This window comes from Gymnoscopelus microlampas (genome assembly GCF_963454915.1).
Source record: "Gymnoscopelus microlampas genome assembly, chromosome: 3".
NCBI classification, from domain to species: Eukaryota; Metazoa; Chordata; class Actinopteri; order Myctophiformes; family Myctophidae; genus Gymnoscopelus; species Gymnoscopelus microlampas.
The window spans coordinates 24,638,495-24,710,583 of NC_139940.1; the positions used below are offsets into that span (position 1 = coordinate 24,638,495).

The 72,089-nt window shown below is 41.0% G+C and overlaps 4 protein-coding genes across 4 annotated transcripts in view; 1 reads left to right on the forward strand and 3 right to left on the reverse strand.

The window, feature by feature from the left end:
* rhbg (Rh family B glycoprotein) overlaps window positions 1-12,473 on the reverse strand; it is a 14,622-nt gene extending 2,149 nt beyond the window's left edge. Inside the window, exons 1-9 of the mRNA XM_084050682.1 lie at window positions 12,050-12,473; window positions 6,396-6,582; window positions 5,992-6,142; window positions 5,587-5,734; window positions 5,218-5,384; window positions 4,013-4,150; window positions 3,458-3,591; window positions 610-731; window positions 59-132 (exon numbers count right to left, since the gene is read on the reverse strand). Of these exons, the coding sequence (XP_083906808.1) occupies window positions 59-132; window positions 610-731; window positions 3,458-3,591; window positions 4,013-4,150; window positions 5,218-5,384; window positions 5,587-5,734; window positions 5,992-6,142; window positions 6,396-6,582; window positions 12,050-12,239 (1,311 nt within the window). The 5' untranslated portion in view covers window positions 12,240-12,473. The remainder of the gene's footprint in view (window positions 1-58; window positions 133-609; window positions 732-3,457; window positions 3,592-4,012; window positions 4,151-5,217; window positions 5,385-5,586; window positions 5,735-5,991; window positions 6,143-6,395; window positions 6,583-12,049) is intronic.
* Window positions 12,474-23,954: 11,481 nt separating this feature from the next.
* hapln2 (hyaluronan and proteoglycan link protein 2) lies at window positions 23,955-29,560 on the forward strand (the record flags this gene model as incomplete). Its single annotated transcript, XM_084052269.1, has 5 exons — window positions 23,955-23,967; window positions 25,498-25,854; window positions 26,816-26,932; window positions 27,301-27,483; window positions 29,283-29,560. 5 exons carry the CDS (start codon window positions 23,955-23,957, stop codon window positions 29,558-29,560), a joined length of 948 nt encoding a protein of 315 aa, XP_083908395.1.
* Window positions 29,561-32,041: 2,481 nt separating this feature from the next.
* bcan (brevican) lies at window positions 32,042-50,788 on the reverse strand. The gene is made up of 13 exons (XM_084052271.1): window positions 50,710-50,788; window positions 45,672-46,064; window positions 42,830-43,004; window positions 42,372-42,499; window positions 41,893-42,186; window positions 40,387-41,190; window positions 38,745-40,067; window positions 37,833-37,937; window positions 36,529-36,687; window positions 35,469-35,551; window positions 34,897-35,041; window positions 34,597-34,779; window positions 32,042-33,558 (listed from the first exon to the last, which is right to left on the reverse strand). Exons 1-13 carry the CDS (start codon window positions 50,783-50,785, stop codon window positions 33,431-33,433), a joined length of 3,996 nt encoding a protein of 1,331 aa, XP_083908397.1. The 5' UTR covers window positions 50,786-50,788; the 3' UTR covers window positions 32,042-33,430.
* Window positions 50,789-69,711: 18,923 nt separating this feature from the next.
* The window catches only part of isg20l2 (interferon stimulated exonuclease gene 20-like 2), a 5,050-nt gene continuing 2,672 nt past the window's right edge, over window positions 69,712-72,089 (reverse strand). Inside the window, exons 3-4 of the mRNA XM_084051998.1 lie at window positions 71,965-72,089; window positions 69,712-71,550 (exon numbers count right to left, since the gene is read on the reverse strand). The exon at window positions 71,965-72,089 is cut by the window's right edge and continues 76 nt beyond it. Of these exons, the coding sequence (XP_083908124.1) occupies window positions 71,446-71,550; window positions 71,965-72,089 (230 nt within the window). The 3' untranslated portion in view covers window positions 69,712-71,445. The remainder of the gene's footprint in view (window positions 71,551-71,964) is intronic.

Genomic DNA, 72,089 nt, shown 5'->3' on the forward strand with positions numbered 1-72,089 from the left:
ATAAAAGAAAACAGCAGCAAGCTCCTTTCCACAGACAGTGGCACACCCTACTACTCACCTCCCAGTAGATGCTATCCTCAAAGCAGATAGTGTCAGGAGGAGCACCATAGATGGGCAGCTTCAAAATGAAACCTAATGGAGGGAAAGAGGCATTGTAATCAGTGATGGAAAAAGTACTCAAATATTTTACTTAAGTAAAAGTATCAATACCCTATTGTAGAAATACTCGGTTTTAAAAAATGTACTTGAGTAAATAACAGAAAAGTATTGGCATCAAAATGTACTTAAAGTACCAAAAGTAAAAGTACTCATTATGCCGAAGGTCCCATTTCACAAGTTTTATCTACAAAGTAACTAGTAACTCAAGTTTTCTAAATAATTGTAGTGGAGTAAAAGCCCAATATTTGCCTTTGAAGTAAAATTGTTGAAATTGGAAGTACTCTAGTAAAGTAAAAATACCTCGAAATTGTACTTAAGTACAGTACTTAAATGTAGCTACTTAGTTACTTTCCACCACTGTAAGTAATTCATGAGCGGTAATGATCAAAATGTGACCATATTCACCCCAAATATCACCCTTTGTTCCATATCTCTAGTCTCTGTACCTACCAACAACGAGTCCACCGAAGAGGGCCATGCCCAATGTGACCGCCAGAGAGATGGCTTGGCGAACACCCTGGAATGACGCTTCAATTTCCCCAGAGTGCACATCAGGGAAGACGTCTGCCATGCTGAAAATCACAGAGGAAAAGAAACAACAAGTAAATAAACATATTGCTTCAGTTTCTACCTACAGTAAACATACAGAAATGTGTCTTGATATTATTGGTGGAAATTCTGACCACCATTGGTGACATAAACTGTTCAAAGGAGTAGGTTACACTTGATAGAAAAGACAACATGACCTCACATACAATACAAAGGTACGGGGCAAGGAATATACATTAATATATTTATACTGAACTGTTGCTCACTGTAGTTTTGGGACACATATATACAGATGCCTTTTACTGTAAACTGAGTGAGGAGCAGAGGGATGTTAAAGGGGAATGCCACTCTGGAGCTCTCTTGTATCAGTAGCCTAGAAAGGTTCCTTATATACAGAGTAAATCGAGCTCACCTCAAGCTCTCTACATATCATCAGTCCAGACATATAAGCCCTAACTTACTGTACATGTTCCAGCTTATAATAATGATGATAATGATATTACATCGAATTTATATAGCACTTTTCTCTGTACCCAAAGTAGCTTTACAGCAAAACAAGAGAAAACTAGTTTAAAGGCAAAAAACTAAGCAACGAAAAAATTAGAGGGCGGGAGCAAGTGTAATTTAGCTTCCTGTTTTACAAAGGACTTCAACCGAGTTGGAAAAAGTGTGGGCATCTGATTAAAACACAATAATCAAACACAGAAATCGGTTGGTTTCTCCAAAGTTGGGTTTATAGGCATTCAGATGGTAAAATATGTGTTCAGTGAGTGAGTTTAGAGGGCATACTGTATATCATTGTGCCATCTACACATCCATACCCTGCCCAGGCAGGGGCCATTGTCTCATAAGAATCCACATATGATTAAATTCCGTTCTGGAGTATGAAGCATAAAACACTCACAAAGAAAGTTGATATACACTGTGGTTATAATGATAACAATCTGCTGCCAAGAGGGAACGCAGTTGCACTGTTGTAGTTGACAGACAGTAGGCCTATACAATGAGAAAATGTGGAAATTCTGGCTGAACCACTGCCAAGCTACAGCATGTCAATTGTTGCTCTCACATTGCTCTTAGTAATTTTGCTTCTAATCTAATCCTACACTTATAACCTGTGCTCAGTACAGTGCACAGCCAATTCCTTAGGTTACATGTTTAGAAATAATGTCTTTGGGATTTAACCTTTTTTTTTCCAAGGACGTTTTTATAGCTTGGCAAAGCTGTCAATAAACAGAAGCTACTTTAGCTACTTTCTCACTTTCTCCCTATTGGCTAAAGGCCATCCAATGAGGGGCCGGCCATACTTCCCATACTCTGAACCAAGCCCCTAATACCGTGTTACAACAGTGAAGCTGCCGCCGCCTGGTGTTCAAATCTGGGATTGCAAGACTTCTGCATTTAAAACGCTACTGCGTGTCCCTAAGGGTAGGTACCCTCACAAAAACATGCAGTAATCCTGGTCTCTATACTGCCTCCCCCTGGTCATCCGGGGTGCCTAATGGAGGGGAAAGGAACTGGAATAACGTGTTCCTTCCATGCACTCCGTCCTACCGGGGAAACTCCCCCCTGTCAGGTGATAAGAAGAGGCCTGCTCATTCCTCATGCACTGAAGGAAGCATGAGCTCAGTTCGGGGCTCTCCCCAGGCTGGCAGAGGGAGAGTGGCGTCCAGGATTACAGCTTAGGCAATTGGCACTGGGTGAAAAAATGGGTTACAAAAACCGTGGGATAAAAATTTAAAATAAATAAGCCAAACTGTAAATGACATTTCTTGTCAGTCTTGCTTTTTTTCTTTCTCGTGGGATAAAAATCAAAAAATAAATAAATAACATAAAAATGCTAATGCGCGTGCTTCGTCTGAAACCAGTGACACACACGCACGCACGCACACACACACAAAGGACACAGACAGACACAGATGCACCTGTTTTCTTTATATTGGTAGCCAAACTGTAAATCACATTTCTTGTCAGTCTTGTTTTTTTTCTCGTGGGATGAAAATGTAAAAATAAATAAATAACATAAAAATGCTACTGCTCGTGCTTCTATCGTTTGAAAACCTAGTGTCACACACGCACACGCGCACACGCACGCACACACACACACACACACACACACACACACACACACACACACACACACACACACACACACACACACACACACACACACACACACACACACACACACACACACACACACACACACACACACACACACACACACACACACACAGATGCACTTGTTTTCTTTATATTGGTAGCCAAATTGTAAATGACATTTCTTGTCAGTCTTGTTTTTTTTTTTCTCTCTCTCTTTTTCTTTTTCTGAGAAGGCTTGCTGTTTTACAAATGAGTCCGTTGTGTTACTCACTTTCATACTCAAGAGGCTCGCATTGTAGAGAGTACTGTAGGCTATTGGCTTCTTCGGCTAATGCAGAAGTTGTGATAGTGAAAAGTGAGAGTATAGCTCATTCACATTCCCTTTCCTTAATGTTCTGTGTGGTTCCAGTGATCCTAACTAGAAACATTCCACTTAAAAGCCCTCTTTTTTCAACCCATAAACATGACTTAGAGTAGATTTCTACAGTGTGAAAAATTGCCATGTGACATGTTGCTTGACAAAAATGATATACTGTATTTTCAAGTGTTGACGCATAGCAACAACACTATTTTCAGTTGAAAATACATTGCCATCTTCCATTAGATTTGGTGACCATGAGAACATGGCTGACATGCTAATACTCACCCATCTCCATAGATATCTTTGGTAGCCAGAGCAGCAGTGACAGCTCCCACAATGGCACCCAGAATGCCAGGCATACCGTGCAAGTTGTGAACTCCACAGGTGTCCTGGATCTTCAGTTTTTCCTCCATGAGTGGCTGAGTGGGGTTAGGGAAAGGAAGGGTAAGTTCATGATGACATTGCTGTGCCTGTGGTGTGAGGACTAATGTTATGTTGAAATAGTGTAAAATTGAGAGGAGACTTGTGGTTTTCTCTTTTATTCTTTCTATTCAAATGACCATTTTGCATAGACTAATGGCAAAAGGTAGGCTGGTTTTACGTTCGTTTTGCATAATGAAATACATGACAATATTTCGAATAGTCAAACACTGCAGATAAGGGTTGGAGTCAATTCCCGAAGTTCAAACAAGTCTAAACTTCAGCTCAGTTACACAGCACAATCCTCATTGTCCATTTAACAAAAGAAAAAGAAAGTAAGAATGTAAGTACTTCTTCGACGATGACCTGTCAGGAACGTACGTACTGAATGACCAGTGAAACAGATGGACACATCCTTACCGAGAGGTACTTATAGCCTAGCACAGAGATGACTCCAGCCAAGAAGCCTACGATCATGGAGCCGTAAGGTGTTAACATCATCTCACCAGCCGTTCCTGCTGCAACTCCACCCGCCAGGGCAGCATTTTGGATATGGACCTAGAAGATTATTATATCGAAGCTCAATTTGTACTTCATTGTGCAACCATGTAAACTTGCAATCAAACAACAGATTTTAGGGCAATTTATTTATTTTGCTGGAAAGCATTTGAATAGACCTTTTTTTTTTTTTAAATACACCACTTTCTTGACGTTCATTGGTAGTGTTGGCCAATATTGCCCCGTATAGATAGACTGGTGAATACACAAACCTTTGAGTATAAATAACAAATGTGTTCTTAGTATCGTGTTGGTGAGAAACGTTTCCAAGGAACTCTTAAGGAGTTCAAACTCTCTTGACTGCAAAAAATGTATGCACAAAGCAGGTGAAGAAGAACATTTGGAACATTCCTGTGAGATCAGCAGGTATTTTCCAAACACACATGTTACTACCTCATTCATAATTCAGTGTGCCAGTGGGCTATGCCTGATTGACATCCTGATACTATATAGCTCATCTTTAGTATCATTGAAATGCACAGACATCACTTTAGACCTGATTGTCATCAGTGTGGAATGTCACATCTTGATTTCAGTATGACTTGCCCTATGGGCCTTACTGAGTTTGGCTTTGTTAGTTATTTTGGTTGAGCAACATAGTCAGGCGATAAAATATGAATCAGCCCCATGGCATCAACAATGGAGACAACAGTTTGACTCATCTGATTAAATACCATCAGCCACCACAATGCCAGTTCGGGTGCATTATTGCTACAGCATGACTTTTAAGGAACCACTTCAACCACTTCAGTTAGGTTAACACGGGACACACCAAGACTATCTAGTAATGTATGATTGCGTCATCTTTTCGTGTTTAAACAGGCATGAAATCCTGGGCTGATTTTGAAGTTTGTTTTACGGTTCAGGTTAAAAACAAAAAATGCTGACATTAATAATAATGATGTAAGCAACGTGGCTGCAGCTGATAAAATTGATAGTGGGTTAGATTTAGGTGTGCCAATATGCAAGCATTGACAATACTGTTGACTACTGTCAATGTTGCACATTGGCACACCCATGGCACTGGCATTGGGCTACCATCCCCTGTTAATTCTTGACTTCCTCACCATGTCCAGTTTGCCGTCGTGAGCGGTGAGGGCAGACAAGCCGTATGTGGCCAGAGTACAGGCAGCTAGGGAGTAATAGGTGTTCATGGCTGTACGGTGCTGGTCATCTCCATGGGCAGCTACAGCTGAGTTAAAGCTAGGCCAGAACATCCACAGGTAGATAGTACCTGAGAACAAGATACAACAAATCGAGTAGGTGCTTTGGCAATATGAGAAACAGATGAATCATGCTTTTGTAAGCAGCACAGTCAGCACTACAGAACAAACACCCCTCAGACCATATCAGGTTGATGTGTAATGCAGCCGTCACTGATAAACTGAGCTACCTACTGGCCTGAAGGCCTTCTGCCCTACAGACTTGATCCTTACCGATCATGGCAAACAAATCTGAGTGGTAGACAGAGCAGTTCTTGTGCTTGCTCTTGTCCAGGTTTTGGCGGTAGAGCACGCGAGCCACCATAAGGCCAAAGTACGCTCCAAATGTGTGGATTGTCATAGAGCCACCAGCATCTTTTGCCTGAAGAGCAATTCACAAACATGTTTTAATGTTTGAGGAGTAATGAAGTAAGAATTAAGTTGAAGCTGAGAAAATGATTGTGCATGTGATCATTTCAATAAAAAAAATGACAGACCTCCAGTACAATTACAAATGTAGCCTATTTGTTTGTTGTTTTTTAATTCATTTTGCATTGATATGAAAAGGACAGTTGTAATTGTTTTGTCATCAAGGACATAAGTCATAGAGAACATTTCACACAGATTATCAGAACTCACCCCTAACGCAGTCAGCAGGATAAACTCATTCACAGCAAACAGGACGACCTCAAACACAGCCATTACCAGGAGCTGGACTGGGCTGGTCTTACCCAGGACTGCACCAAATGAGATCAGCACAGACCCGGTGCAGAAATCAGCATTGATCATACTAGATGAGAGAAAATCAGAGAAAATCGACATACATACGTAGGCAGTTAGACGAATAGCAAAAAAATAGCCGATCTACAAGCTGAAAATGTGACGCATTGCAACATAATATTGGAACATTTTTGAAGTTTTCTGGAATCTTTATTTTTGAAGTTTTCTGGAATCTTTTGTGGAAATCTGTGACAATTTCTGACGACTTTTGCCTATAATGAGAGGCCCAAAATAGGCCAGGTTGAAAGTGGTTAAGCACACACCTCTCCACTCCAATGTGGATCTTTCCATGGTGCATGCCATGGAAGAAGCCCTGCATCAGTGTGGCCCATTGCAAGGCGAGGGCTGCAATCAGGAAGTTGAAGCCCACGCTGCTGAAACCATAGCGCTGTAGGAAGGTCATGAGGAAGCCGAAGCCAATGAAGATCATCACATGAACATCCTGGAAGCCTGCAGATTACAGACAAACACATGAAGATCATCACATGAACATGATGGAAGCTTGCACAATACAGACAAACAGGGGTTTTAGCTGTGTGGTGGCCCTTTTCTAGCTCCCATGTGTAGACCACAGTCTACCAAAAAGCATGTAAGTTTGGCTATAAACTCAGGGGAATTAAACCATAAGCTGATGTTTTAGTTTGTTTTCCTGTACGGTTAAAACTACTGCAGGGTAAAAACATGGCATGCTGATCTTATTACAGTGTGATGATGTAAGCAACGCAGCGGCAGCTATAATACAACTAATAATGGTTGTGTTAGATTTAGGTGTACCAATGCCCTAGCATTGACAGTAGTCAAAAGCATTGTCAATGATTTCACACTGGCATGCCTAAATCTATCCCACCCATTATTATTTTTTAGATGCAGCTGTGTTGCTGCCATGTTTTTATTCTTATAGTTTTTAACCTGTACAGGTAAACAAAGTACAAAATTGGCCTAGGCTTTCATTCCCCTATAATGCAAACACAAAATGTGTACAAAAGGGTGATACAAGATTCTCGAATCTCACCCCTAAATACATTCTCAAGATTGATTTTCTTCAGTATTCACAGACCATGTGATGACCACCAGGTACTTTATCATGACATGGCTTTATCATCCAAATGTCTATTTCCTGGTGAATCAGCACAGTTACATAAGCAGTGGTCTATGGGGACTTTGGTGCCGCTGCTGTCCTACATAATACTGTACAATGGGATAAAACAGGAGCCTAAGAATTCACTTTTAAAATCTATGTAAGCGACTTGAGTGCATTAATTAAATGCAATATCATCTTATTAAACCAATACACAAGATACTCCTCTCTTCATTTTAATTTGCTTGGGCATCACATTAGGGAAGGAAATCCCTGCAACCAGTGCTCTATTCAGACTTTCTGTCTCTCCCTGTGGTCAAAGCAACTAGGAGTGTATTCTTTCTGTCCTCGTTCGGTCCAAACTGTTAGACAATATCGCTCTTCACCGCGACTGCTGTTGCCATGGTGACTGATTTTTGGCATGGCTGTCAATGCCATTGCCTCTGTCCCCAATGACACTTTAGCCCAGATATACAATGCCACCTACACGGACACCAGCACACTTCACTAACTGCAACAGATAGGGGGCAACAAGTTTCACTATATGTATTCCCAGTAAGAGATTGTCTAAAATAGATTACATGGAGGCCTATAGGTGATCTTTTGCGCAAGGCAGCTACTGTATATCATATCAAGTTGACGTAACATTCTTATCTCAAGGGAGTGAGGTCAACATATAATGTTGACGTTAGCCTCATAGCATAATTGCCTACATAAGTTTTTGGACAAATTGACATTTCTGCCTAAATCTACTTTCCACTGCGGCTTCATTGTACCTTATTGCCTATGTCCTCAGCCTATCAGAATGCTTTCTGATAGGCTGAGGACATAGGCAATAAGGCAGGGTGAATCAGCAGGCAGGTATAAATAAAGGCAGATAAATATGACTTAGTCAAAATTATTTTTTTCTCAAAATGAGTTTTTCTCATCAACTAGATGACTTAGGCAGATAATGATTTTTCATTTAAAAATTTCTGAAAACCTTAAAAATATAGCAATTATGCTATGAGGCTAACGTAATGTGACAATGCATGCAGTGTCTTTATGGCATGGCCCTGCAGGAGGTTAGCCTCCTATAGGGTCTGTCCATCTGTGGTTGTATCTGTATTTTTGTTTGGCGCTAATCTTGTAAACAGCTGGACAGATCAGCACCACATTTCTTTGCACACAGCCAGAAGGCCACACAAGTACTTCAACGCAAGTTTTCATGTTTCTTTCTTCGTCCTAATATTTCACTTTTTAGAATGGAAGTTCTAAGTATGAGTTCTCTTTCCTGATTGGATAAAATTGGTATCCGACCCCCCCCCCCCCCCCCCCACACACACACACACACACACACACACACACACACACACACACACACACACACACACACACACACACACACACACACACACACACACACACACACACACACACACACACACACACACACACACACACACAGAAGACGGAGTTCAAAGGTAACCCTTTTCCTAGGGTGACCATGTTTTCAAACCCCCAGACTGGAACCCTTACATTTTATTCAGCTCATGTGACAGAGAACATGCCAGGTTAAAAATTGCCTGACTCTAACCCTAAGCTATTAAGTGTAATTGACCTTTACTCTCGAGTGCTTTGTTTTACTTGTTTAACCTTGGAGAGATTGTTCTCAATGGCTTGGCTTTGGAGCCACGAGTAACGGTTCATGACTTCATTTGTCTGCTTATAACTATGTAGATTAATTGTTTGAAATTAGTGTTAATGTTCACCAGTAAACTGAACACATACATCTACTGACAGTCTGACACCAAATCGAAAGAAATCACTTTTAAACGATTGTAGGTAATAGTTTGGTGTAGCCTACATAGTAATACACAATAATAATGAATGCAATGTTTTAGGTAACTACACAGTAAAATCCTCAGTGTTTATTTCTCATTTGTATACTCTCTTGAGTTAAATTAACACTGAGGATTGTACTAACTACTTTGACATTGATGGAGTGCATGTGAGAGAAAAAGCATTCCTCTCTCCATATTCCCATGGCGCCCCCACCTGCCTTTCTGTGCCCCAGGCTGCTTCACACACCTGCAGGGTAATGAAGGAAGTGAGAACGAAAAACAGAGAGGGGGGTGTGTTGGGGGCGGGAAGGGAGAGGGGGGGGGGGGGTGACAGGAACCCACAGGTCTTGTGGTGTGTAGTAGTAAGCTAAACACACACTCAGGTGAACTTTCAACAGTGGGTACAAACACACTTGTCCGTTTTTGTCCGTTCGCGACGGAACGAACGGCCGGAAGTCCCATCCACTCCCATGTTAAAAAAAAAACGGGGGCGTGTACCCGTTTTTTTTTTTAACATGGGAGTGGATGGGACTTCCGGCCGTTCGTTCCGTCGCGAACGGACATGTCTGTTTGTACCCAGTGGGTACAAACAGACATGTCCGTTCGCGACGGAACGAACGGCCGGAAGTCCCATCCACTCCCATGTTAAAAAAAAAAACGGGTGACGGACGCGTTTCGTTTCCGTTTTTTTTATAACATGGGAGTGGATGGGACTTCCGGCCGTTCGTTCCGTCGCGAACGGACATGTCTGTTTGTACCCAGTGCGCTTCATGTTGGGCAACGCCCCAAACCTTCCCTCCCACCTTGCGTGTCCCTTCAGATTGGTTAAGGTGGATCTGTGGAGAGTTGAAGCAGCTCGGTGAGTGATAGAGATCAATCTCTTGGACCCAACGAGGAAGACCACAATTTATAACTGAATGCAAGCACAGGATGAGTTAATGCAATATCTGAAGGCTCTGGAATTCATGCACATTGAATTCCTGGAATTTGTTATCTATCCAATAGTCCAGGCAAACTAGCTCATTTTGGAGCTCAAAATCTAAGTGTAACAGATTCTTTCTCTTCACAGACCATTTCAATGAAGTCACCAGAACAACATACTAAAAGTCCTAAGAAATCATAGTTGCAGAATTATGTTTAATTGCCACCAATCCAAGATGTCCACCCATTATTGTCAAAAAGCCATATAAAGTTATGGTGAGTCAAATTTTCATTCATGAGATTTCAATTGACTGAGGAATTGAGGAATTTAGATAAAACACCCTGAAGTGCAAGAGAGTCCATGTTCTATCTATGAATCTCTAAATATGGCTTTTTGACAGTAATTGGTGGACATCTTGGATTGATGCCAATTAAACATATTTCCGCAACTAGGATTTCTTAGGACTTTTAGTATTTTCTTCTGGACACCTCATAGACATGATGTATGGTGAAAAAAAATCTGTTACAATTACTTTGATGTGAAATGCTACTATCTGCTAATAACATCCTGTAGTTCTGTTATATTGGTTAAAACATTGAACAATTGAATCCTCACTTTGGCTTGACAGAGCTTCAGTGTTACTCGTACAATATCAACAGGCTCCATAGTGTTGAAATACTGCTGTTTGAAACATCAAATTCCTCTTGATTGAATTGACCTTTGTATGAATAGGTTCATAATATGCTATGTGCATATAATATGCAGTATGCTAAAACACTCTGCTAGTAGCATATAAGATTTATTGGCTGTGTATTTCAAATGTATATTGACCTTTTGAGTTGTTGACAGCTATGGTGAACTGCAAAATATACCTGTAAGCAGTGACCTGTATTCAGGGTGAGAAAGAGTACTAGAGTAGAACTACTGCTACTTGACTTAAATAAGAAATACATTTATTTGTATTGGAAACTACTCAAGTGAAAGTACAAAATAAGTTATTTTGAAGACTACACTGACGTCATACTGAGTACAAATTAGTTACTTATGGTCACTGTGAAAGGGCCAATGTGACATCCTGACATTAACACGCTGTATGAATACACCCTACCAACCTATCCCTTTCCAATTCAGTGATGCTCTCTTAATTGATGAAAACCTTTCTTTATAAGAACGCTTTCTAAAAGATTGCCATACAATCAAAAAAGAAAACTACTCTAGTGAAATGAAGTAGATTAGAGAGTAGAGTAATTAGTTACTTTCAGTTAGCCATCCCCTGGCTATAAAGCATGTCACCTCTACGCTGAGGCGCTGTACACTGTCAAACACTAAACCATTTTTGACACCAATTCATTTAAAATGAGAATTATCATTTGATCAGACTGTCAGTGGCTTGGAAGACATCACTATAAACTGTTTACCCTCAAAGAATGGGACCATCACAAACAATTCCTCCAATTAGGAATTTGCACACTCTTTGCCGCATTGCTGCTCAGCAACTTGTTGATGACAAGTTGTGACAACCGTGAAGCATTTCACAAGCTTAGTGTAGAACTGTAGCAACACAACAGAGACCAAAGGATCACAAAACCTGCAGGATTGAGAGAGTGTGCAAGAGTGGCATGTATTATAAGCTGACAAGAATATAACAACCTAGTGAGGGAGCACACATGCAATGATGAGATTTTAGTTTTAGTATTGCTTTTGAGATAATGAAATTGTAGCATGCTAAAGCAGGGTAGCTCAATCATGAAAGCCAATCCATCTCACCTCACTTGTGCACTAACTAATACTCTAGGCCCCCACAAGTCAACCTTACGTATCTGCAGCACTGTACTTAGGCATACCCTACCCCTGCAACCTGGAAATGTTCAGAATGTAGTTTCTATTATGAGGTGTTGAGACAATATTCCATAGAAAGCATCACACATATAAATACTAAAATGACAGCTATCTGTGTATGTGTGCTCCTGTGACCCCAGCCACCCCGACACACCCACTCCAGACCACTCTAAACCTCATTGCTGGCAGAAATCCTCGGGCACCACAGTACCACCCTCACATTCAAACAACCTCATCTCTCTCCAGGTCACCTACTTGGGTAGCGGTAGTAGAATTCATTGTCAGCATCAGTCTTGGACTCGTTCTTCATATGGTCGTGCCATTTCTTTGCGTCTGTATGGTCGTCGTACTCCACCAGTGCACCGAAGAGGATGATGAGGATGATCTGCAGGATGAGGCATGCAGCCGGCAGCTTCAGCCGCATATTGGTTGCCGCGTCTCCCATGGTGCGTGTGTGTGGAGAGGGGGGGGTGGGGGTGATATTCACCTGAGTCCTGGTCTTAGAGGGGGATTGAAAGGGTTAAAGATCCAACAGATCTCAAGAATTGATCTCTCTCTCTCTCTCCCTCTCCCTCTCTCTCTCTCTCTCTCTTTCTCTCAGAAACACACATACACCCCCACACATACACACACAGAGGTGTCTTCAGTTCAGAGAGGGGACACTCTGAGCATAGGGAGAAGCCAGCAGACAGAGACATGAGTTGGTCTAACTTTTTGTGTGTTTTTGTTCACGCCCCCTCTCATCTCTGCCGCCAATGAGGCACAGGCCCCTCCTCTACCTCTACTACTGTGAGCTTTAAGGTGGTCTGAAATATTTGATCTAATTTTAACTGAACCACTTAATGGTTTATAACACCTGAATAGAAAATAAAGGTCTAATCCATCATGTCTAAAATCAAAGTGGTTACTTTCATGTAAATCAATTGAACTTAACCTCTGACAGAGACATGTTCATTGCCTCTAAAATGTTTGATCATATGTCTGTTTTACATTGTAGGATAAATGCAGAAAGTGACAGACAGTATAAAAGTAAAAGGAGAAGGCTTGTGAATGAAAGGCTGACAGTCTGAATCACAAGTGGCAAAGTGGAGGAGTATTGCTTTTCAATTCTTGCTCTAGTTACAGTAAGTGGCTTGGTGGCAAATGATAGAGGAGGGTCATTGTAGTAGGCAGGTCACAGGTGGGAACACATGCTATGAATGCAAAGCATGAAAAAGAGCATTTGCTCAGCGAAACCCTCACCTGGATAAACATGGATTAAAACACTAATAATGTACCTTGGCACAATGTCCTACTACAAGTATGCAGCAGCATGCAAAACACATTTTAATTATTGACTGAATGAACACTGATTTCATTTCATACATTACATTGTGCACGCATTGAAATAGTTTGTTTTACATCATATGATTATTTACACAGTTTGGTGAAGAGATTTTGAATGAACAATACATAACATTTCATTTAGCCTTCTAGACTCACAATAGGAAAAGAGCTGAGACAGTGGGGTCTTTGAGGATGGCACACAGTAGATTGGGGGAAGCCCAAGGGACTGAGGAACATCTTTTAGAGAGAAATACTTTTTGGTAAAAAAAAACTATAGCAGAGAGATGTTGACTTAGGGATGGGTTTGTGCATATCCTGCTCCTGGCTGTATTATAACGTTCGATAAGAGATGTCACTCCTGCTGCTATCATCATCTTCCATCAGTGGAGTCTGCCTTTTCTTCAGGAAGGAGCATCTGACAGGAATGCTGTTGGTTTTGGGGAATCTTCAGACTTCAGACCACAGGCGTCAAAAGTAAACTACAGAAATGAGGGCCCTCTTGTCTGTTAAGCATCCTGCTGTTCAGATGTCTGTCACAAAATCATTCAATCTGTCTGCATCTTGTGTTTGGGTATTTGCCAAGTACATTTCATCATACCTGGAATTAGTCCTCTGCATTTACCTATCCTGACGATTAGGAGCCATTAATACGTGCCGTATTAATGGCTCCTCCTCGCAATCTGGGGAGCAGTTAAGTACTGTAGTCTCTCATGGCAGACAACTCTTCCGCAATCTTTGAACGCTAAAGATTGTCTGTAAGACTATAAGTCTATGTCACAAAAGTTGTGACATGAAGCTGTCAACTTTTTTAAATTATGTCCATACGTGCATGCTCTCTAGTTCATCAAAAGTTCATAACTAGCCCCCGAGGAGCCCCTGGGCAACAAACGTTTGTTACACAAACTTAATATACCTTACCCAAATGGCATTTGCATTTACATGTTAACTTCCAATCGAGAACTTATACAATAATCTGTGTACCTGTTTCAATTGAAATATAACACACACAAAAACGTTATTTTAATTTTAATTTGCTTAACTTTATCAGCATCATTAACCTCATTATTTTTCATATCATTATTTTAAAAATGTATATCATTATCTAACTCATATTACCTAATTGACTTGACGACTTGTTGACCTATAGATTTCTTGTAACCGTTTTTCTTTTCCCCGTTCCCCATAGACGTGTCTCGTCCTGTAATTCCGTGTGAACTATAGCCTCACCTCCTCAACATACATCACCAACATGGCCTGCAAGGCATGTCTAAATCAACAACCATTCCAACGCAACCGTTTCACTTACCAAACCACTTACTCTATGTTAAACTCAGGTAGAAAAAGGGACACAGCTGCAGATTCCAGCAATGACAGTTACTGTACAACTTGGATGTAATATTTGCATGTCTGGTAGCATAGTATTCTTACTTCATTTGTGGAATTCATATTACTGATGTTGTCTACGTATATGAATAATGACTTCCAAAGTCTTCACTAGAATCCATGGTTAGTGCAGTTTATGGATATGCATAAGCATATGTACAGTTTAAATATTTACAAAAGGAATTTAAACAAAGTATTCCCTCAGAGCCATTTTCATGGCAAACACAATATATACTGTAAGAGTAGACTCTAATCCCACAGACTAACAGCAAGATGCACAGGTATCCAAAATACTATCTGATAGCCTTTTATGCATTTCCTAATGGAAACCTGAAGGCAAGTGTCTTTCTCATATGAACTGTGCACCATGAAAAATAAAGCAGAAATATCTAGCCCAGCATATTTACAGTTTTACAGTTTATCCACATGTGATAAAACAGCTATTCAGTTGTTAAATATCACATCACAATTATTATGACATTTACAACATTATCTATAATAGGTTCTGGATATATCCCTCAATTATTTTGATACATGATTTGATACATGAAGTTACATTCATGAAGATACATGAAGTCAGTTTCATCCTCACGTACAGTTGCTGTTGCTGATATGGGACTAGTACTATCATCATTTCATTTCAAACCCTGTGATAATGATCACCTTTTTCAGAATCCCAACTTCCCAACAAGAGATGGGAAGTTGCACATTGGAATCACTCGACGAAAACAGCAGATTTGAAAATTTTCACACATCTCTCGTCCCCTGTCAGGTAAATGTGTGATGGACTAATACGAAGAGCCTAAATATCTCGCAAGTCAAGCGTAAACTAGTCATGTGTTAGTTCAAATACCAAACATCGCTTTTGTCATGTACCAATATGAAGAGTAGCAGCTCACGTGACGTGGCCTAAATATTTTTGCAAGTCAAGCGTGAACTAGTCATGTGCTAGTTCAAATACCAAACATCGCTTTTGTCATCCTGACCTCCATCTCTGATGGTAGATAAGGCACTGTAACCTTTCCTCAAATATTACACACCACACTGTTTCGTACACTCTACACAATGCACCTACTGTACTGTAGCTGAAATACTGAATGCTGACAGATATTCTGTACAGTACACTGTAGTGTACACCTGTGTTGTATGTCTTGCAATATCCCCGTTGTCCTTGTGCCATCGTCTGTGCCTGTATGTACTGTATGGTACTGTGTAAATTATCAACATGTCTCAGCACCGGTGTTGCCTAGACAAATCCCTGGATGCTATACTTGTTCATTAAAGTGTTTCTGATTCGGAAGTACAGTAGCTGTAAATAGGGGACCCTATTTATGGGCTTGGTTAAAATGTAGCCCTCATTTGCACAATGTTTAGCAAAATAAAGTCCCCTGACTCCTATTTCATGTAAACTTTAGCCAAAGTGAGTATACAGACCAGATGACTTTGATGTGATGAATATGATGTTTGGTCTACATCTACATGATCAAAATCCAAGATGTACAGTATAGCAGTGATCCAAGCATCATCCTTACCACACTGTAAAATCCTGTGTGTTCATTTATCTCTGGGAGTGTAAAAACACTCCCAGAGACCACAAGGGTCAGAATTTTGCGGTGCATTACTATTCCTCCTCTCCTCTCCTCTCTTCTCCTCTCCTCTCCTCTCCTCCCCTCCCCTCCTCTCCTCATTGCACCCCTCCGTCACGTTCATTCAAGTCAGGAATCCCAGCAGCCCAGGAACTGCACAAGTGTGCGTGCCACAGTGTTTTCTGTTAAGTGCGCAGTCCTTGTCACTCCATCAGCACAGCAGGCTGGCTCCTGGGCCCCATAGATAAAACAATCTTGAAATCAGCGTGGGTTGACAGAACATGGGAGGGAAGGGGGGTTCAGAAAAGGGACAGACATGGTAACAGAGCAGGCTACTAGGGGCCTGGCACCAGATGTGATGGCGATAAGCGCAAGAACAGGCATGCCCGTTATGCAATGTTGAGATAACATACAATACTGTACTGACATACAGGTACTTCTTACCTGCAGATGTACAGTAGTAGTATGATAATTATGGAGTTCCCAAACTTTTTAGCTCGAGACCCAAAAGAGAAATTCTCCCGGTATCCAAACTAGTGAAAATAGCCGATCTACCAGCTCACAACGCGTTGCATTGTTATGCATTGTTATTTAGATCAGCTATTTTTACTACTTATTAAAACGTTTTAACTTTTTTTTCGGGGAAATTCATGAAACGCACTTGAAAAATGTTTTACATATTTTAATTTCAGATTTTTTGAAAATCTTTGAAATAATTGTAAAAAATAAATAAAAGAAAAAGGATTATTTACTCACGAGTCGCGACCCATAAAAAACTGGATCCGCGACCCAAACATGGGTCCCGACCCACTGTTTGGGATACAGTGGGATAATGTTTATAGTATGCAGTGTATATAGTGGACCTCAGAATGAGTATACAGTACATGCATAGCACCATATGATCTGCATACAGTACATATCTACAATCATGTAGAATAGAAGCTATATATCTGTGTCTTATTTTTGTGAAAGTAAAATACCTTGCTGTCAGATATCATACTGTCAGAAGAAGACTGTATACTTTACATTTGCACTATGCTGCTACATTCATGCACACACAGACATGTTCATGTTTTTTTGCACTTTTTGTGTAATGCATCAGTGTCAGCATAAAGTGGAAAAACACAGAGACGCTGCAGGGTAAATAGAGGAAGAGAGAGAGGAGGAGACATAAGTCAACAGTTCCATACCTGAGATCTGTATCTGTATCTGTATAGTATATAGACCAGTGTGACTACTGTATCACATTGTTCACACGTACAAAATCCAACCTTTAGCTGATAGCTGACTGGTTAATAATCCTCAGACGTGTCAATAATTCTAACCATGTTAGAGACCACATGGAAAAACAGTTGTCATTTTATCTTACTTGAATGCTGACTGCTTAAACATTATGTGGGGGAAAAAAATATTCAGTGTATGCATTGTGGTGCAAAAACATCATAAGGTAATTGTACCCGATTCTAAATCCAATGCTATTTTACAAGGATTGATTGAATACTTTATTAGACAGAAATGGCAACAGCTCGAGTACAGTCAAACACTTGGTCTAAAAGGAAACTTTGGAATAGTTCACTAAAACTGGCTCTGCCAGATAAAAGAGTGGGCCAATCAGTTAAGATTGTTGGGTTAATGGGTGGAGCTTGCTTGCCCGCTGACTGATCTGTAAATCACATGACATGTCAGACAACAATCAACCATCAGACCATGAAAATATGCACCCTCCAAAAAATCTACACATTCACTCAGGAATGTGTGTAGAATCATTTGTCAGCCATTTCATTGAAAGATGGATAAGGTTTTTGAAGGTAGTTAAAAATCACAAATTGTTAAAACATGAATGTAGTTCATTATTATTTACTGCACGAGTAGCATACCTTCTAGCCTAGAAGGTATGCTACTCGTGCTTTCTAGGTTCACTTGTACTGTATGCACATTGTGAAACACTCCCATAATGCACACGATGAAAGGCTCAGAAAGGAAAGAAAAAGAAGACGATTAACAGATTCTCCCAATGCTTCTGTGTAATAATTTTAAGATACATAGGAGCCAAATTCACTATTTTACATTTGATTTTGTCAATGTCCTCATATTTAGGCAGATATCTTTTAGGCGACATGCATTTACTGTAGGCCTACTCATTTCATTTAGCCTTTGTGACAAGTAAAGGAATTCAAAATAGCCAATGTTTTCAGTTCCACTATGGTTGTTTACTAGTGATCATTGTTCCATGCATTACTAGGGAGTCAAGGGTCAAATGCAAGCCCATTTAGAATCCGTAAGCTAACACACCTAAGGTATGCAAAAACAACTATACCGCCCCCATGCACCTGCATGACCAGGTAGGGGTCTGCGGGCAATCTGCGGTCAGGAAAGGCGTACCCCTTAAACCTGTCATAAACCTTTACCGTTTAAAATGTCTTAGCTGGGACATCTTTCACAGCACCTGTCAGACATACAACTTTAGGAGAACGGCCATTTCTAAGAATGTCAGAAAGATTTAAAAAAAGACATCGTGTCCCAGGAGGTATTGGGGTATCTTTCAAGATGATAACAAGCTGTCAGAAACACATACTTGAGTGTGATTCCATGACCCCAAAGGATGTCAGCCTTCGTCAACAGAGTCATGCACTGATGAACCTCAGTAAACTGATACTAGATCAGAGCTGCAGGCAGGCCAAACCTGCTTGCTTGTCTTGTATCATCCTAACTTATCTATTGTAAAAAGACGTCAACTGTCCGTTCAGTGTACTCAGCTGCCTGCAACACTACCTTGAGGATCTTAAGGTGGATTGCAGTTTTGAGAATGTTCATCAAAGATGCACTGTTAATACTTTTGACTAATGAGGTGCACCACCTTAATATAAAAGATGTATGGCATTCAACTGAAATACAGTGTAACTATGCATGAATATCCAAACTCTTAATTAGCTCATGTCATTATTTAGATTAAATTATGATGTGAAGAAGATGTGTATTTTATGACATCAACATTTAGACTTTAGATCAAATATAGCTTCTTCTTTTATTAAAGACTAGAGTTTCGGGGGGCTACGCCCCCCTCAACCCCAGCCGCGCACGGGGCCCAGCGTGGCCGTGTGTATATTGGGGGACCCAAATCGCCGGAGTAAAACTGTGGAAAAATTTTTTTGAAAAAGGAAAAAATTTGAACAAATAATATTTGTTATGTTTCAGGGGGTCCACAGGGGGTCCGCGGACCTTCTGATGGTCCACTGACCCCCTGTGGAGTGTTGGGACGCGCGGGGACACCCCTGGAACATTGCGGACCATTTCGGTGTTTTTTTTTTTTTCATGAAGGTGGTTGCTTGTTTCTGGCGCTGGCTGTGCAAACCTGGCAACCCAGCGCATGCTGCCGCACGTTTAAGTGGCGTAGCGTCATGAGGGTCAGTGGGGCCGTGGCTCGGTCAGTGAAGACCCTGTAGTGCGGATGATATGTGGCATAGAGGGGCAGATTGTAAATCCCCAGAGGAAACATCCGTGGGCTACCATTGGTTCAGCGATGTGTGCAGTCGCCCTGCGGCCCCTCCTCCTCCACCAATGTGCAGTATTGAGAGCCCTGACGTCACAACAATTGGAGCGATGGGCACTGCACTGTGGTTGGTTAGGGTACACCTAGGGCCCAGGTAGAACCCAGTTAAAGCCTGCATGGGCAAACCCAGTTAGGACCCGCCTTGGTCCCACATAAACATGGCTAGTTGGGGCCCACCTAAGGGCCAGGTAGAAGCTACTTATAGCCTGCATGGGCATCGCAGTTGGGACTGAAGTGGATGCCGCTGACATTGCTGACATGGGGTCCATATGGTTTAGCCCACCTTGAAACCATATGGGAACTACGCTGGCATGCTGGCTGTAATGCAAACGCTGCATCATACCTGCAGTGTGTAGTTTGATGTTGTGTGTGTAGCAGATATACCTGCAGTGTGGCGATCAATGTCCATCTGAAAGTCAATGGGCAGCAGTGTTTTTTTTCCCCAGCAGAGTTTCTAGTGTCTCTGTGTCTCTCTGGAAGAGGTTGCACATGAACTCTGCAGCCGCACTGAGGCGCTCCAACACAAACACTCTGACATTAAGCTGCTTCACACAACAAACATCAGCACCACGCTGCTGTTTGTCCAAAAGACACAATATCTCCTCTCCCACCGACGTCATGTGTTCATGTATCGACAGCCGTACAGACTCCTTTTGACACATTTTACGTCGTTTATCCAGCTCTCACTGACTCTCCACATCGGGCTGTTATTTTGCTGCGATCAAGTCAACGATGTGAGAGATTAGCTATCACAGACGGACGGACAGGGGGTGAAACATAGTCTTGCGCCATGCCTTTCGGCCTGGCGGAGACAATAAAAAAACGAAAGTAAAGGAAATGGCCATTTCTGCAACAGAAGTAGTCAATAAACTATACTATGAAAACATGGGCCAGATTGGCAAAGAATGTAAGAAAGAGGCAATCATGTAGAAAATAGCCGATCTCCAAGCGTACAAAGCCTCTCAACGTGAGGCGTTGCGAGCTTGTTGATCGGCTATTTTCACAATATTTACTTGTGGAACGGAGTCAAACAGAATGGGGGGGTCCCAGATCAAGTACGTGTATTTGGGGGGGGGGGGGGGGGGCGGCGTGAAAGGGTTGATAAACACTGCTGTAATCGGAGCGAAATTATCTGAAATTACTACATGACCATAATGCAGCCTAACATGCGTAATTGCACGGGGCGGTCCTGCCATTACGTTAGTTACTGTAGTTGCTGTGGAGCTACATAGTTCTCCAGAAGACACACACAAACATACACCATGTACAATGGACGAACTGAGCAGCAATATAGACATGCACCACACGAACGTGCATTGTTGACAAAGTGATTGCACAGCCGCTGCAGGCATGACAACCAGGTTAGCGTTAGCGACATGGCAGCTATCACAGCGCCCTGTCCGTCGTGCTGCAACTGCCTGTGATGGCTACAGCAGTAACAGCAAGCTGTCTGCGATGCCATTGTCTGGAGACTGCTCTTAGCGTGACACGACCAATGAGAGTGAGCGCTGTAGTTGTTGCTAAGATACGGTGGCGTCTCTGCCCCATAGCTTGTAGATCTCTCACACATGATTGGCGTAGGCTGCGTTGCCAGGTCTGACTTTGTGTCTAAGCAATGGTCGGCTTATTTTTGCGCGCCTTTGGGCTCGTTTGCATTGTGCGCACGGCAGCGCTTGTTTAGCGTACGTCAGCGCGACGTGGCAACGGACGTGGCAACGTGAAAGGTGATTGGCTGGTGAAAAGAAACACCCGACGTTACACCAGAAATGGTGCCTGGAGAAAATGGTGACCAAAAAAAAAGGTTGGGAAAAAAGGAAAAAAAACCCGCAGCGGCTGCGTGCTGTTGTGGTGATGAGGTCGTGCGCACGGTAAACGGTACGAAGCTGTCTCCCCTTCCGTTTTGTCCGACATTTGGTGAGTAGAATTAATTATGTTGCGCGGTGGAAAAGGTGTAGTTAGCAGTGAGATGTCCCCTACGCGAGGCGTAAATTCTGCGCGGGCGCCGTGGCGAGTCAGTTGCCGACATGTGGTCTGGCGGTGCGTTGTTTAGTCGATAACAGAGCTGTGGGGTGTGGACACCGAGGGTGCGGAAGTTGGTCGGCATTTATATAGTTAGATAAAAGGATATGAAAAATAAATAATCTGAAACAAATCCAGTCATCGTGCCATTTTTGGATTGGAAACATTTGAGAGTGTGTAGGCCAAGGATTATCCCACAAGGATAATCAACTAGTGGCCCGCAGGTCAGGTCTGGCCCACAAGCAAGTTTTCTCTGGTCCCACCTGTTACGAAACCCTTTAGGGTCTAGGGTTGGGTTTGTAACACAATGATGTAAACAGGTTGTTGAGCATAGGAAGTACAAATAACAGAGACCACACAAGGGCTTGAGCAAAAGGTGCTATGTGCTTTTACTCTTCAAGCAGGACATTTCCTCAAAGTCTTGTATGCACAGGGCATAAGATAAACCAAAACAGTAAGCCACTACCAGGGGACACAGGTGTTGCCAAAACAACAAAAGCAGCAGCTAGGGAGACAAAAGACAGACTAACTAACTAATTACGTTGGACAGTGAAAACAAAAGCCTGCTTACCAAACTACTCTAACCAAACAATGTTCAAAAATACATAAGTGGCAACCACCCCTTACCTAGTGTGCTTAACAAAGGTTCTGTCTACGTGGTGTCTATGTATAGAGGCCTCTGTCTTTCTTGTCCCAAGGCAGCAGCATATACTAAGCGGATTTCAGGTAGGAGAGACCAGACACTAAGTTACAAAAGTTTGCTCTGGGAACATAAATGGAGGGCTACAAACAAGGCAGACAGGGCTACAGGAAATGGTTGAGAGAAAATGAGCTGAGGTGGGAGTTGTGGGACCCAGCCTTTTATAGACAGCAGATGGTGGTGATTGGATGAGGGTGGGGCCAGGTAACAGGTTGATTGACAGCTGATGAGACCTGTAGTGAGTGACAGAGGGAAGGAGAGATAGACAAGGGAAGGAATACAGAATCCCAGACAAAACTATGTGGAACGTAACACCACCCCTTCGCTACAATACATTTGAAACATACACATTTTTTTCCTATATCATTCTGCAAGTTGTGTTTCGCAGAAACCCCCCCGCCCGGCCCACCCCACCCCACCCCTCAAACAAACAAAAAACCTGGACATAATAAAAATGAAATAAAAAATGGTGTTTTTGTACTGGTGGTCTGGCATATTTAGCCCACTGACTACAACTAAATGTTTTTTTTACTTTACTGCTGACCATTCTTTGTTTGTTTGTTTGTTTTTTATGATTTAAAAAATGCAGTTACACACATAGACACTAGAGAGCAATGTTTCTGTTACTGTACCCATTCACTGAACGAGGAGAATGACCAGGATCGCCAACCATGAGGGAAAGCTACCTTGAGGGAGAAAATCTGGTTCAAAAACAGGACCTACCGTAATAGTTCATTGTTATTAATTAAATTCTATAGACAATAAATATTGTTGCCTAATTCCTTACCATATGTGTCTATGCCCCATTCATATTAATAAGATGCTCTTGCACTTCCTCACATTGCAACATTCTTACCAAATAATGCACTGTTCTAAACAAAGCTGTCTGGTTAAGCTTGCTTTCAGTTCTGAAGGAGTACAGTCTTTAACATGTTACTCTGAGGAACATTCTAAAAGTTACAATCTGAGAATTTCTGAGCCAAAATGGAACAGTCCACTCATAGGCTTTGAGCAAGTCATTAGTAAATAAGTACATTATTTTGTTAATTTCATACAGAACAAAATCTTAAACAATATTAAAAATACTACCCCGATGCACTCTGCGCCAAAATGTGTAAAAAGGTTAAGCAACTTTTTTTACTGTGTTTTTATGCAGATAGATTATTGCAAGGGAAATTTGAGGAACTATTGGGGGAATAAATAGAAAGGTAGATGAGAAAAGGGGACTACCAAAAAGTGATAAACAGCTACCAAAAGAGAGAAAGAAGGGGCAGTTGTCATCTAAGTGTGCCGTGATGAATACTAATTGCTGTGAACTTGGAGGGTCCAAGAAAGAGCTCCATTGATAACACAGCACAATGGATTGGAGACACAGGGGAAACAGAAGAACCCCATTATTTCATTTTTTCCACATTGAATCGTGTTTGTGTGACCGCCGCCTGTTGTCACTGCGGAGAGCAGGGACACCATGAGGCTGACAATGCAGCCCTTGTCCTCCAGGGCCACAGGAGCACAGGAAAGCAGAGGCGACACTGCATCCTCTCCTGCTGCCCTCAATGCTGTGTGGGCAATAACAGACATGGCTGAATGCACACGATGGTTTTCCTCGGTAATACCCATCTGAGAAAGGTTACAATTACACAGGCAGGCTTCTCATCAACATGATTCAGTGACACAACAACATTAATGTACACGGTAGAAATCCTCAGTGTCAATTTAAATGTCAAATAGGCCCTTATGGGTCCATTGGTTACGTTTGTACACTCTCAGAGTTGCACGTGGATAAATTAACAATTTTAGTGTCTAAAATTCAAGCACACATTAATATGGCTTGTTTAATGGCCATACCTTGCAGCAGAGTTACAAGAAAATATGTGACAATCACACAGCCAATTGATATTTATTCTGTTTTTGTTTTAATTATATTTCCTCTGTTACTCGCTAAATGTCTTTTAAATTTGACTTAATTGCTGTACTGGCTAAGTTACGCATGCTGAAAAAACACCAATAATATTGTACTGTAGCCTACATGTGCTAATTTTTTCCATCTTAGCAAGAGGAAATACAAAGGAGACAAGAGAGAAATAATGGCAGACACTCATATAGTCATTGACATCTGGAGAAGAGATGACAACAATCCTGTTTACAGACTGTACACCATTGTGCTGGACATATGACCAGATAGAGGGAGAGACTGTAATGTGGGAGAGAGAGGGGGTGAGAGAGAGAGAGAGAGAGAGAGAGAGAGAGAGAGAGAGAGAGAGAGAGAGAGAGAGAGATGAACTGGACAAGACAACTACGAGAAAACAGAGGGTGGACTCGTGGTTAGAGAAGTTTAAGAGGAAAAAGCTGATTCAGGAATAACATTGATCAGGGGTAATTATTTAAGAGGGGTAAACTTTTGGCTACCAACCTCAAAGCATCATTCTCATGAGGGATAACCGTGGTGACTGATCAACCATCACTGAAAGGACATTTGCATCTTCTGCACTAAACAGGTTCTGTTGTCTCAGTGTTTCCTTTTTTTTTTTAGGTCATATCGTACAGTATGTGGGTCGGATAGAGATAGTGAACACTTCCCTGCATGTTTCACTGTTAATTGGTGTACTTGGTGATTACCAGGATGTTTAGACAATTTGAAACCAAAATGTTGTTATTTCTGTATGCAGTTAATCCTACTCACCTATTGTTAACATGCTGTAGGAAACACAGAATACCATTGTATTGAATTGTGTAGCCAACTATAATACCTGTATACTTTTCACATTGCCCTCATAGTGGCTGTGGAATTGTCTATGTCATTTTCTTAACAATACGGTCTTGTTACATTTTCATGAACTGCAGGGGAAAAGGGTGGACAAATGATTCATTTCATCATGAACTTTGCTGCTGTTTTTCTACTAATAACAAGTTGTTTCACCTGGGCAACTGCTATATACATCACAGAAAAAACAGGTAGATGTTTATATTGTTGATCATCTTGATGTTGCACGATCATGACTACAGAGTAAACATCCTTTAAGAGACTTTACACTTGAAATAGTGCACAGAAGAAATTCCATGTCAATAATTGTGACAACTGTATTATATAACTGACATTTGATGCCACTCATTTTGTGGACACTTTTTTTGCTCGCAGCGCCTAAGAAGCTTAAGTATCTAATCGAACCACCTGTTTATGCTGAGATCATCGGTCGAAGAGGGGAAAACACCACCCTGCCATGTATGCTAAGAGCCAAGCCTTCCCACTACAAAGTGAAATGGACAAAAGTGGAACCAAGGAAGGAAGCAACAGAGAACATTGTAATGATCTCAAACGGTCATGCCTTCAAACCCTACGGTCGTCTTGGACCGCGGGCCTCCTTGCGGAAGGCCCACACCATGGACGCTTCGCTACAGCTCAGACATCTTGAACTGGACGATGACGGAAGATACCGCTGCGAGCTCATCAATGGTGTCGAGGATGAGAGTGTTGACATTACTTTGAGGATTGAAGGTAGTCCAACATTTACACTTACTGTACATCAATTAAGCTGAAGATCCTCAGGGTCTGCGTGCTCGGAAGTTCAAAAAAGTGTAGCGAAGGTGCTCTTTGGTAGGGGACTGGAAACTTGCAACAAAGGGAAAAAAAACAAGGCACTCTTCTGGTGAAAAAAGTTAAAAAGCCTTTATTGATGTGTCTAGTTCAGAAAATAATTTGTTAAAAACTGGGATAACCCACACGTAGCGGCCAGCGCGGCCTTCTTCAGGGTATGCTGAAGATCTCTTGGAAGTCTTCAAAGACAGTAGCGTAGCAGAGCAGGGCCTTGGGTGGCGCGTGGGTAAAGTTCCTGGCCACCATGGTGGAGATGGGTTTGCATTGTCCGTGGTTCACCCGGCTTGGCCTGGCATCCCAACTAACACAATTGGGCGTGTCCACAGAAGAGAAGCCGGGCGGGGAGGGTCATCTGTGTCGTTGCACTAGTGACGGCTGCAGATTGGTCAGCGCCTGTTCAGTGGGGGGAGAATAGCATGTCCCTCCACATGCGTGTGTATGTGTAATAGGGGACACATGCCCGTCTACATCCTTCCCCAATGAGCCAACCAGTAGGGGTCAGCAGCGACAAGGGACTTCACAGTACAAGGGACATTGGAAATTGGCAGAATAACTAAATTGGGAGGAAAAAAAGGAGGGAGTTCAAAAAGCGTAACAGAGTGGGATGTGAACTCTAAGGGAATTTAAGGTCAAGAGATCAAGTCATTATTTTTGTCATTAAGTTCTGTATTTGCTGAATTCACTGATCTTGGAGAATTTCACTGACCTACATCAAATATATTTGAGAAAGATGTACACTGTTATCTCACCTACAATAGCAAGATTTATTTGTGTTTTATGGTAATTACATTTGCTATAATAGAATGTGTTCAAAAATCAACATAGACAACTCTGACTTCAACAATGAACTCTATTCACTTAGGAGTGGTATTTCCATATCAGAGTAGAATTGGTCGCTACAAGTTCACATACAATGAGGCGAAGGAGACGTGTGCAGAGCAAGATGGCATGCTAGCCACATTCAAGCAGCTGTACAGAGGTAGGCCTTCACTGTGTGTGTGTGTGTGTGTGTGTGTGTGTGTGTGTGTGTGTGTGTGTGTGTGTGTGTGTGTGCGTGTGCGTGTGCGTGTGCGTGTGCGTGTGTGTGCGTGTGCGTGTGTGTACTTTTGAGCAAAGCCTTGCCTACACTTAAAAACTCTCCCTGGAAGAGTTTGTGAGGACATTTGAGTTATTTATGGACAAGTTAATAAAAAGCAATAATACGTGTTCTTATTAACATGTGTTGAAAAAGTGTATATTGTACCAAACTAGACGCAGTCATACATTGAAAATAACTTATCGTTGAGTGTACTCTATTATGACCAATAACTTGATGCATATTTTTTTATATTATATTTACCTTTGCAGCCTGGACAGAGGGTCTGGACTGGTGCAACGCTGGATGGCTAATTGATGGAACAGTCCATTACCCTATTTTATACCCACGAGATAGCTGTGGAGGAGAGCTTCTGCCTGGCATTCGCAGCTATGGACCAAAAGACAAGATTAATGATCGCTTTGATGTGTTTTGCTTTACATCTTTAACATCGGGTAAGCTGAGTTATTCTACAATTGACCACTCTAAATGCTGCCTGATCACATGCCTTTGACCAGCATTTACTCAATCATCTGCGAAGAGAAAAACCTGGTCACGACTTATTGCAGAGAGTGTCTATAGGGGCGGGACTTCCATCGTACGTGTTTCCCCCGGAAACTATCTTTTTCGTTTGGGTTTCATTCACAGAGAATGTAAACAGATTTGTAAAAGCATCAACGTAATTTCCTTGGGCGGCACTTCCACCAAATTCTGGCACTTCCGTTTAGACACTCAACCGGCTAGGTCTTGCCCACCGTGACCTCTGTTTGCACCCAGGTGAGAATAGTCACATGGCAAATATGCAACATATTTACACCCGGCCCCCCTCACCCGCTGGCACCACAGAAAACGTCAACAATGTGGACCATGCCGACTCAGTAAAAGTAACAGCATTCAAAATAAGGCTCCGCGAGGGCGCCCAAGCGAGTGCCTGCACTTGCTTCGGCTGTGTGATGGCTGTGCGCACAGTTGTACACCGTGAAAATCTATTTTGAAATGACATATAGTACTTGACAATGAAAGTAAGTGAGACTATAGGGTTAGTTTCATGGACTGTGTTGAGTCGACATCTAGAAATGTTGATTTGAAACTTATTTTTGGTTCAGAAACAAATGTCATTCAACGTATCGGTGGTTTTCAGAAATGCACAATGCCAACACAATCTTTTGGGGGGTTGGCCGAGCCAAAGGTTTACCCAGTGCAGCAGTTCAGGACTCTGATGCTTCTCTATACATACAGTACAAATACAGTATCTAATGTACTGTATGCCCAGGTGCAAATAGCATTATTGGCTAAGGACACCAGAGTGCTTGTCTCTGCCATGCTATATACACCCGAGTGTAAATAGCCACATTGGCTATTCCACCACCGATGCAAATGGCATTTTTGGCTACTGATAGCCTCTACATAATAGCCTCTACAATGTACTGTATATTTTTTGGTTTCAATCTTCAAAACGGAATGAAATCTTGGCTACTTGTGTAATTTATCACCCTGCAAATAAACACTGCAGGCTGACCTTGGCGTGACAAGACAAAAATCAATAAGGAAAGGACAAAAGGGGGGGAAAGGATTTCATTCACCTTTAAGGGACATACCTTGCCATGTTATACATAATCACTTTGTTTTCTCTTGTATAAGTGTCCAAAATATATATATTTTTGGCCATATGAAATATTAATTTGGTCTGTGGATTGATAAAGAATGATAATATGTCTTAATAACACAATTACCTTTGCCATCAGGATGTGGGATAGGGACCAGGATGTGGGATGGGGACAATAACATCTGCTGTTGAGACTGCTTTGCAGTCAGACATTTTTTAAAGGGAGTTAAAACCTGATCAGAGTGGGTGTACCATCTCTACCACCACACATGTAGAACAGTCACAAAACAAAATGAAATTATACACCATCATACATAATGAATTACAAAGTATCACATGAACGCCTAGCACTTACAATAGTAAATGACACTGATCATCCCGTCAATCGTCACTTCACAATAATGCCATCTGGACAGAGATACCGTATAGAACTTTGAGATGGGAAAACATTCTCTTTAGTAGGAGTTTTGTCCAGTAGTTGCCTCTTTGTTGCGTTCAGTAAATAGCTGCTACTTTATATTAGAATAAAACATAATTTTACATTTTACACTGCTTCAACCAGTGACTGCAAACAACAAAAGACTTCAGTTGTCTATCTGTAGACAGTTCTTTGGTCAAGTCTGTTAATGCATTTCCCTCCTTCCACAGGGTCTGTGTTCTACATTGGAGGGCCATTTTCATTTAGGGAAGCAGTGCAAGCATGTAAACATAAAGGTGCTGACTTGGCTTTGGTTGGCCAGCTTTACTCTGCCTGGTATTTTCACAAATACGACCAATGTGATGGCGGATGGCTGAAAGACGGCAGCGCTCGATATCCCATCGCCAGCCCTAGGGAACGTTGTGGGGGCCTGCCTGAGTCGGGGGTACGCTCATTTGGATTCCCCGACAAGACACGGCGGCTGTATGGGGCCTATTGTTATAGGTAGCCTAGCACATGCACACTCTTACAAAGGCAGTCACATCCATTGGTCTAGTTTTGAACAATACAAATTGGCCTATCCATGACCATATTGATAACACATTTTGTTCCAATATGTGTTGTTATTAACGTTATGCTGTGCTGAAAACCTGCACCAGTTGTCAATAACAAAACAAATGGATGTGTTGTCAGTGAAATCATTTTAAAGAGTGTATAGCATATAGACAAATTAACTTCAACATTCCAAAGGTGGAGAATGTTTCGGTATATTTTCAATTGCGGGGTAACTCAAGGTTTCATTCTTGGGCCTATTGTGTTTTCACATAAGTTACCCTTGCGTCACATTATTCAACTGCAGATTTCCTTGCCTTTTTATGTTGACAATACACAACTGGTATCTTTCTTTTTAACCCAAATGATTTTTGGGTTAAAGCATACTTACATAATTCTATTCTTGACATCATGGAGTGGATGGCCCATATATTTTTTTTATCATTGGTCGTGACCCCATTGCACAAGCAGTTCAACAATCCCATGGCTCCTTGTCCTGCAATGTAATTTAATTTGTATTCCTGTTTGCATTTTAATCAGCATATCACAAACCTGGTACAGACATAATTCTTTCATCTCAGGAAAGATCTGCCCCATCATGTCATTCCAAGTTATAAAGTTGTCACATCCTGTCTGAATTATTGTAATGCACTTTTTACTTGTGTTACTCAGTCATCATTAAATCGACTACACAACTTGACAAAAAACCAAGACACCTAAATCTAGATCTGCTCACATTACTACTGTTCTAGCCTCTTACATGGCTCCCGGCACGTTTTAGAACTTAAAGGCCTTGCATGGCAGAGCTCCAATATGGTTGAACTCTTAAAACCTTGCCATACTTCAAGGTGTCTTTGAGACCAATGTCTTTTAGCTGCTGTCCCTCCGACTAAGCTCAAATCAAAAACGGACTAAGCATTTGCAGTTATGGCTCCCAAGCTATGGAACCGATTACAATGTCATGTTTTAAAATTGAACACGGTTAAAATGGTATAGCATTGCTTTTTCATCTTTTTAACTGTCATTGTATTGTTTTATTGTATCATATTGTCCTGTTCAGCACTTTATAAATTCTTGTTTTTGAATAGTGCTATATAAATAAAGTTCAATATTATTTATTATTATTTTAATAAATGGCATTTTTACAATTACTGTCATTTTTTTTAGCTCAAACGGAGCTTTTTGCAAGTTTCTATAGTACGTAGCTCTATTGCCTTCAAACTTGCAAGTGTGTGAAAGGTAGACCATGCTACCATCCCAATCAACCCTGATTTAAAACAGCTTGACAATAATAAAACATTTGATGACTTTAGAATAATTGTGATAGTGTTCAAAGCATCAATCTCCACAGATTGCAAAATATATATATGATCTTTTCCAATTAAAGGGATATTTCATTAAAAAAAAAAAAAAAAGCTTTTAAGTTGCTTGATTCAGTATTTAGATATTTGATATTCATTTTATCAGACACGCCCCCTTCCTATACAAACCCATTGTAACTAAATTTTTTCATTCATTTGTTAGATTCATCAAAACCCCCGTCCTTGGTTCTGGTGACTCATCCTGCCCTCCTAATGCGTGAGGGGGCCATGTTTTTTCGATGACTTTTGCATTTATTTTATGATTATTGTTTTTTTGTATTTTTGAAAATAAATGAAAAAAGTAATTGTAAAAACACGGTCTCCTCACGTATTAGAAGGACAATGTCAGTCACCAGGACCAAGGACGTGTGTTTCCGATGAATCTAACATGGTTAAAATAGAGTTTGAAGTTACAATGGGTTTGTATAGGAAGGGGGTGTGTCTAATAAAATGAATATCAAATATCTAAATAGTAAATACTGAATCAAGCAACTTAAAAACGGTCCGGGGTGATCCTAAAAGCCTGAGTAGACGATAAAATGACCAAAACATTTCTTTAATGTGAAATAATATCCCTTTAATCTACCTTTGGCTCAACCTAACATCAGCCATTTTTTACTTTTCTCTCATTAATTCAGTCAAGAGAGAGAGAGAGAGAGAGAGAGAGAGAGAGAGAGAGAGAGAGAGAGAGAGAGAGAGAGAGAGAGAGAGAGAGAGAGAGAGAGAGTATTGGTAGCTGACTACATTTTCCTAACTCTATGACATTTTCAGAGTAGCTTCCCAAACACTGAGAATTTCACATCCTCCCTTAAAGCAACATGACAGTGATTCATTCAGAGTAATAGCTTAATCTGAAGCATTACAACTATAGTAGCTATAGAGTACAGTATACAGTATATATGCAAATACATTATAGAAATATATATTAAGATAACATGTGTTACTCTTAGCTTCAGAAAAAACAATAAACAACAAATGATGGCAGTAAAAATGCAGACTACATTACAAAATTACATTTTATTTGTCATCTCTTCATTGGATACATTTCATTTTATTTGTACCATATTACTGCTGCTTTTACAGTTATTTTTTATTTGTTACATTAGGATTTGCAGTCATCCATTGAGAATTAGCACTAACTTCATGGTTACGGTCATGTTCCACCAAAGGACATAATTCAGAACTACAAAATGATGTATTTGATCAGCTATTATTATATCTATTCACATTATCAAAACTTTTCTTCTCAGTACTATGTTACAGTGTAAGAAAACAACTTGAGATTCTGGCGGAATACAAACACAGTACCGTACATACAGTAGCAACTAACCATGGTATAAAGTCTGCAAGACACCAGAATAAAAGCACCAGAGTATTGTAAAGTCTGATTATACTTTGTTGAAGGCTAGTGTCGCATGCTGAAATTGGCCAATCTACAAGCTCATCGCATTGTGAGCTTGTAGATCAGTTATTTTTGGCATGTGACATCGTCATATGGTGACATTTCCGTATGTTAATCTGGTTTAAGGGATTTTTACGTTTTGAATTGAAATGTACTGGACAATACATGAAATATAAGTCAGATTCAGACAAATCCTTATTAAAGGTAAACTCATGGAAAACTAATGAGAGAAGGAAAGTGACTTCAGTGAATTTCAGACCAGCTGAGGCTGAGCATTAAGTTGCACTTTACTCAAACATCTATCAAGAACTCCCTTCTAGGTATCATAAATATAATCCATCATAATCTATACTGAATTAGCAGTCAAATGCATAAGCCCGACATTGTCACTTAAGAAAATACTGTTTCATAACTATGCTTGTCAACAATATGTGACCCATTTAGCTCACTCCACATGTATTATTGTGCAAGATTCATCTATTCTAGGCCGTAATGTATCATGATAAACTGTGATCATGCAATGAAAGTAACATCAAATCAATGCGATGTTACAGTATAATCGTGGCTACTGAAAATGATGGTGATTTACTACAGTGTTCAAATACCACTCATGGCTTGTTCAATGAATATTCCATGATAATTCACTTGGTATAGTTGATTCCCAACTGTGTCAAGTTTTGCTCCAGCTTGCTACGACTCACAGTCACTTGGGACTGTTTTCTGATTTGTTTTCAGAATTATTATTCCCATGATTCCATCTGTGGTACCTAGATCTATCAGCACCAATATTTGATTTATACTGTACTCTTTTGTTATCAACACATCATTCAAAACATTTGTAAATGTATGAAATCCACATCATGCATTTCCCCCAACCTTTCCAAGACCTGGAAAAGAAAATGTCCAATTCTATATTTTCCAGGTTATCCGTGACTGCAGGATCCCTGCACTCTTCTGTAGGACAATATTGCTTTAATGGGTCCATCTTAATGCAGGGACGAGGCTGGACAGTCAGTGGGCAGTAGGGTGTAGTGTTTGGAGGGGGGGGGGACATAGTGTGATTTTAGAAATTCCAATTAATGTCCCAGAATTCTGGAGTGGCTTTCTCTGTGGCTGTTTCCTCAATCTCCACCTGTTTGTTCTGGTATGGAGGTGCTGTCGCCTGCTCTCCATCCACTGACTGGGCTAAAGCTGAGGGAAGGTATAGAAGGACAACATATCTGAAAGTGTAACACTTACCTGGGTCTAATACATTAAGATTTATATCTATTGCTTGTACATTATCTCAACTATGCCGGAACGGCCTTGGGCAGGGATTTCATTTTTGCCTCTGTCCGTACTTATGTCTGTCTGTCCATAATCTTGGGCACTGATAGACCAATCAGAGTGAAACTGTGCACACATACTCCCAGTAGGCCAAGGAAGAAGCTCTACACAATTGTTTTCAAATCAGCCTCATGGTGACGCTATAACAGGCCACTTCACATTTTCTTTTCTTTCTTTCTTTTTCAAAACTTTTGCTACTACTTCTCCTACAGATGTTGTAGTCACCTTAATCTGTATACATTCTTTCTGTCATGTAATTAAGCTGTATCAGTCCGATTTTTCATATTCCATTCTGATTGGCTACGATTGGTTTCCGAAGTTTGCGGAAAGCCCATTCATTCAGCCCATAAAGCATTCCAAAAATATTCATATCAATTATTCTAAGCCTGGAATCAAGCCATCCAGGCTCCTGGTGAATATTTTAATACATTTTGGTCAAATATGTTTTGACACAGAATCAAATGTGATGATTCACCAGGAGCCTGGATGGCTTGGTTCCACGTGATCTGTGCTCCGAGGAGCACACTTTTCTAGTTGTCTCCGCCAGGCCGAAGGCGTGGCCAAGACTATGTTTTGCAACCTGTCCGTGTGTCCGTCCGTCTGTCTGTGGACAACTAATCTTCGGAACCGTTGGCCCGATCAACGTGAAACTGTGCACACACTCCCTGCATGCCAGTGCAGAGCCTCTGCCCCAAATCTTTCAGATCGGCCTGTTATAGCGCCACCAGGAGGCGGATTTTTGGAGGGGAAAAAAAAGATTCCTACAGATTTTTTCCAAACATCACACAAATCGGTACAAAGTATCTCTATGGTCATGTGACCAAGACGGATCTGTCCGATTTTTCATATTGCATCCTGATTGGCTAAGATTGGCATCTAAAGTTTGAATTGAATTGTCCTTACTTGGTGTACAGGTAATAAGAGGCTCCTCCCACTGTCCATTTGGCAGGCACTTGATAACAGGGTTCTGTCTCTGCAGGAAGCCCTCCACACAATAGTAACGCACCTGTGCATTGGTCTCATAACGTGGCCTCTTCCTACCAAATACCTTAGAATTTAGAACCTCTGGGGGTTCACCACAGGAAGCTAGTAGAAAACAAAGTGAGAATGTAAAACACTGAGGTGAGCATTTACCAAGGCACAGGATTTGATATGGCTATTAGATTTTAAATATTTACCAACATCAGTGAAATTCTCACTCACATGTGCCCTTCTTGCAGGTGTAGGACAGATGATAGTTACATGGCACATCACTCCAGCGTCCTCCATCATGCCACACCATCACAGCACAGTCTTCACCAGACAGGAAGTAGCTGTCAGGTTGGCCCCTGTACCAGTTTTCATACAGCTATGAAGAGAAGAGAAGAGAAGAGAAGAGAAGAGAAGAGAAGAGAAGAGAAGAGAAGAGAAGAGAAGAGAAGAGAAGAGAAGAGAAGGGAGAAGAGAAGAGAAGAGAAGAGAAGAGAAGAGAAGAGAAGAGAAGAGAAGAGAAGAGAAGAGAAGAGAAGAGAAGAGAAGAGAAGAGAAGAGAAGATCATGCACTGAGTTTGCAGTATAAAGAACATTAACCAAATAAACCATATACTTAGTTGACCGGGGTCCCCCAGGGCTCTATACTAGTTATGCTCCTTTTTTCCCTCTACACCAAATCTATTTGCTGAAAATAGTCAATCTACAAGCGCACACCACTTTGCGTTGTGACACATTGTGAGCTTGTAAATTGTTTTTTTTTTCTACCCCAGAATAGGCTTCACTTGTGAGTCAGTTACACTCACCAGAGGGTTCCCGTCGGACCAACGGAAATCTCCCTCTATGGTTCTGTCATTTAACCCAATCCACTGGTATTCCTTGTACTTGTCTAGAAATAGAAAGATGAAGAGAGAGAAGGAAGAAATACGTTTGAGGCAATTATAATAAATAGCATTCATTTTTTAGCACATCATTTGGTGCCATCAATTAATCAATACTGATCAATAATCAAGTACTTTAGCTAGCTACAGTGTATGCATGTGAAGTTCTCTAAAGCACTCTAAATACAGATAGTGTGGTATACTGTGAAAAAAACTTTACACTTTTGCACATACTATGCATGGAAGCTTTACAATACAAACCATAACAGCCACCCGCACCAATGCCAAAGCACCACCAAAGGAATGCAAGATAATTATCTCTTTACCTTGTTCGCAGTGAGAAACGAGACATAAAAGACAGTTGTTGTGTCTACTATAGACCACACACCTTTTAGCGTTGTGCTACAAAGAAAACTAACACAATCCCTGACAAAATGTCTCACCGATGACTTGGGTTATTACAGGGTCATGTAGGAAATGTGTTTGTGAGGGTGGCATGGACCTACAGTATACCTACAGGTAGCTACTACAGGACTTTTATCAAGTAACATTCCACTAAGCAGCATGAGATCCTCAGATAGGTTTACAGTTGAGTATATACACACACGTACATATACACGTACATATATATATATATATATATATATATATATATATATATATATATATATGTACTATACATACTATACATACTGTACATACGCACCCACACACACATAAATATGCCTGCCCGCCCGCCCGCCCGCCCACCCACCCACCCACACACACACACACACACACACACACACACACACACACACACACACACACACACACACACACAAACACACACACACACACACACACACACACACACACACACACACACACACACACACACACACACACACACACACACACACACACATATTTTAATAATGGTGGTGGTCATCAGGTAATGACTTTTTGAATAATAAATGTGAAACACTTATGCCAATCATTGTACCATTGATGAAGTCCTGCTCCTCAGGGCCCACGACAGACACCAGGTGACCTCCACACATACGACAGTGCTGCTCAGCAACCTCCCAGCCCTGTCGCTTGGTAAAGTGACGGTAACAGAAGCTCTGGAACTTCTCCCAGCCTGGCTCACATGCCTCTAGCTCTGAGGTAGGTAGGAAGAAAGAGAGGAATACAGAAGACAGTACCGGCGCAAGCGCATTTTTATTGGGAGTGCTAAGGGTGAACTGCTGTCACGAGTGAAGACCGTGAAAATATTCGTACACCTACAATATATTCTACTAGACCAAAATGACAATTGCGCAGTCGAGAATCTCGCGACTGTTCATGAATATGGGCGTGTACATTGCTGGGCGTACCATACACATGTTAATAAATAGATATAGTATGTAAACAAAGTTAAAGTTTGTGACATCTGCATGCTGCAATGTCTGCGGTAGGTCTGTCACTTTTTCCCAGAATCATGTTTGAAAGAATTCAAACTTTTATGTATGTGTAATAGGAATCTATTAAAAACAGCCCCCATAGCCCCATGCCTCATTATCACAAGCAATCCCAAAACAATTCTAGTTTTTCCGTTGGATAATTGTAAATGCATATTGCCTCTGGAGCACCTGAGGGGGAACTTCTTTTTTGTATGGAACGTGCTCATTTCTAGCGAAAGAGTGATTGATAATATGACAGACATATGAGATGACACCCGAGCAACTGATATAGCTGAAAAGCTGATACAACGATTTTTCCGGCCTTGTATTGCGTGTTCAGTAGCCTATAGTCCGTGCATTTCACATGCCTGGTCTAGCCAGGCTGTACACATTAAAGTGCCACAGAATCATAAAACAGCATGCAACACTAGATCCACATAAAGGTATCAGACAAACGATCCTGATCCAAAACTGTACAAACAACGTTCTATTATTAATAATAGAACCAGCTAATGTCACACAGTGGAACAATACATTTTATTCAATGAAAATGTCTGAAGATTTTAAAAGATTTCTTGGGGTTGTTAAAGGGGAGCTATGCAGGTGCTATGCGTTCTTAGGGGTCTAAGCCTACAGTATGTATGAATACAGAAGACAGAGAAAAGGTGAGTGTGAGAGAGAACATTACAGGGGATGTTGTTATCTGTTATTAAGACTTGTTAAATCCACTTCAGTTACAAAGGAATTTTTTTTATTAAGATTTAGGCTAAAGAAAGATGTTAAAATGTTAATGAATTGCAACAAGCCACTATGGGAAAAGTATTTGTAATTATTTGTGCAAGATAAAATCATGACAATACTGCACCTATTTGGCAAAAGTCTCCTCCATAGCTGGCCAGGCAAAGGCATCTTATTGAGCCCTCATCCACACAAGTGCCTCCATTCAAGCAAGGGCTTTCTGAACAGGAATCTAAAGCATTGTGAAGATGTATGTTATATATATTATCTCAGGGCAGTCTGGGCAGTTAGGGCATGTGTTCCAAAGGATAGATATGATCCACAATGTCTGTTGTTACTTGAACTTAACTCAACTTGGCAAACATAACAAACAATATGAAAAGTGTGTTGTATCTTAGAAAAACTGATGAATGATAACACAATGGTATAACAGCCTTAAATGCTGTTCCCTTTGCTTGTTACTACAGCTAGTTGCCACTGGAGGGAGCCATGACATCATGTTTAGTATCCTACAAACTACTGCAGCATTGACAACTATATAAATTCAATGTCTAGAAATGTTTCAGATGCAATACTAAACGATAAAGCAATACCTGACTTGACTAGCTATACTTATTGATTATTTAATAATTATGTTTAAAGTGAATAGACATGGTGAATATTAATAGTACTGAGTATAATGTCACCTGTGTCCTCACTAAATTGTAGAGTTAAAAAGAGAAGCTGTTACAGTACAATATGACATTTTCTTGTTCTATATTATGTTCTGACTGAGTCATAAATATCCAGCTGATCAAGCATATGATGTGTATCACAAGAGATCCTGTTGAGATCATGCTGTGTGTTTGTCTCCCAGGATAAATCCATACTGAGAAGCTAATCCCTCACCTTTGCTGAGTCAACAAATGTTAATTAGGCAGTATGGAAGGAAAAGCAAAAGCCTCGCCAAAATAGTCAACTCATCACAATTATTATCTTATTATTAAGATTTACTGACACATATGCACGTATGTAAAAAATATTTGTGGTGAATTATTACCTGGAACACCCCCCTGTCTCACAACAGATGATCTGCTAGCAGGCAGTGCAGCAGCAGTGGCTGTTAACCTCTGCTCTTCAAAATCCTCAGTGTAATCCACTGGTTCTTCTGTTGGTGAGGGTGTGGTGGTGGGCTCCTCTGCAGTGGCCTCTTCTTCATCAGAGACGTCATCAGGTTCTTCAGTAAGAGGAGGCTCTTCAGTAACGGGTGGTGGGGATTTTTCAATAATGGGTGCTTCTTCCGTAATGTGTGGTTCTTCAGTAATGTGTGGTTCTTCAGTAATTTGTTCTTCTTCAGTACTGTGTGGTTCTTCAGTAATGTGTGGTTCTTCAGTAATTTGTTCTTCTTCAGTACTGTGTGGTTCTTCAGTAATGTGTGGTTCTTCAGTAACAGCTGGTTCTTCAATAATGGGTTGTTGTTCTTCAGTAACAGGTGATTCTTCAGTAATGGGTGGTTCTTCAGTAATTTGTTCTTCTTCAGTACTGTGTGGTTCTTCAGTACTGTGTGGTTCTTCAGTAATGTGTGGTTCTTCAGTAACAGCTGGTTCTTCAACAATGGGTTGTTGTTCTTCAGTAACAGGTGCTTCTTCAGTAACAGGTGATTCTTCAGTAAATTGTGGTTCTTCAGTAATGGGTGATCCTTTGGTAACAGCTGGTTCTTCAGTAAAGTGTGGTTCTTCAGTAATGGCCGGTTCTTCGGTAACAGGTGGTTCTCCACTGTAAACCAGATCTGAGCGAGATTCCTGTGGTACAGTGGGGGAAGGCTCTATCCCCCAGCTAGGGGTTAAGGTCATGACAGGGAGCAGTGTGATCTCTATTGCAGTAGAGGGTGCATCGGTGCCAGACTCAGTCGCACTTCCATCTGTGTCGTTGACCCCTGAGCTCTCACTTGATTCACCTGATCCTTCACCTGATTCAGCATGCTCATCTCCAGAGTCTGGCTCTTCATGTTCCTTTCCACTCCCCTCACTTTCTCTGTCTCCACTCTCCTCAACAGTTAGTAGCAGCTCAGGGCTTGCACCTAACCCCTCCTGCTCTACTTTCACCAGGACATCTTCCACAGGGTAAGTGTCAGTGGAAGTGCTGCTTTCTGGGATAATAGTGACAAGCTCACCTTGGGAGCTCACTTCTACATCAACCTCAGGAGGAGACAAGGTCACAAGTTCACTGGAGCCTGACTCAAAGCTGATGGCCATGGTTTCTTCTGTTGCTGTGTCTGTTGGGTTAGTGGAGGAACTGGCAACATCTGGTTCCATTTCACTGTGGTCAACCAGGGTGGAGGAGTCTATTGTTTCACCTGACTGCTGTTGAGTGGGGTAGTAACCTGTCATGAAAAAAGTCGTATTGCAAATGTAAACATATCCAGAGTAAGTAAAATATATATTTTTTTTTAATTTCTCAAAGTTCTGCACAGTAAAATCCTGAGTGTTCATTTAACTAACTAAAATGGGCCATTATTGGTCTACCCGTATTTTTATACTTAACACATTTCGCTGTGTAAAGCAATTAAAGCACCAATAGAGGCATCAAATATGACAAACTGTAAACTACTCAACATAGCACTAGTGAGCAGACTAGTATTTCTATTCTCAATTTGATGTACTCACTGTGAGTACATAGCTAATTGCAATTTATTTACTCACTGTATTCAGAGGTAGGGATCAGTCCAGAGCTGGCAGAGGGGTCAAAGTATACTGGGCTTGGGGAGATATGATCCCCTGTGTCTTCAGTAGCAGAGCCAATGTTCTCCAATGACTGGGTGACAGATGAATGCAGCAAGTCTGTGTCTTCATCTGGGCTAGGATACGCACTCGGCTCCCCAGAATGCTCCTCTGTTAGAGAGGGATCTGATGGTGTAGTGATATCAAAGTATGGGATCAAAGTGGCTGTCTGGATGTCTAGTTCTTCTTCATGGGATGAAGAAGCTGCTACTGGTGTCTCCTCCACACCAACAGTAACAGCCTCCTCTGGCCTTCCTGAAGCATCATAACTTTCAGTGGTATACTCCAGGTGGTCATCTGCAGTGTGATCCTCTTCTCCACTTCCTTGTGGAGAGTTGTCATACATTTCAGCTCCGGATGTTGCAGTAATATCTGCTGTTTCCAAGGTTGCAGTGTCTTGGTGGCCAGAGGGCGGAGGGCTTTTCTCTGAGATGTGAGACTCTGGTTGGTCACCACTCTCACCACTCTCTTCTCCGTCCTTCTCCTCCCAGGTGTCCTTGGTTGACATCGGGTCTTGAGGTTTGGATGGGGCAGGATATTGACCCTCCTGTTCCACCCCAGGGCTTGCTGTCTGTGCACCATGGGCCTTGGTTCCCAACTGTACAATCACCTTGCTGGGAATGACCTCCTGCAAAGGATTAGTCTGGGAAACAATGTCCTGGCCAATGTCCTCTGGTTCCGTGGCCAAGAAATCCTTGGTGGATTCTGTGTAAGGTGCACTATTGCCTGGAATAATCCATAAAGAAGGAGAAAGTTATTTGTCAGTATTCAAGGTCTGATGTAACTATCCCTTGTACTGCTAATCTGGGATGCACGCCATTTTTAATATATTACTCGACTAGAATAGTGTGCTCCTCAGAGCACATATCTCCACCAGGCAGGGATGCCTAGCCAGGGCTTTAAGTAGGTCAATGCTATTATCATTAATATTTGTATTATTATAAAGCCAATCGAAAGGGAAGAGGCTGGTATCTGTGGATAATATGGATATATCACGGAACTAGAAAAGTATGCTCCTCGTAGTGCATATCTCTGCCAGGGGTTGCCTATAGCCAGGGCTGTGTAAGTCATGGGTTCTGGGTTGCAGCCGTCAGGGAAGCTGGGGGGAATAACATTTCTACAACATACGGTGCAACTTTCTGCAGCTGTATGTGTGTGTATGTGTTTTATTTCTTGTTAAAAAATCTATTAAAAAAATATATATAAAAAAAAGAACACACTCACACACACACACACACACACACACACACACACACACACACACACACACACACACACACACACACACACACACACACACACACACACACACACAGACGAAGGCACCATACAACACGTGTTGTATGGTACCTCGATTGTCAGAACTTTGTAAGCATAAGAAATTCAATTCAACTATTGCAGCTATAAATAGCAGTAGCTTCCTCTTACTTCGGAAACAGTAGACATCAAGTAGAGAATGGGCTTCGGGGAAACCTGTCTGGTTGCTGTAGCGATAGACAGTTTTGACCCCAGGCTCACCCCCACCACAGCGCTCTCTTGGGATGAAGATAGGGTACCGCACACTTCCATCTGCCAACCACCCCGGACTGCAGTGGTTCAGGCCATCATTCCAGGCAGCATACAGTTGACCTGTAGTAGCCAGCTGCGCCCCCTGGGACTGACAATAATCCTTAGCTTCCCATAGGGTGAAACGCTGGGGGACGGAGCCATGGAACACTTCCCCTATGAAAAGGGAGATACCTTGCATTGTAATAATCTGAGATTTGAGTAATGCATGTGATGATGATGCTACTTTGTTTGTTATTACAATTATCCATCAACTTCAGTTTTTTCATGTATTCTTCCTAATCTGACATAATAGTCAAAATCAGGGTGTGATCAAACATTACATTTGTGATGTCCATTACCATCAATATTCTCAACATAACAGTACACATCATACAGCTCATCGGGCTCCAGCAACCCATAGTTCCTCACACCGGGCAGTCCATCCATGTCTCCAAAACAGCCTTCTCTTGGCATTTGTATTGGATATCTATAGAGGAAATGATTGCACACCATTAAAACACCAAGCACCAGAGAGTTCTATTGCATGATACTCCATGTTACTCTTATCACAAAATCCACTTACTGTAAGAGAACAAATTGACATTCACTCAGCATGAGTGAATGACAATCCACCCACTTAACCATGCAATGGAATTACTTTATCTGTGTATTCTCATTAAACATTGAACTAAAGACATTTCAAACTCAGTTATCAAGTGGCTGAGTGGTCCAATGCCCCCTCTCTCAGTCCTCCTTATCAAGCAGCATGAGGATGGTTCTTTAGCCACTCACTAAGCAACCTTTCTATGGTCTTTACCTCACTGAATGGTCTGAGAGCCACCCTGCATCACACTGCTCATATCCACTCTGGTAGGCTGCCAGAAGCTGCTCTGGAGTCGCAATTTGAGCCCCAATATCCTCGCAGGCCTTTTTGGCATGATCAAAGGTGAAGGCATACCGACTTGAAGCATCGCGATAGTGGAACACCACCCCTGTTAACACAAATCCAGAATAGTATGCATTCTGGGTGTATATTTCATGTGATACTAATACAAGCTTGTAATACAAGTAATAGACTAAGCACATCCAAAAATGTTGATCAGCTGCAGGACTAAGACATATAATTGAAACTTTTGAAGAAAGCATGAACGCCTAAACGTACCAAAGTCAACTACTTCGGGAGCTACCTTGCATTGTGCAGACTTTATTTCCCTTTTCAATTATAACAAAAGCTACAATAAAAAAGAGTGTGTTGTCGCACAATATATAGGTCAGACATGTATTAAACAAGACAAATGTTTCAGCATTCTATGCTGCCTTCATCAGGGTTAAAAAATAATATAGGCAGCATGAACTGCCAATAAAGGGTTCATAATTAAAAAAAACGAATTAATCAATAATAAATCATAATAAAATGTATATACCGACAGCCTCCTGAATAATGCAGTATTCCTCTCCTTCAAATCAAGTTGCACATTAAAGCTTCATTCTGTAACTTGTAACATGTCTCCTGACCCAGAGAGGTAAGTGCAACAACATCTGAACTACTGTACATTAAAGATGGCGGCATATGTTTTGTTTTGTTTCTGTTATGGTATGGTTAAGGTATTGTCCTGTATTGTACTGTATTGTCTGTTGTCTTGTCACAAAATACAAAAAAAACAAGTATGTTTAAAAAAAGATGGCGGCAAATCTAGTGTCCAGTATGATGCACTACCTGCTTCAAATAACTTATTTGAGATTGTCAACCAGTCTATGATACAGTTTTATTAATTAAAAAACGTTGTTGTACCGGATAGTAGCTTTAAGGAAATTGCTTTCTTACTTTCAAACCCAGGATATGCTACTGTAACTGTATCCAAAAAGTGTGTTTTCAAAGCACAGAAAACCTTTTCTACACCTATTTGAATTTGTCTCACAATTACAGTATACATCAATAGAATGACAATAATGTTTAGCGTAGATCATGTAGCCCTTGTTTCAAGCCTTGATTCATTGAGTTTCAAACAACTTCAAGCACCCAAGCAGTGTAACACTCCCCCTGTTAATACAGATCAGCTATATTATACATTCCGGACCCTACAGTACAGTATACTGTACTGATGTGGTTATACTGCATGCAACATTTGTTTCTGATTTATTGGGTCACAAATTACTCTGGCCAGTGGATCTATAATCTATTACTTGGTAAAGGTATGGAACAAGACAACCCATTCATCATAGTGGAGTGTGTATTGCATGATAAAGACAGAAATGTGAGAGGTACAGCATTGACTGTCTTTTGCAGGACACTTGACCTTGAGTCATTTCATGTCCTTTCATGACCAACACTAAATCACTTTTCACTCGTTCAGTGTTTGTCTGCTGAGACATACTGTATGGGTTGACCTGCACAGCAGATCTTAATTTAGTTAGTAGTTCAGTAGTTTTATTTATGTATACAATATAAATTGCACTCTTACTGTTATTGTTTTGTATTCTTTTTGTTTTTGAACACCCTACATACAATGTAACCAAATCAATGTACAAATGTAAACATTTGTTCACTCTCTGCGTTCAATCAACACTCTGGATTTTCGCAGTGTACAGTATGCGAGCCTGGATTGTCACTGGTAAGGCAATCTGGGAACCCATCGTCAAATAAAAAGGAAAAATAGCGCCTCCAGCGTTTTTCACTTTTGCATTTGACTCTGGGGGAGGGATTAAATAGACCTACGCTGACTGGGGTTTGGTCCGGGGTTTGGTCCATGCCCTCAGCCCTCCACTTCCGGTGGTGCACCTATGTTTTCATTCCGACTAGATAACATTTCTTCCACCACGGAACACTATGGGTTCCGTGACACTATCCCGCGACCCAAAGTGGGGTCGTGGGAAGGTGCCGTTGGGGCCGTGCAGTGGCAACCAAAAAATATGACTATTTTATGCTGAGGCTGAGGCACACAAACTGATTTAGCTCTGTTCATAAACTATTTACTTACTCAATATGAGTGGGTGGCTTAAAAGAGCCATTTTGGCTGTTTTTGTTAGTCCGAGAGAGAGAGAGGGTCCACGGATCCATTTGGTTCCACCTGTACCCTCGCGGAGTTCAATTTAGATCGCGATGTAACGTTACTGTGCGGAGACGCCGGGGAGATCATTCTCACAGACAGACAACCACACCAGTTACCAACGGTTGCCGCGATGGAGAAAAACACCATATGTTCACTGTTAACTGTTCCAGAGAGAGGGGCTCGAGTCGCAAAGCGAGTGTGGTTCATTCAACCAAAATCTGTCACTTGCGTTTCAAATCGTATTCTTTGATCGGCTGGTAATATAACTTAACTGACAACTGAAAAATGGCCTGGGCAATACAGTACCACAATATCATGATATGCAATGTTATCTTTGTCATCACAATTGTGTGATAAAATGATTGCATTACAACTGGACATTGTAAATGATTATCAATTGGTTACCTATAAAAGCATATTTTTCTCTAACTTGAGTATTCACAACAGCTCTGGAATAAGACAGGTTAATTATAAACTTTGAATGTAACGCAAAGTAGATAACTAGCAAATACCACCAGACAGTGCTTAAGGAATCAACTAACATGTGAATGGTAAAATGCTAACTACTGTAAATAAAAGTTTGCTTCTAACTTTGCCCCATCATCTCACCTTTGACCTTGACCTGTACCACATCATCAGCATCTTCTAGGCCCTGCTGCACCTCGCAGCGATAGAAGCCTGTGTCGTTGTGCATTAAACCCTCCAGTTGCAGAGTGAGATCGGCTGGGGAGTAGGCATAATTGAGCAGGGAGGCACGGTCTTTGTAGACCTCGTTGACTTTCACCCTGTCACCGCGGGCAACCAGGATCTCCATCTCACGGCCCTGGGTCAGGACACTCCATTTGACCCGTGGGAGTGTGAGGACGGCATGTCGACCGCTTGTGGAGGGAGATGGCGGTGGGTGGGACAGAGACACCAGGCAGGGTAATGTGAGAGAGTGCCCCAACACAGCTAACACGGGCCGGGGGGTGGGGATCGTCACGTGGAGAAGTTTTGAATCATCTGGGGAGTTGACAGTGACAGGGTTAATAGCTAGGCAGATAACAGGCGAAAAACAGGCGAATCGTTCACTTCCGGATAAAAGCGCCAAAATTGGTACACATACTCCTTGGGTAGTACTGTTTTGATAAAACCCGTTAGCCACCTGAAAATTCAAGATGGCGGCCATTTTTCAAGATGGCCGCCATTGAATATACAGTAATATTACATTTCCCAACAAAATCCCCTAGATACAAGCGCCAAAATTGGCAAACATACTCCTTGGGTATTGCTCTTTTGATAAAAACCAAAGATTTTAAGATGGTGGCCATTTTTCAAGATGGCCACCATTGAATATACAGTAATTCGCAGTAATTTCACAATAAAATGTCATAGATATGCACCAAAATTGGCACACACACTCTTTGGGTATTGCTCTCTTGATGAAACCTGTTACCCATGTAAAAATTCAAGATGGCAGCCATATTTCAAGATGGCCACCATTGTACAGTAGGCTATATACAGTCAAATCACATTTAGAAGTAAAATAGCTTAGAAGCAAGCACCAAAATTGGCTCATATACCATTCTTTTAATAACATTTTAGCAGCCACCTAAAAATTCAAGATGGCGGCCATTTTGCAAGGTGGCCGCCATTGAATATACACTAATAATGCATTTCTGAATAAAATCACCAAAATATGTCCTATTTGAGTATCTTGGTGTCAAATCATACATTTTTCACTATGTAGAATCTGAATCTGGACCCATGGACTGACTCACTGGCTTCCTTGTACCATATATCAGCCCCGGAATCCTAATCTTCTGCTAAATTAGGGGATCATGCTATGTTATAAGTCTATTATGTGTAGCATTTTCTTGTACAAGACAAAGAGGAAGGGTAGTGTTTTCAGCCTGCGGCGAAAGATGGGCAGTGACTCTGCTGTCCTGACATCAGTGGGACGTTCATTCCACCACTGTGGGGCCAGAACAGAAAAAAGTTGTGACCGTGTCGATCGACCAGAAGGAACCTTGAGTGACGAGGCAATCAGTCGCCCCGAGGTGGCAGACCGAAGTGGTCGGGCAGGGGTGTAGGCATCGACCATAGCCCGGAGGTAAGAAGGAGCTGTTCCTTTCACTGCCCTATAGGCTAGCACCAGGGTTTTAAACTGGATCCGAGCTGCTACGGGGAGCCAGTGTAGAGAACGGAGAAGGATAGTTGTGTGGGAGAACTTGGGGCGGTTGAACACCAGACGAGCTGCAGCTTTCTGAACAAGCTCCAGAGGTCTGATGGCAGATGCCGGAGCACCAGCCAGGAGGGAGTTGCAGTAGTCCAGGCGGGAGATGACAAAAGCCTGGATGAGTACCTGGGCTGCCTTCTCCGTGAGGAAGGGGCGAATCCTCCTGATGTTGTAGAGGAGGAATCTGCAGGACCGTGTCACTGATGCGATGTTTGCCGAGAAAGACAGTTGATCGTCCAGGGTCACACCCAGATTATTCGCAGTCCGAGTTGACGTCACCACAGCATTATCAATGGTGATGGCCATGTCCCGGTGCAGACAGCCCTTCCCCGGGAGGAACATCAGCTCGGTCTTGTCCAGGTTGAGCTTCAGGTGGTGCGTCGACATCCACTCCGAGATGTCAGCCAGACAAGCAGCAATGCGTGCCTCCACTTGTGTGTCAGAGGGGGGGGATGAGAGGATCAGCTGGGTGTCATCGGCATAGCAGTGGTAGGAAAAGCCATGGGAGTGGATGACAGCACCAAGAGATGTAGTGTAGAGAGAGAAAAGAAGAGGACCCAGAACCGAGCCTTGGGGAACCCCAGTAGTGAGTCTGTGTGGTTCTGATACAGACCCTCTCAGCATCACCTGGTAGGAGCGACCCGTCAGGTAGGATACAAACAGGGAGAGTGCAGAGCCTGAGACACCCATCCCCTTAAGGGTGGAGAGGAGGATCTGATGGTTCACTGTGTCGAACACTGCAGACAGGTCCAGGAGTATCAGGACGGAGGAGAGAGAGTTCGCTCATGATGTATGACAGATCAAGCGCAGCTGAAGGTGTTGATGATGCAAGGTTGGACATGTTTGCTCGGAAGCAGAGACCATAAGCCATTCCTCCAACCCGATCAGCGCTGAAGGAGCATGTAAAGCGTGCTGCCTACCAGGCGGGCTGTATCTGGAGTCAGTCAACAATAAGTCAACCAGAAACAGGCTGGAAGAAGAATGGAGATCTGTGGCAGATATTTTGGTCGGAGTGCTGCGGTCGATGCAAATGCTACAGATTTGGTCTGACCTGCACTGCACTGCATGGCTGCAGATGCGAGGTTTAGAAGTGTCTTCCTCATCCAGGCAGCAAGACAATAAGCGAACAAACAGACAATTTGGTCAAGCGAATAAGTATAGGCCTACTGTCTATAAAAAAATAATAATAATAATAATAAAGAAAGAAAAGACAAAAAAAAAAACTGCCTCAACGGGATCATCACCTTATCGTGGTGGGGCAGTTTGCATGTCTCCATGACCCCTAGAACTATGTCGGCAGGAGTCTTGTACTCCTGGCAGGGTTACCCAAGCCAAACAGGTCGAAGGGTAGAGACTAGACGAAGGGTGATCCCAGGGCGCTATTACTACTTGTAATCTACACTTGCAAGATCCGCTAGTCTCTCAGCGCTAATCTATGTGATTTTATTGCAAAATGTAGCAATACTGTATATTAAATGGCAGCCATCTTGAAAAAGGGCCACCATCTTGAATTTTTAGGTGGCTGCTAATATGTTATTAAAATAATGGTATATGAGCCAATTTTGGTGCTTGCTTCTAAGGTATTTTACTTCTAAATGTGATTTGACTGTATATAGCCTACTGTACAATGGTGGCCATCTTGAAAAATGGCTGCCATCTTGAATTTTTACATGGGTAACAGGTTTCATCAAAAGAGCAATACCCAAAGAGTGTGTGTGCCAATTTTGGTGCATATCTATGACATTTTATTGTGAAATTACTGCGAATTACTGTATATTCAATGGTGGCCATCTTGAAAAATGGCCACCATCTTAAAATCTTTGGTTTTTATCAAAAGAGCAATACCCAAGGAGTATGTTTGCCAATTTTGGCGCTTGTATCTAGGGGATTTTGTTGGGAAATGTAATATTACTGTATATTCAATGGCGGCCATCTTGAAAAATGGCCGCCATCTTGAATTTTCAGGTGGCTAACGGGTTTTATCAAAACAGTACTACCCAAGGAGTATGTGTACCAATTTTGGCGCTTTTATCCGGAAGTGAACGATTATTCCCGGTATCTGCCTAGCTAAAATATCGAACATTTTCCAAATCATTTTCTTATTCTTTTTTTTTACGGTTAGTTTGGGGAGTTTTGCTACTTTTGCGTGACACTGTAGGGCATTCATTTATAAAAAAAAAGATGAAACATGGAGATACAAGGTCTCTGCCCAACAGCGACGATATGAATCATCCTGGGTCGATGACAATGACAGGGGTCAAGTAGACATAGGAATATCCATTACACAAAGGGCCAAAAGGCAACATGGGTCTTTAGTCACAGCCCAAAAAAGTGCAGCTAGACAAACTAGGTTTTAATGGCGTTGGTGAATGTGTTGAGATAAACATGTTTTATGTACGGCAATTAAATTACATCCAGAGCAATGTGATATTCTTGCACTTTCTGAAATCTTTGCAAGGAGAAAAGATACTTTGAATAGGGGAAAACGTCCAAAGCTTTATTTTAATGCATAGTGATGTTAATATTATATTATCTGGGGTGTTATATCCTCAACTGTGTAATAATTAACCCCACGCTTTCCACACGGAGGAAACTTACGCCTGGTTTTCATTCCGAACTAACCAGTCACTAGTGTGATCCAGTCTAGGCCACGCCTATTCTAGAATTCTAGAAATTGGTTTCCGGTTGCGGATTTCCGGTTGGCCTCTGTAATGAGTTGGAGTCTGACCACATTGACTGCTCAGCCATGAATTTGTTTTTGTTCCCCCATGAATAGTCTAGTCTCACCAGTCACGCTACGAGTTTGAATAAAGCATGGATATACCAAATGATTATTACACCAACTGAAACAAAACGATTATACCAAACTAAACTAATTATGACGCCTCTGGCCGAGGGGAATCATTTTGGAGAAGCATAGGCTCTCTTGGTTTCCGCCATGCTTTCCGCCCGATGACACAGAGTTATATCCACTCCAGATCGGATCAGGAAACTGCAAAAGGAGTTGATCCCAGTCTAGTACTAATACATCTCATCAGGTGACTTTGAAGAGGCAGACATTTCAGATAAAGAACGGTGTGGGGATCCTACAACATAATCATGTCCTCTGTTAGCTAATCTGGAAAGCTGGGAAGCCACTTCTAAAGCTTCACTATTTGCCATCATTGTGTTGTTGACACAAACACCAGATGAGACACTTTGTTGGTCCCCTCGGGTGTATCAGTTAACCTTGATTTCCTCCTGTAAAAGTCACACCCTAGAAAACAGCTTCCAGAGTGTGTGTGTGTCAGCAAAAACAACAAAGGATAGGAAATTATTAAATTGCACCCCGCTACCCTTATAAGTCAGAGGTCAGGTATGATTGATTTAATAGATTATTTGATGCAGGCGTCGGTGGCAGGGAGGAGGGAAGGAGAACGAGGTGTGTACCTGACTCCTGGTTGGCGGTAGAGGAGGACGGTAGGACGAGGAGACAGATGGCACACAGCAGCAGAGAGAGGAGCATGTCCAATCTGTGTTGAAAAGAGAGGGAGGGTGGGGGTGGAGGTTGGGGGGGGGGGGAGAAAAAGGGAGGGAGGGAGAAGGTAATAAAGAGACAAAGCTCTAGGTTAAATAAATGCCTGAAAATGCAAACAAACTCGCATCGTCGCATTGCAACGCGCTGTTGAGAACTTATACATGAGCTATTTTCAACATTTCACCTATAATGACATGCCCAAAATAGGGATTGATTATTTTATTACATTATCAATTATCTTTATTAAATCGATTCGTTTTATTAACTGTTGCACCCCTAAAACAAACAGACAAAAAAAGACCTCCAGAAGAGAGTCATTGCCTGGTGCCCTAATAGTTGCATGAATGCTTGGAGCTAAGATAAAAAATAAAAAAACGTATTGATTGATGCTTAAAGCCATTCATCAAACTGGGAGTAGATTGCTGGATAGTGGCATGGACTGACTTTCATCACACACTTTAGCCTCCGCCAAAGTCAAAAGCCATTGGCTACTGTATTGGCTGGATCCATAAAAAAATAGGGTGGTGAATCTATCCATCGCATGCCACACAGCATATACAGTATATCCTTCATTCACATTGATTTATATATTTTCAGGATTATTGAAGTGCTGTTGCAGAATTTAGCTTTTCTTATAGTGATTTAATCACTTTGCAGGACAGGGTTGAGGTCAATTGAGTCTTCAGTTTAATCAATTCATAATTCAAAATGAAAATTATTTTTATTGATTTATGGTAGTCTTCCCACACACTAACCCAATAAACAGCAATCATGTCACTGTGTATTAATCCAACATACAGTACAGCATGCTTCTAGGGCTCTCAAACTGTCATGTGCAGAATTACTGTATTATCAATGAAGTTACATCTCAGAGAAAATATCTTAAACATTTTTGAAACGTTTTATTTTTCAACATTTTATTTTGGAAATGTCTTTAGCCTATAATGACATGCCCAAACTATGGACGGCTTGGACGCCAGGTTGAAAGTGGCTAGCACTGATACAAAGACAATATATATGAGTGTGTCTGTGTCTGTGTCTGTGTCTGTGTGTGTGTGTGTGTGTGTGTGTGTGTGTGTGTGTGTGTGTGTGTGTGTGTGTGTGTGTGTGTGTGTGTGTGTGTGTGTGTGTGTGTGTGTGTGTGTCTGTGTGTCTGTCTGTCTGTCTGTCTGTGTGTGTGTGTGTGTGTGTGTGTGTGTGTGTGTGTGTGTGTGTGTGTGTGTGTGTGTGTGTGTGTGTGTGTGTGTGTGTGTGTGTGTGTGTGTGTCTGTCTGTCTGTCTGTCAGAGAGAGAGTTTTCCAGCTGGCATTAGCCAGGCATTGAGAGCAGGCAGAGAGTGATTAGAATGTTGATTTCACCAAAACACTCCCCCATGAGGGTAATGCAAAATCCCTTTGAATTTGTTAAAATTTATACAACTGTTCAAATTAATTTGTCAATTCCAAACATCCTCCACTACTCCACCATCTGTATCGGCACCACCATCAGTATCAGAAATAACTTGAAGTGCTCATCAAAGCACAGGTCTCCGCCAGGTCAGGTAGGTTATTGTGGGCCAGCAATGTTGATGGAATATTAGGAATCGGACAGATCCGATCACATCAAAAAATGTGTTTTACATAAGTTGGCCTCCTGGTGGTGCTATAAAAGTCAGATGTGAAAAATGCAAATATTTTTCCGTGGCCTCTAGGGAGTGCACATACAAAGTTTTACGCAGATCGGTGCAGTTATAGGTAAAAACTAGTGGGAATGTGCACGCAAAGTTTCATTGAAATTGCACATTATATTTTTTTTGTTCAAGGTTTTTATTTTATTTTATATTTTCACATACAGGTCAATAACAAAATGCATACAAAAACAGTGAATGTATGTTACCCCTCCCACCCCATCAAAGTTCCCACTCCGAAAGAGCCACAACCCTGGTAGAAAAAATTGCACATTATTTGAGGCATTTTGTTCAAAACGGAGCATTCCTGCAAACTTTGGAAGCCAATCTTAGCCAATCAGGATTGCCTAAGATTCAAAGACACGTTTCGTTTAATGACTATAGAGATACTGTGTACCGATTTGCATGATTGGACAAAATCTGTAGGAGTGATAAAAAAATGTGTTTTGCAAATATCGACCTCCTGGTGGCGCTATAACAGGCTGATCTGAAAAATTGGGGCAGAGGTTCTGCTCTGGCATCCAGGGAGTATGCGTGCAGTTTTTCTGCGATCGGCCCAATGGTGCAGGAGATTAGCTGCTCACAGACAGACACACGGACAAACACACGCACGCACGGACGGATGGACGGACGGACGGACGGACAGGCTGCAAAACATAGTCTCTACCACACCTTCGGCCTGGTGGAGACAATGAAATTCCTCAAATACATCCATCTATGGACTGGACATAACCGACGAAAGCAACAGTTTCTGTTGTGTGTGACATCAGACCAGAGCTCAATCAGCAAGAGAGAGAGAGAGAGAGGGAGAGGAGAGGAGGACGGAGGGGAATATGCTGATGAATTCATCACTTCACAATGCGTTGTCAGCACAATAATGATGCTCAAACCACTGTTGTTAGGCAACGGTTTCAGTTTTGTGTCATACCAGAGCTCGATCAGCATGAGATCGAGAGTGCGTGCGCTAGAGAATCATGTGTGCGTGCGTGCGTGTGTGAATGATTTTTTTTAATGGCACACTGCATAGGAGCACTTGTCCAACAACAATGTTCTAATTAAAATCCTGGTTTTGGAATATTAGCAATTCTCAAGAAATTGGCATTCATTACTTTTCTTTATTATATTTTTTAATGACAAAGACTTTGTCATTTTAGTTGTCATTGTCATTTAAGTTGTCATTCCAAAATGACACACTTATCTCACATCTCACTGCTTGACGCAGGAGGGTACCATCATTTACTTTATAATGTCCCAGCGTCACTATATAACCTGTGTCTCTGAGCAAGAAACTGGAAAACAAACAGGTACAGTCAATAAAAGCTTCCAGTGGGGAGGCTAAATTGCACAGTAATACATAAATAGGGAGGCAGATTTTTAAACTTCATTAGCTGTTATTTTCTATATTATAGAGGTCCTTAGTTTCAGTATTAGTGAGAGAAATCATGCTAAAGCATTGGGGTCTTGGTTAGAATCCATTGTACTAATAAAATGAAAGGTCATTGTTTATTGGAGGATACTGTCACTTTGCCCAATTTCCATCTTGTCTCTAGTATACTTCTTTCCTTACCAGGTGTGTAATTTTCTAAACAATTTACAGGTTATGAGCAGAAAATTCATTCACCTGGATCTGGGGGTAGGCTCAATCAAGCTGAACAGTCAAAGTCTGAACCAGACTCTTTAATCTTTTCATACAAGCTGTTTTACAAGTAACTGTGGGAGGGATATTGCCATTCTCTGTGTCTTCTTGCTTCCCCTTGTTAGAGCAGAAACCTGACATTAAGGTTGGAAAATCACAAAGTTAGGTCAATGAGAATTTTCCTTTGATTTAAATAAGTAGGCTATTAAGTGAGGATGGAAATTAATTTAGGGGTTGTTGGTCTCAGCAAAACAACTTTTCTAATCAAAGAGGGATTAATAAATAATTACTGGTTTCTCGTGTAATCTGTAAACAGAGCCAAATTTGGCTCTATTCTGAAATGAAGTTGTCCAAAAAGGCAATGAAGATAAAAATGTCACCATGTTCCACTGTGTGTAAGCACTGCAGTGGTCATTAGATAGATCTAATGTATATCAGTCAACCCTTGACTGAGGCATCTTGCATAGTGATCTTGAACTCTGGATCAGACATTGCTATTATACAGTATACATTTACAGGGGTCTTCAAGGTTTTTCAGTCCAAGGACCCCTATTAGCTGAGAGAGAGATGAAGCAGGGACCCACTACATATTGTATAAAATTGTGTTGCTGATTAAACTTTCATAGACTTGTTTGACAGCACTATCATCAGTGTATGTTGGATTCATGTTAATGTATTTTCAGACATTTAACCACTTAAACCGTCAATAGTAAACTTGACCTTTGGCTCTGTACTCTTTTTTTCCCTCTACACCTCTTTGCTGAAAATAGCCGATCTGCTACTGTAGATCTGCTATTTTCGGCTGATGTTCCCCTGATATTGAACCCTAGAATAGGGATTCTAGGGTTCAAGTGGTTAAAAAAAACAGCTCAACATAGCAAACAACAGAGAGTGAATTATCCTGAACCTATCGCTATAATTCCAAATCAAAGGCTGTTTTATAGTGTTATTATTCATATACTAGTGTCAAGTATGTCAAGTGTCCAGTAATGTTTGCATAAACCAAAAACCTAAATTGATCAATTATGCTTAATTCCTGAACAACTTTCCAATCTAGTTCAGTCATTTCTGAATGGCAGTACGATCCATGTCCTAAATTCTCTCTTTCTTGTTCTTACACTCTCTAACCCTCTCACACACAGACGACCCCTGTTGCCAGCCGGGCTAGGCGTATGGCCTCCTGCCATGACCACATTTCCATATGCCAAGGAGAGAGAGAGAGAGACAGTGGATTTCCTCTGGGGAGAAAGAGCAGGCAGAGGATAGATCCCAGGCAACCTCAGAAGTGCTTAGACAGGCATCACAAGTGGACAGAATACCCAATGAGCAATGACTTCACCTTGGGAGAAAGGAAACATGGATCCAAAGGAGATTTTGACCGCTTGCTCGCCAGGAAAGGTCACTCGAGGCTTGAGAGAACTACAGTGATGATGGTGATGGAGTGAAAAGAAGGGTAAGATGGACAAAGTCTAGATCAGTGATTCCCAAACAATGGGTCATGGCTCATGGGACCCATTTTTGGGGTTGCATGTATTTTTATTGGTCGCGAGTAATTGTCCTTTTTTTCTTTTTCCCTATAAAAAAAGGAAATTATTTAAATTTCAACATTTTCTGAAATAAAGGTTTTTCAAAAGAATTTCCTAAATGGTTCAAAAGAATCGAAGAAATTCAATAAAAAAAGTTTTTTTTAAAGCAGTGAAAAGAGCAGATCTACAAGCTCACAACATTGAGCATGGCGAGCTTGGTGTACATGCTTATGTAGTGTATTTAGCTTTTTTTGATTTTCTGTGCAGCACTTTGGTAACCTTGCGTTGTAAAATGTGCTATATAAATAAAGTGGATTGGATTGGATGGACTATTTTCACTAGTTTGGGTTCTCAACCTGTGGGTCGGAACCCCTTGGGGGTTGTCTGCGTCACAAGTAATCAACAAACTATACTATAAAAAGAATTCTAACACTGGCCAAATTGTGAAATATGCAAATGCAGAGAAAGATTAAAAAAATAAAAATAGCCGGCAAGGCGTTGTGAGCTTGTAGATCGCCTATTTTCACAATATGTATCTGTGGAACCGAGTCAAACTAAATGTAATGCCTCAACTCCTACAATTCCAAGTGCTTGTCAGGGTGGGGGGGTCCCAAGTTCAAATATGATTATTTTGGAGGGGCCCCAGTTCAAATATGATTATTTTAGGCGGTCCCCAGTTCAATTATGATTATTTTGGGGGGTCGCAGCCTGAAAAGGTTGAGGACCACTGATCTAGATAAGTGATTCTCAACCTTTTTAATTTCAAGGACCCTAAGTTTCATATGCATTTGGCCAAGTTTCACCCCCATTTGAATATATATATTATTTTATCTCTGGGATAGGCCTACTAATCTGCACAGTAAAACAAATGTGTCAATTGCCCCACTCAAATGCACCTGTGAGAGTCCATTTGTACATTCTTGGAGTTACAGACCTTTAAGGGTCCATTTGGTCAATCCTTTAGCTGGGGAATCCCTGGATCCTCCTCAAGGACCCCTGTGGGTCCCTGGACCACACTTTGAGAACCAGTGATCTCTAAATGATGAAAAGCTTGTTGAGCTTATTACACAGACATATCATCTGTGCAATAATGAACACCCAGTCTATCAGATACAGCTTTGTCTGATATTTAAATAATTGATCAAACTTTCTCTTTCCTACCATCAGATTTGAGCATGGGTTGCAAAAGTTGCACTGGATGAACCTGACTACACTGTGAAGTCCCAGGTATTCATTTAATTGAAACAATTTTTGACCCATGTGGGGCAATTTTAATGGGCAAAGTTAAATTAAAGGAGTAGTTCACCCAAAGAATTACTTAATTATTTTCTATCAATTACACACCCCATGAAGCCTTGAATTCATGGATATATATTTTATATTTTTTGTCGTATTCCTAAGCCAATAATTTGATGACCGGGTCATCGGTCAATAGGAGACTCACTGGAGACTCCGTCGTCATCAAATTATTAGGAATGCGACCAAAAAAAAATCTCCATGAATTCAAGGCTTCATAGGGCGTGTAATTGATAGAAAATAAGCGTTTTTGGGGTGAACTACACCTTTAAAATGCTGGATTTTGGAGTGAGTATACAGTCCCTGTGCTGTATCCCCTTCCTTTCTCATACCGAGGAAGGACAACCACAGTTCCCAGTTTCTCTGAAGTTGCTCCATCACGCTGACCAATACTGCATCGCCTCACCTCGAATGACTTGGTCTGCCCATCTCCAGGGGCAACCAGAGCCCCCCTGACGGACGCAAGCTGACAGGAAGCGAGGGACTGCGTGGGGAGGGCTGGAAGTGAGTGAGAATTCTGAAAGAATAGTGCGGCGGAAAAAAGGAATGAAATAAAGAGAGAGAGGCAAAGAGAGAGAGGGAGAGGGAGAGAAAAAGATGGAGAGCATACACAGTAAAAATCCTCAGCGTTCATTTATCCATCTGTTCACTGTCAGAGTTAGATTAACACTGTCTGAGGGTTTTACTGTGTACACTGTACAGAGTGGACAGAGTGAACAGTGTGAACAGTGAGAAATGGTCCGTCACTGGGAATGATTTAAGATTAGAAGGATCATCATCAGTCACAGTCAGGCAGTAGTCGTGACCTATTAGGTGTCAGCCACCCAAGCAGAGCCACTGTGGAAGGAAGGAACTTTAAAAGAAGTGACAAAAAATCCTCCCTGAGCCAAGAGATTCTAGCTGCTAGCCATGGTTACACACTTGTGTGTACGTGTCGTGTGCACGTCTGGGTGTGGGTGTCTGGCAGAGTGTGTGTTAGGTGAGTTGTTGTGTGTTGAACTGAAGCAGCTCTAGTCTGTATGCTACAAGCTGATTAGGCAGAAATGCTGTGGGCTTAAAGGGATTATACTTGGCAAGAAACAATAGCAAATCCTACACTGGTACACACACAATACTGGTCTAACCTCAGTATTTAGTGAGAGTCACATTTTGGAGGAGCTACTGGAAACTTTAAACAAACTACTTCAAAGCTGGTGGTACGTAGAGGGACAAGGTTTGAGTTTTTGCAGATAAGTCTTACCTAAATCAATATCAGGGAACAATTTCAATATTTAAAGAAGAAACAAAGCTTAAGCTATACAGCCTATAAAAAGTAACCCGTTAACTAGAATGTTTTATTTGAATCATCTGGGAATCATTTGGGTTAGTCCTTTTCAAATGGCAGATATTTAATTTTATGTGCTGCCACTGACTACATTAGGGTAAATTCTGATCAGTGACAGTGATCATCATGTCATTTTATTTACTAAGGTCAGACACACATGGGAATTACTATATCTATAACCTACACTGGTCGGCAGTTGGCCAGAGCTAGTGTCGAAGTGTCCTTGAGCAAGACACTGAACCCCTAATTGCTCCCGATGAGCAGGTTGGTGCCTTGCATGGTTTCCTCCGCCGACAGTGTGAGAATGTGTGTGTGAATGGGTGAATGTACAGTAATGCACATTGTAAAGCACCTTGGATAAAGGCGCTATGCAAACATTTACCATTTACCATCTATAAAAATGAACCATTTACTACACTATTATGATCTGAAAGTCTGGACAAAGTGAAGTACACATTTCTTTCCTTTCCTATAGTGGATTCCTGCTCTCTAACTGCCAGGTTCACACTGAGGCCATTTTGCTCTTACATCATACCATGACACGGTGGCATCATGGCTGCCGTGCCGTGTGAATATGGTCAACAGAGATGACAACAGCTAAACTGAGAGCTTATGAGTGACACGACAAACCAATTGGATGATGCTTTTTTTCAAAGCACCCGACAGTGTCGTGAGGACAACAGCCCTTTGCAGTCATTACTGCAAATGGTAATTTCAAATCAATATATAAACTTCTCAAAACATCTTTGTAATTGTTACCCTATGTCCATTGTTTTATTATTATTTTTGTTGTGTTTACTTTAAATTCACACAGTTTCCCACATCAACACCAACCACCACAACCACTCTTTTACTGGACAACTAGCCCTGACCTATAGTCGGGGTTAGGCGTCTCGATTAGGGGAGAGCTAAGATTGTCCTAAAAGATGCATCCAGTCGCTGGGTATTGAAAGCAGTCAGTCAGTTCTGGTCTGGAGCTTAATTCATTTCTGAGACAAAAGGTGGAGTGTGCTCTCGCACACTCACACACCAAAGTCTGACCCACTGCTCCATTTTAAAGTGAGGAGTGCTCACTGAAAGCAAGTTATTTATGTTGGTATGTTAACGTATTTTGATGGGTGAAAGTCTGATATTACTGGAAAATAACCTAAAAACAACATTACAAACAATCACTTGTGATCTTACATTATTATTCAATAGAATTTTCCACACGTAGTAGTCTGCAGCCTACAAATGCCAACAACTTGCATTAAGGGTGCAATCCGGTTATGATCAGTTTTGAGATTTGCAATGTTGAGTTAACAGGAGGTCAATTAAGTTCCTCAACCACATCATAACAACAATGAGGTGACATATCATTCTGTTTCAGTTCACAATGTGCACTCCACACATTCCATATGATATGAGGCGTGGGCCTGTATATTCTACATGGCAGCCTTCACAGATATGCTCTAAAAATCAGTTTGGAGTGAAACTGCTTAGTAACCACTGCAGCAGGTGCATGACCCGTTCCATTCTGTACACTTTAATATAGCCAATCTGGTTATTCAGTACAGAAAGCAGGGGTGGAAAAAGTATTCTTGTTTAAGTAAAAGTATCAATACCGCAATGTAGAAGTACTCCCTTACTAAGTAATTAAAAGTCCGGAATTCAAAATTTACTTGAGTAAAAGTACAACAGTATTGGTATCAAAATGCACTTAAAGTACTAAAAGTATAAAGTACTCATTATGCAGAATGTCCCATTTCACAAGTTTTCAAATGTATAATTTTTTTTTGAAAATAGCAGATCTACAAGCTCACAATGCGCAACGCATTGTGAGCTTGTAGATCTGCTATGTTCAAATGGCCGAAATGTATGTTTTGTAATAATAATCAAAAGTACAAGGTAGTAACTAAAGTTTTTAAATAATTGTTGTGGAGTAAAAGTACAATATTTGCCTCTGAGATGTAGTGGAGTGGAAGTCAAAGTAGGCTACTGAAAATTGGAAATACTCCAGTAAAATACAAGTACCTCAAAATTGTACTTAAGTACAGTAGGTACTTGTCAATCCGTGCCAATCTCATTTTACCTATAAATGGTAGGCTATAATAATAATAATAATAATAACAATAAACAAACAAACAAACCTTCAAACTTTGTCTAGCCTTGTTTTAAACGATTTGGACCTGGTAGTACTAGTGCTAACCTTTGCTTTGAAGAGGCATGGTAAAAGGCAAATGTAATAGGTCATTGGTTCTCAAAGTGGGGTCCGAGGACCCCCAGGAGTCCTTGGGGAGGTTCCAGGAGGTCCCCAGCAAAATGTGTTAATAATATAGCATCAATCACAATCATTTTAACCACTCTATCCATATTTTATATTTTGGCTATTCAAAAATAGCAGATATACAAGCTCAAAGCGCGCACCTTCGTGCCGTGCTGTGAGCTTGTATCTATTTTGGAAATTTTGGAAGAATCTTCTGCGGGTCTCTGACTCTTTTAGATGGGGGTCCGCGGCCAAATATATATCATTTTGGGGGTCCTTGGCACGAAAAAGTTTGAGAACTACTGCTATACGAATATGACATATGGTATTCCATTTGATTAATACCGGTATGTCGAATAATATTAGGCTATAAATACAGATCTGCTACACTTACCTCATTTTCATCACTCACAGCTGGTCTGTGCACTGTCTGTGCACACGTTCTTGAGAGTCGATCCCTCGAACAGGTGCAGCTTTAGAGTAATGTTTTGTAACAACAACAAAAAAGGTTCGACTTTTTTCTTTTAAGCTGAGAGCTAAATCCCCATGTTTCGTTGCGACAAAGTGGTTAGAGTTCTAAATGATGAGGGCAGCCAGTCCTCTGCTCTCTCTCTCTCTCTCTCTCTCTCTCTCTCTTTCTCTCTCTCTCTCTCTCTCTCTCTCTCTCTCCCTCTCTCTCTCTCCTGAAAGTCAAAACGCCGACTGAGAAAGAGAAAGATTCCCACTACTTGCTAATTATCTAATTATCTGCCAATTAAATAATAGACTAATGTCCCACCACTTATCAAATGTTGAGGAATAATCGGGGAGTCAGGTTAGGTAGCAAAGTCTTAAATTGCTATAGGTTTGCAAGGATGACTGAGGTTGGTGTGATGCTGGACGTTTAAAGGCTCCACATGGGACAGCACGCAGCTGAAGGGCAGGACAGAGAGGGTGGAAACGCCCCCTAGAAAAAGACACACGCCCCTATAGTTGTCTCCACCAGGCCGAAAGGCATGGCTGAGACGTTTTGCACCCTGTCTGTCCGTCCGTCCATCCGTGTGTCCATCTGTGGACAGCTAATCTCCTGCACCGTTGGCTTGATCGCAGTGAAACTGTGCATACACACACACACACACACTCTCTGGATGCCAGAGCAGAACCTCTGCCCCAAATCTGGGCCTGTTATAGCACCACCAGGAGGCCGCTTTTTGCGAAACATGTTTTTTGACAGTAGCCTACTCCTACAGATTTTGTCCAAACATCACGCAAATCGGTACACAGTATCTCTATAGTCATTAAACGAAACGGGTCTTTCACATTTCTTCATATTCCATCCTGATTGGCTAAGATTGGCTTCCAAAGTTTGCAGGAGTGCTCCGTTTTGAAAAAGTGCCTCAAATCATGAACAGTTGAACACAGCGTTTGTGAAATTTTTGCACGCACATTCTCAAAAGGCAGAGGAAGAAATGCCACTTGAAAATGTTCAAATCAGCCTTATGGTGGCGCTATAACAGGCCGATTCGTGTTTTTACCTATAACTGCACCAATCTGTGTAAAACTTTGTATGCGCACTCCTCAGAGGCCAACGAAAAATATTTTCCCTACATTTTTCACATCTCCCTTTTATAGTGACACCAGGAGGCCGACTTACGTAAAACAATTTTTTGGATGTTACTCCTTCAGATTTCATCCAAATTTCACGCAAATCCTTACACATGATAGACTCCATAGTCATGTGATCAAGACGCATTTGTTTGATTTTTCACATACGCACTACATTGAGGAACAAATGCCACCCTTTTAACATTTCCCTATTATAGCGCCACCAGGAGGCCGATTTTTACAAAATATATTTTTTATATTACTCCTACAAATTTTGTCCAAACATCACGCAAATCGATAAACATTTTCTCTATAGTCAAGTGATCAAGAAAGATCCGTCCGATTTTTCCTATTCCATCCTGATTGGTGAATTCCAAACATTGCTGGTCCACAATAACCTACCTGACCTGGCGGAGACCTGTGCTCCAAGGAGCACTTTTTCCTTTTTTTGTTTTTGTTTCAATGCACATTATAAGCTACTGTATGTAATGAGTGGTCAAGGAAACTGTGTGGTCAAGGAATCTCTTATTCACAACACAAAAAAATAACAGTGCCCAGACTTCTCAGGTGTGCACTCTTCTGGTTACCAGGGTGACTGACTACTACCCCTAACACTCATGGTTTGCCTCAAATACATCCTACCGCATATTAAAGGGTCTAAAGGGTCGGCCTGCCGACTACCGCAGCCCAGGGGCCCCAAGGGCCCCCGTCATTATCAGCGGTGCTATTAAATTTGAAAACATGATTTCAGCTCTCTTCAGCACCCTTACATGTTTTAATTACAAGATCTAAAATATTAAATTAAAAATTGTAAAACACTTTAAAAACATTGCACAAAATTGTAAAACTTTTTTAAAAACACGATCAAAAAAATAGATATTGAAATGTGATGGCTCCCTATTTCTCTGGAATATGTATTTTTCTATATTTTTCTGGTTTCTAGTAATGTGATTCACTGCTGGTGTATGTAATGTTCTACCTGGTCACATGACATAGCTCCACTGACTTAAAAGGAAGCTGATGACTAATTGTTACCACCTGATGATGGCCAAATGATGGCCGAAACGTTGTGTCGTGGATCCATGTGCATGTTTTAATTAATAAATAAGTGCACTGATGGAGCAAATGGCTGTGTGCGGTCCCCCTTATTCTCCCCCCCGTCATTATGACTCAGACATAACCATACATAGAGTTCCCGCTGCAGCTACAACCAAATATGGTATGTCATGCAGACATCAGACCCAAACAAACCGTGTCGTCATGACATCAGACTCAAACAACTCGTATAAGGATCCATATAAGGAGGTCCACGTCAGCCATGACCATTTATGGAGTTCCGGGTTGACCATTGTGTCTGAATATGGTGTGCATGAAGTCGCTCAATCTAACCTCTTGAGTAACCATGGCGATCTAATATGGTCATCCGTAGATGACGTGAAATCCCAACGTCAAACGTCATACAAACTCTATTCCCCCCGCAGCTTCCTTGCGTATACTGACGGCTGCATCCCTCGACAGACACAGCCCTGGGTAGGCAACCAGGCCTGCCAGCGATCTGCACTCAGAGGGGAGCACTTTTCTAGTTAGAATCTATACTAGGCGTATATGTGTTGATAATGTGTTTTTTGTGGTAATACTGGAATGTAAATCTGACATCCTGGAATGGCTGGGATAGCAGCATTGTTTGGGTAACAGAGCACAAAGAAAGCCTTTGTCTTTTAAACTCTATATATATTTCTGTCATGAGTCTCATATATTGTATACTTTACATACATAGTCCTCCCTGTACTTTAAACATGACATTCATTCAACAGCAGGATTTGTAAACAGATTAAATAAGACTTTATTGTCCCAGAGGGATATTGTTTTCAACAGGAATATCCTCCATGTTGTAATGTCATAGCTGACACCCATGACCTTTAAATACAGTATGACTCTACCACACCAACACGCACGCACGCACGCAAAGCCACACACACACACACACACACACACACGCACGCACGCACGCAAAGCCACACACACACACACACACACACACACACACACACACACACCGATTCCCATCGAAAGGGGTTGTCATTCACTGCCACCGTTTTTCCTTTTTCTCCTGTTCATATAGTGTTTGTATTTGTTGATGCATGTATTATTTGTGTAAATTTGTTATGCTATTTTATGAACTGAATATAGAACCACAATGGAAAGTCCCCAGGACTTGTTTTGTCTTAATGTCTTACTGTACCACGTGCTGTTTACATTTCTGACTAATAGTAGTATTCAAAGTATTCAATCAATCAATCTCATAACTGGTTAATACACCCTATAGCTTTGTGTGTCTCCTCCTTTGGACTTGGTACTGTCAGTGTCGGCACCAGAGGCTGGGCGATATCGGTTGTGCAATCAAACCCAGATATATGGATTTTGGGAGTGCTGGTTGAGTTGAAATTCTCAGTTAGCATTGGCCTACACAAGTTATACGTATCTGTCTATTTCAGGACCAGATGGTTGAAATGAAAATGAGAACTTAAAAAATCAAGATTACTTCAAGGTTTCTGGTTCAAACCCCTTGCATTATGCGGAAAACAATTAAGTAAAGTTTTCCCTTTCCTTGCTGTTGAAGTGCTCTAGAAGTCCTGACCTCAAGCACAGTAAAATAATCTGTTAATTTAATTCTGATTGTAAAAACTGACAAATGGACCCTGAGTGTATGCCATCAAGGAAGGCGCTGTTGGAAGTGTGCTGAGCCAACTCTACTTAGCTCAAAAACAAGATGCCAATAACTTAAACAAGTGGGCAATAAAAATCATATTACTGAGCTTACAACATGCTGCTACCGGCACCTGTTGATGAATGGAATATGTGCATGGAAAATGATAATCTGCAAAAACAAAACCTTCCCAATGACTTGTCACAGCTGATAATCAAAAAAGTATTATGGACATAATGTTTGACACTGTGCCATGGCAAATATGTAGTGTGTGTGTGTGTGTGTGTGTGTGTGTGCGTGTGTGCGTGTGTGCGTGTGTGCGTGTGTGTGTGTGTGTGTGTGTGTGTGTGTGTGTGTGTGTGCGCGTGTGAGAGAGAGAAAGAGAGAGAGAGAGAGAGAGAGCATGCGTGCGTGCGTGCGTGCGTATGTGAGTGCATGCGTGTTACTGTAGGTGGATGGCTTAAGCTCTGGGGTAATTAAAATGATAGTGATTTCCTATTGACAGCAATGATCCTCACCTTACACGTGTGCTTTATATTCTACACAGGAACAAGAGCTTAATAATACAGAAGGCTAATTTATTAGAATTTCCGAGCACCCATGGTTGAACAGTTGGACTCAGTTTGGGATTTACAGAAGACAGAAGAGACCTGTTAATCTTTAATTTCAAATTTTTAGAATAGCAATAATATGGGTGAGTCAGAGAGCAATCACGTGGTAGTACTTACAATTAAAGGCCAAATAGCAAGAGGGATCTGTAAGCGGAGGGATATGTTTCACTGCCATGTCTCACGCAGCTTTGAATAATGTTTTTTCTTTTTTTTTCACATAAAGCCTTCCACCCACTGCCAATACACCCACACAAGAAAATCTAAAGCCCCTTGTGAAATTAAAAACGATGGTTCACTTATGTAAGCAGCTAATAACACTGAATAATATTAAAATACTCCCATTATTACCAGTACACTAGGAGATTAAATGAGATGGGATAAAAGTCTAAATGCATTAAATCACATGCATGGACTACAGAAAACAGTCAATATATTAAGAAAAAATATATGTAAATATTTGAACTTACACAATGACTCTGAAATGTCCAAAAATGTTTCAAAACACTGAAATCGAAACATCCAAAACACCATAATATTGGATTTAAGACATTATCTATAAGTTCATCATCTGTATTATGGAAGATTAAATTGTAAAATTGTTTTGTCAACCAGGGCTAACAAATTGTCCTAATGTAATAAAAGGCATCACTTAGTTCACATTTTGGAGTGTATAACTATAATGATCAAAATCTGTTAAAATAACATGATTCAAGATCCGGATTTTGGTGTGCAAAATTATTGAGGTCATATGTGGATAGGAAGTAAGACAAAATAGCTTTGAATACAAATGTCAAAATTGTATTCATTTCCGCTGAGCGACAAACTGAGGCTTTGCCCATGAACCGTGTGATTCATGTCTGTAATGCTGACCACTTATGGATAGAGGGTGGGTGCTGGCCACCAGGCTGAAGTTTTAAAGACCCGCGGGTAGCAGAGAATAGGTGTGGACTGGAGTAGTGGTAGTGCTGAGCAAGAGGTCTCAAAGGGAGGGGAGAGGTGAATAGAACTTTGTAGATAGTGTTAAGCTGGCAGCCATGGCTGAGTGGCAGCCAGTGGAGGAATTTGACATCTAGGCACAGGGCAGGATGGTCAACACTGGAGGTGGGAAGACACAAGAGTGGTGGTGAGTGCCACGGGGCTGAGGCTGCCAGCCTAGAGGCTGGGATAACTGAAGACTGACTGGGGAGAAAGATTCTTCATTATGAAGACATTTATAATGCATTAAGACATATATCTGATCTGTGTTGGTGATCTAGGAATATAAGCTTGCTACCCTGCTCACTACAATGTGTGGCAGTGTATTGTAATCTACCTGAAAGTACAGTAACTGTAAGTCTATTATAAAATCTCATCCTCATCCACATTTCTATCATATTGTATCAAAACGTTTTGTGGACTCCAGGGATGCAGTTGTTACTGGTGCTGTAAGAGATATATTTTGGTAAAACAAATTGTTTATTGTTAAAAGGTTAAAGCTCTGTTTTCTAACATTGCTATACAGTGTTTGTTCAGTAACAGGGGTTTCCTCATCTCTCCAGATCTTTAATACAAATGAAATAAATGTTCAGGTGGGTTACAAAATTCATCCAATCAGGAGGAAAAAAAACACAAAGATCATTTATCAGCGTGTGTTCAGTTTCAATTTTGTCTGCTCATTTATTTGTTTAATCACTCCCAATTTCACTTGTTCATCATGCATCCTGAATGAGGTCTCTCTCATGATGGGAGGAAATTTGTATCCTGACCTGAAAAGGATTTATTTCTGTTTACTAAAGAGATGGATGGACGGGATGATCCCTTTTATTGAACAACCACACCATAGCAATTATCGCCATGGGAATATAGGGCTATTTAACACTTATTTTAACAAAAGAATATCAGCACCTTTTAAGTGTATAGTTCAATGAGAAAGAGGTCTTGTTAACAACTCAGTCAGTGGTTGAAGCAAAATATTTTAACTGGTCCAGTAACTTGCAAAAACTTTCCCTTAGGTCACTAAGAAAAAAGGCTCAGATATGTCTCAGCCACTCATTGTACTAAAGTCACAAGTCTGGCTCTATGATACAAGGTCTCCTTTGAGGTAAACAAACAAATATTCATTTGAATGAGTCAGCTATGATGTCATTTTTAGGAAGTAACACATTTGATGCTGCAGCTCAGGTGTGAGGACCAAGAGCTGTACGTCACTAGGAATGGAGGAAGGTGTTTATTTCATTAGAATGTTATGTCCAGAATAAAAACAAATTATACTCAGAATCATGATCACTGACAAATAAGAAAATCCCATGGAATATTGTGTCAAATTATTAAAACAAACTAGAACTAGGGGGAGTGATTTTCTTTTAAGTAAGTGTTAAATTGCTCTATTTTCTGATAGTAATCATTGCTATAGAGTAGAGTGTTTGTTCAGGGGTCTGCATCTCTCCAGCTAAACAGAAAATGCATTTTTTAGGTTGGGATACCAATGTCATAAAGTCAGGAGAGAGAACCCATACAGGAGAAATAGGTGAAACTGTAAGTGATGAACAGAGAAAGAGAAAGAAAAAAAGAGCAGGACAATTTGGAATTGTAACACTATAACATTGAAGATGATAAATAGGTTCTCTCTCCTGATTGGATAAAACTGCTGACCCACCTGAACATGTATTTTCTGTTTATGAAAGAGCTGGGGAAATGGGGAGACCCCTGATTACTATCAGAATATAGAGCTTTATCCCTTTTAACAAAAAAAAAAACCTTCTGTTTTAGCCAACAATTATCACTACATACAGCACCTTTAATGTGTTCAAACAGTTTTGCCATGACACTGTTCTCAGTCACTGATCATCACTGGTGGGAGGGTAAAGTTCTGTATTTAGCAATCAGGTGCTTTAGTATCATCAGTAGTAGGGCTGTGGTTTTCAGCTGTCTGCTTGGTCAAATACTGACGGGTAGGCTATTACTGCCACTGGTAGAACAGAGAGGAGCTCTGTGAAGAAGACCATGCTGCGTCAGACTACTATTTGAGCACTTAAGAAATTCATTAGTGGGCAACTTCAAGTGTTTCCATTTATTATGGGGTTTAAGTTGCTACAACAGAATCTGTATCTTAGCAAATACATTTCCTTGAGAGGTTCATCCCAATTGATTGCCACCCCAATATTGTATGATAATTAAGACTGACAAAAGAAGTTGCCACAAGGAGCAGCATTTCCCGCTGGACCTCTCCAGGCATGCAGACAAGGTTATGTTGCCATTATTGTGGCACAGCCCCAGACATCTTATTTTCATGTACACTGCTACTTCTGCATGGAATCATCTATATTTTGCCCTAAATCATGTTTTACACAGGTATAAATGCAATAGTGATATGCCCATTAAGATGAGACTATAGTTTTTATAGAACTTATATAACCTATATTAGGAAACCAGCCAGAGCTATGAAGATAGTGCTTTATGTCTCATCATCTCATGTACTGCATGGAGGGATTTCCCTTTATTGGGTTGTGCTGCACTGGGATCTATCTGGTGTGTTGACTCTGTCTATTCCAGCTGCATAATTAATGTGCTAGTGTTGAATTCACAGCAGGGAAATACTGCTGATTCACTCACCTTGAAGGCTAGACATTGCCAGTGACTACAGTAGGAGGAACGGTGTTAAACGATGAGTCTACACAGTCTTGCAAGACATCTTTGCCCACCGGTGCCCATTCTGAGGAGTCCACACAGACTGATACTGTACAAGCTGGGTGGAGTGGTATGGGAAATTACCTCAATCTTTACTCGACCTGCCACTTCGGAAGGTGACTGCAGTATGAAGGGAAAGCTCCACAGGCTGGCTTACAGACCTGTCCATTAAGAGCACACACTTAAGAGTAAAGGGTGACAATGTGGAATACCTTTAATTTCACGTTCAATTCATTTGCATGCTTTATTCTGTTCAAAAATGTATTCATCAAATCATTCTGATCAGCTATGTTAGAGTTGCATTGCATTTTGAGTTTGTAGCTGTGTTGAAAGGGATGTTCTGGTAGAATAATCTAATGACTTACACCTGGGATGATTTTAAGTGCGATATATATCCTGCAATGGAAGAAGCAATGCTCCTTTCTGGTTCTTTGGACTAGAGGGGAAACCAGAGACGGTCTTAATAACAAGCTGTAAGTGTTTGCATATCATCCCATCACATTGTAAAATGTGACAAGCCAAATATGACAATAACCAACAATAATTTGGAGGTCTTAGTATATTCAAGAGACACATTTGTTGAATAAATTGAAGTGGATTAAGAGGCTTAGGATATTCGTTTCTGAGAATTGCTGGCAAAAAAATACATCATCAACAATGTAAATGTTTTATTGAGATTGCATAGACACTGGCAATAATTAGGCGGCATCTCCTAAAGATAGTCTGAATCAATATGATAGCTACGTGTCTAGCACCTGTAAAGTAGGAGCTTACTTTCGTGTTCGCCATTTTGTTGATGACAGTGTCACATTTGCATTGGTCCACACATCCACAGTCCATATACTGTAGGTGCAAATACATTAAAGGAAAACTTTTAATTTTCAACCTAAATCCCATTGTTCTGATGTGAGATGAATAATATAGGTCAATATAGTTTGGCAAAAAATACCCTATATATTCTTTGTATTTGTCCGCGAAACGACGTCAAACGTGTCGTTTCACATCATATGTATGGAATGTACGATGGGATTTAGGGTGAAAATCAGCAAGGTTTTCCTTTAACATAATGCTAGAAAGGAAGGTGTTGTGTAATATTGTCTTCAAATTATATCAGCCATCACATAATCGTATCACAAGAACTTAAAGTAATCATTTTCATAAAATTAAATTTAAAATAAAAAAAATAAAATAAAATTTAAATGCCGAATTTCAGGGAGGTAAAAAAATAAACATGATGATTTTGAATCATGTTTATTTGTGCGAAATTAAGTAGGCTACTTATGTATTGAATAAAACTACTTTCCTTCATATAATGGTTGATGTCATTTTAGAACTTATCAAGTTTCTTTTTACATTGTTAAAAATTAAACATGCAAATCAATGAACAATGCTTAAAAAACTATTTTCTTTGAAAAAAAAACTGTCACACAAGCTCTGTCCAAACAATGACTGAACAACAAACTATAGACAAGACCTAGGCTGTGTTACAAATCGTTCCCAACAAAGTGAGCAGTTAGCCACGAACCTTATCTTCAGTAATGAAAAGTAACACTATAAGAAATATCAACTGAAACATAACATGTAAAGAGGAAGGTGCTTGTATTGGTTTCCCTCACTGCTGTCATGTTTGTTTGTTGTGCCTCCTTAATTTTTTCCCCTTCAAACAACTTCACTTTGCATTATGGAGCATTTGGCCTTATGTAGTGTACATAATTGTTTCACTACATTTCGATGTGCATTCGGAGGAATTTGTAGCGTAGATTACACAGTTAATAAATGTTTTGATCACGGTTTGGAACACCCTTAAAAAGGCACCCCAAGTAGTCCACTAGAGTGAATGAGCGTATTGGATCACAGTAATTATTTGTTCCAATTCCAATGAACTGTTTACATCTTTGCTTTATATATGATTTATATAAATGCACCATTTGACAGAAAATATTATGACTGCCCCCTAGTGGCAAGAGCACCACAGAAATGCAATGCAAACCCTGAGATAGAAGAAAACTGTAAAAACTGAAGGTCACAAAGGTATATCAGCCAGGAAATGGAAGACTCGATGGCTGTGTTCTACCCATTCCTGCCCTATCGTTAACTTTAATGATTAAGAACCCCTCAAAATGACAAGATGCATACTCTTTCAGGAATCAAAGCTTTGACCTGGATTGCAGAATAATCTCTTTTACCACCAGACCACCCTGACCCCTTCACTGTATCACCTGCCTCAGTAAAGACAAAGTCATGCTTTGTCACATAACAGTGTTGCTCTTCGAAAATAACCAACATAAACATCTACTGTTGTGTGACAAAGCATGAATTAGGCTTATATTTCCACATCATCTTGAAGCGTAATTACCATTTCACTTCAAGCACTGGTACTAACTGACCTATGATGCGGAGACTAATTTCCTTTCCCACTCTACCTCCACCACTTTGTAGAGCTCCATGGTGGCTTTGGCATCCTCCACAGAAGAATGGCCCTTCTTCCCCACCTGAGGAAAAAAGAATCCTCATCAAAATAGAGTAATCACTTCAAAATCATGAGGTAGACATCGTAACACAGGTGTGCTACACCTTTGCTTTCTCATTACCTCCTTTATCCATCCATTTATTTACAATACTGTTAAATGTTTTACATATATCAAATAATTCTGACCAGCTAAGTTGAAATAAATTAAATGAGTTATATAAGTGAATGTATTTTGAGTTGGTATAGTTGTGATGAATGGGATGTTGCGGTACATTTGTATATTTTAGGTATTGAGTCGCACCTGTTATGAACTTTTAAGTGTAGGGGTAGATCCGAATAGTAAAAAATATACTGCCCATTTCCTTTCCTAACCATTTTAGAAGAATAGAATCTTAATATATTTTAAGCATTGAGGTACAGTCATTGTTTCTCCTACCTGGATGTCACGGTTGAATATAGCCTTAGTAAGTCTCTTAAGTGAGGCAACCTCTTTGTCAGCAAAGCCAGCCTTCTGGTTGAGCAGAGGGATACGGGAGGTGTCTCTGGTAAGAGCAGGGGGGT

Coding starts and splice junctions, on each gene's coding strand:
- bcan (XM_084052271.1), bottom strand. CDS start 50,785: ATGCTCCTCTCTCTGCTGCTGTGTGCCATCTGTCTCCTCGTCCTACCG. Junction 41,191..41,892: donor TGATGTCTACTGTTTCCGAA/GTAAGAGGAAGC, acceptor GGATTATTCCAG/GCAATAGTGCACCTTACACA. Junction 35,552..36,528: donor GGAGCAGGACTTCATCAATG/GTACAATGATTG, acceptor TTCTATTTCTAG/ACAAGTACAAGGAATACCAG.